We start from the raw sequence: 72,089 nt of genomic DNA, 5'->3' as shown, positions 1-72,089 counted from the left end.
TCCCACAGAATGATTATTGCAATGAGACAAATATGAATCTATTACTGAAATGGGTCTGTAATTAAGTCAGGCATTCTTCAATTTCAATTTCAATTTCAATTTCAGTCAACATGCACTTGCATTCTATTATAATTTACCTTTTACTTAAAAAGTTAGGCATAAATTTATCATCCTTTGGTGATTCTCCACGTTGGAAAAAATGAACAATCATATTTGAGAATGTTAACAAAATCAATTCCATACCAATAATGCAATTGCAATATCCTCTGGCATTGTTTATGTCGTTATTGTTGCCAAGCCCGCAAATGAACGTGCAATTAATTATTGTGTCATCCATATGATTGACCAGTAACTTCAAACCTCATAAAACTAAAATTTCTGTACGTAACATTATTACCAAAAAAAGTAAAAAATTTCAAAGAGTTACGTAATTGTAGGTAGAATGATGTTATTCTGTCTTGCAAAGACTAAATGCAACAAGAACTTTCAAAGAAAAGGGAGTTCAAAGCATTGAAATAGTTAACTTAACACAGTACATTATATAGGAAGGGAAATGCATTATTATCGGCATGGTATTGGATGAAGAAATGAAGAGAGAAAAATTAAAATTAGAAATGATGTGTATTATACCAAATGGGCAGATGCATGTGGTGGGTTTTCACAAACTCTCGTTAATAAGTTATATATAATAAAATCTAAAAGAAAAATTCCATTTCAAGACATAAACAATGCAAAATATTTACTTTTAGAGACATATTTTGGCCTTCTAATTTATAATATAAGAATAAACTGTATTACGAAGAGATTGAAGGATATTGGCAGTTGGTCCCAACGCCATTCTTATCCTCATGGTTGTTAGGAAGCATATATATGATGTTATGTTAAACGTCTTATTCTTTACTCAGTTTTTTAATCAAAACCTCACTGTCTCATTCAAACATTACAATAATTTCATCTCCCATCATCGCAAAAATTTTCTACTCTTGTTTATGACACTTATATTAATATAAACATGTTTTTTTTATTGAAAATTTCAACATTGGTTTTCTGTTTAAATGCTTGCGTGAGGTTTTAGATTTAAATTTTAGGCTTAATATCATTTTTGGTCTCTTATTTTTTTCGAATGTTTAATATAGTTTTTAATTTTTTTAATTTAAATGTTTGCATGAGGTTTTAGATTTAAATTTTAGGCTTAATATCATTTTTTGTCTCTATATTCGTCAACTTTGTTCAATATGTGATTCATTTTTTTTCGAATGTTCAATATAGTCTTCAATTTTGTAATTTTTGTTCAATTTGGTCATTTTTCCTAATGACGTCTAAATCATTAACGACACAATATCCAGGTCAGCCATCAGTGAATGAGTTGTTAGTTTTTATATATACGTGGCAACTTAAAAGGAAATATAGTATTTGAAAGTGGTTTTGTTGGAACCCTAACCCCCAAATCATGCGAGAAATAGAACCCAAAAACGCAAATGTCAAATTCGAAACCCTTACCCCAAATCGCACCAATAATATGCATATGAGCATCAAGAACACATGAAATTCCCAAACCCAAATATCAAGAATACAAGGACTTCTCAAAACAACACCTAATTTCAAATTCCAATTCGAAACCCTAATCTGAAACGCGAAAACATAAAGGAGCCCAAATTTCCCAAATCAGAAAACAAGATCAAAAACCCTAAATTACAATATTGGGACCACGATTCCCTCTACTGTCGTTGCTGGTACCCCTTGCAACGCATCATCGCTGCCTTTGCTAGTCACCGCGACATTGTTCGCACCCAAACTGCATCTACCTTCGCGGGTTGCTTCAAAGGGGAAAACTCTACCACTACGAGAATGCGTCTTTTTGCCGCAAAGATGTGGCCGTTGTGGCATCTATTAAAACAAGGAAAACACCGCGTCGGAGCCATCTAACTTGGCATTTCCTTCTTGCGAGAATCCCAGGCTAGAACAAGGAAAGAAGGAGGGAAGAAGGGTTCCTTGATGAGTCGAACCCACAACAGGAAGGAGAAGAATATCTCCCTGCGCGATGAAAGCAAGGAGGTGGACGGAGGAGGTGGGGAGTTCATGGCGACGGTGCAACGACAATAGAGTTATAGTGGTAGAGGGTTATGGAATCTGGCACGGTAGTGGCGTCGAGAGAAGTTTGTTCTAACAAAACCACTTTCAAATACCAGATTTTCTTTTAATTTGCCACGTATATAAAAAGAATTAACAACTCATTCCCTAATGACTGACTTGGATACTGTGTCGTTAGTGATTTAGACACCGTGAGGAAAAATGACCAAATTAAAAAAAAAATTACAAAATTAGGGACTACATTGAACATTCGAAAAGAATGAGTCCTACATTGAATAAAGTTGACGAATATAAAGACAAAAATGATATTAAACCTAAATTTTATTATCTTCCTTGTAAAAGAAGATGGATTTAGAGGTTGAAAAGTTCAACCACATCCCATAAGGAATTTAAAGGTAACTAAGACTATGGTTGCTTACTACAAATACAAGAAACCTAATTAAAATTTAATGTTTCAAAAAGTAAAAAAAAAAATAATAATAATTAAATTTTAAGTTTAATTCATTTTTATAAAATCAATGTGAAATGTACTTTCAATTTTATATTATAAACGACGTGAGATCTTTAGTACTTTCGTCTCATGTTATTCTAATTCATAATTTCAATATTATTTTAAAACATGAATTTTAAGCTCAATTTATTTTATAAATTTAATTTGTAAAATTAAACTTTATGTTGATTTATATAAAATAAAAAGATTATTAGCGTTTCTGTTTTGTAATCGTTGCTCCTTGGAGAAATCATTTATGTTTTAGGATTTTCTGTTTAAATGTTTTCTGTTTTCTTTTAAGGATAATTAATTATCCCTGTGTTTTCTTGTTCACACCGAAACCTATTTAACTAGGATTCCAGCTTTTTCCATTGTAAGAAAGTGGAGTAATTCTAAAATGACAATACGATCAAAAGTAATAAAAAGATTATTTCTCTTACCTTTTGTCGTTGTGCCTTCTCTCCTTGGGCTCTATCATTCCTCTCTGACCAGTCGGTGCTGCTGTCTGCCTCGCCGGAGTTACGCCTAGAGCACATGCGTTCCTTTTCTCTCTCGCGTGTCGCATAATGCTAAGTCTCATCAATGTTCTGATGGGAAGAAGTTTCTAGTGAAACTTTTGTTTCTCGTCTTTGGACTAGAGGCGCTTTGGGCCTCTATCATTGTTTTACTACGGGCCAACATTTTAATTTGGTACCTTATTTTTCTTGCTTTCTTGGTGCTAATCTTTTCTTTTAGCGTTTCTTATCATTATGGAAAACATGGATCAACTCAACAACCCTTCCAGCCCCTTTTATCTTCATCCAGGAGAAAACCTAGGCATCTCTCTTATTTGTCAAACTCTTAATGAGTCCAATTACACTTCTTGGAGAAGGAATATGAGAAGAACTCCTCTCTCTAAGAACAAGTTGAAGTTTATAGACGGAGGGATCAAGAAACCTCAAAGAGATGATCCCCTTTTTTATTACTGGGAGAGGAGCAATATGATGGTGTTGTCTTGGATCATAAAGACTCTTTCATCCCAGATAGCAAAAAGCGTCATATACGTTGAAGATGCTCAAAAACTATGGGAAGAATTGAAAGAAAGGTTTTCCAAGGGAGATTATTTTAAATTTTCTGACTTGCTTCAAGAAATTCACTTTATTAAACAGGGAGAAAGGAGTGTGAGTTAGTATTTTACTGATCTAAAGATTCTATGGGAGAAATTGGAATTTTTCAGACCCATTCCATGTTGTAGCTGCAAGATTCCTTGCACATGTGAATTGTCTTCTAAGGTTTCACATAAATACAGAGAAATGGAACACGTTATCTGCTTCCCAAAAAGGCTTAAATGAGTGCTATAATACTGTGAGAACACAAATATTATTAATGGAACCTTTACTTAGCATTAACTGTGTGTTTTCCCTCATTATACAACAAGAGAGACAAGAAAAACATGATTCTGGCGTCACAAATCAAAATGACATCAATGTTCTTGCCAATACAGTGAAATACAGGGTCAGTGGAGAAATGACCAGAATTGGAAAACCCATGGGCAGGGATCTGCCCCTCAGAGTCAAGGCAGAGGAAGAAGAAGAAATCTCAATAATGGGAAACAGTGTTACCACTGCCATAAAATGAATCACACTATTGATGAATGTTATTCTAAGCATGAATATCCACCATGGTACAAGAAGAGTGATAGTAATAACGCAAATAATATGGGACAAAATGAATGGGGTTCTACAAATGCTTGTTCTACCACCAATGTGTCACAAACCAGCCAATAAAATAGTGTTAATCCTGTTTAGAGCTCTTTCACTCCTAAAAAGATGTAGAAAATTTTGCATATGCTTGAAAAGGCTGACAGCTCTTCACATAGGATCAGTCAAATACACAGAAATACTACAGAAGACAGAAAAAGTATGTTCTCTTAGATTATAGACACAAGGGCCACTGACCATGTGACCCATGACAAAAATCAATTCATGACATTCAATAAGATCAAACCTATATTTGTTAAACTCCTAATAATTCCATTGTAACAACTCACTATGCAGGGACTGAGCAGTTTTCTAAAGAATTCATAATTTTTAATGTTCTGTACATACCTGATTTTTCCTTCAACCTTATATCTGTCCAAAGCCTAACTAAAGATATAAATTGCACATTAACCTTTTCTTCTAAGATGTGTCAGATTCATGACAGCTCTACATTAAGGATGATTGGATGTGCTAACGTGTACAAAGGGCTTTACTATCTGCAACTTTTGAAAGGAATCTGGAACCTAGTTTTGCTTTCTCCTATGAACATGTAAATATAAATTTGTGGCACTATAGACTAGACCATCTTAGACACAAAACTATTGAAAGAATATGCAAGATCTTTCCTTATGTACAAACTATTTCTAATTATGCTTGTGACATTAGCCATTATGCTAAGCAACACAAATTGTCTTTTCCTAAGAGTAATTCTTTGTCTGCTAATTGCTTTGATATCATACATTGTGATATATGGGGTCCTATTTCCATCTCATTTGTACATGGACATTGATATTTCCTCACTATTGTTGATGACTGTAGTAGGCATACTTAGGCTTTTCTTATGGATAATAAAGGCGAAACTAAAGAGCTTTTGCAAACTTTTATCATGAAAATTAAGACCCAGTTTAACAAAACTGTTAAAATCATTAGGACTGACAATGGTCTTGAATTTAATTGTCTAACATATATGATTCTTACGGCATTGAACATCAAAGAAGTTGTGTAGAAACTCCACAACAAAATTCTGTTGTGGAGCGTAAACATCAACATATATTGAATGTTACTTATAGCTTGATTTTTCAATCTAATATTCCCCATGCTTATTGGTCTTATGCACTGTCCCATGCCATGTACCTGATAAACAAACTTCCTTCTACTGTTATTAAGGATAGAACCCCTTTTAATGTGCTACATAATAATCCTCCTACGTATCTTGATCTTAAAGTTTTTGGTTGCTTATGTTTTGCTTCAACTTTGGAAAGTAATAGAAACAAACTAGATTCTAGAGCTAGAAACGGAATATTTCTTGGGTACAAGAATGATGTAAAGGGATGCATTGTTCTGGACATCAACACTAGAGAAATTTTCATTAGTAGAAATGTCATCTTTTATGAAGACATCTTCCCTTATAAAAATAAGCAGGGAGATGAAAATAACTGCAATGATAATGAGGACAACATATTTTTTCTTGATAGTTTACCCTACAACCATGATGAGAACTCGGCGGAGGATAGAAGGAATGTTCAAAGCCCTACTGGGAACACTAATGTCAGCACTAAAAACACTGATCTTGTTGAAGAAAAGCATGGAAATAATCAAAGAAGATCTAACAGAGTAAAAAGAACCCCTGAGTACTTAAATGATTACATACATGAGACTGATTAATCCTTATTTGCCTCCCTATATATCAAAAATGGTTTGAAAACTCCTTATCCTATCACTAATGCTTTATGTTATGAAACATTGTCAGATAAACATTTAAGGTACACCCTTGCCATAAATGCTGACAAGGAACCCAACTCCTATGATGAGGCTAAAAACAACCTTGAATGAGCTGAAGCCACTGTTGATGGATTGGCAAGTGTACCAAATCGCACAAGTAATATAAAATGGTAAGACCAAGTATCGTATCCCAGAAGACTCTCGTCACTAAACAGTAATGTGATGACTCGATTAATTAAGACTTAAATAAAATGAGATCATTGGTTTAAGATGCAAAGACAGAAAATTAAATATGAATTCAGTTTGATCAATAGCAGAGTAACACAAAGATGAACGAATGTTGTTTATACTGAGATGAGTATGTTGTTTGGGTTAGATTTCACCAAGTTCCCTCTCATGTATGTAAGAATTCTTCTTTATGCATTAATGTTAACGTCACTCACTAAATTACCTAAACCCGATCCCTCAGCGAATAAGCCTGTCCTTAATCACCAGTTCATGCAATTCCTAGCATCCCCAGTAATTAAATGTGAAGATCAAGAGCTTAAGACAACCAAGACTCATACCCTCATCCCTAAGAAATATTACTCTTAGAAGAATTCAATAAGAACCTGAATTGTAAGGAACATCCCGACACTCATGCAATTCATAGATCATGCGATGAATGAGTTAAACAAAGCATGTAATAAGCACAGATGAATTACTCTAACAATTAATGAAAAAACATATATGATTAAGAATTAATTCAAATACATGAGAGTTCACAAGGTTACATCATTCCCCAACAACAAATAGAGTTTTGTTCCCCACAGACATGGAGAAACTAGATGAATAATGGAAAATCATGAGATAGTAAACCCTAAAAGTAGAGGATGGAAGCTCTCGCCTGCAGATCTGCCTTCAAAGAGTAGAATAGTGTGTTGTTGTGTTGCTCCAGCTAGAGATGCAAAACCTAGGACGCTTGGGTCCTTTAAATAGAACAGAAGCAGAATAGAAATGAAGCCCAGGTCCGAGTCGCTAGCGCTTAAGCCTTCTACATCCGGCGCTCAAGCGCCCCCAAAAGGGGCGCCCAGGCGGTGAGTGACACTTCCTGCGCTTAAGCCTTCCAGAGGACGCCCAAGCTTCGTGTTGTTAGCGCTCAAGCGCCCCAAAAAGGGGCGCCCGGGCGGTGAGCGACACTTCCTGCGCTCAAGCCTCCAAAAAGGGCGCCCAAGCCTCGAGCTTCTTTTCTTCTGGTGCTTTTTCTGGACCTTTCTGGGCTCTATCTCCTTAACACTTTATCCCTACTTTCCATATTAACTCATTTTCTATCAAAACAAAGGAAATTAGTCATAAAATCATCAAATTCAAACTCAACTATCTTATTCACACAACTTAACAGAAAAACATGATTTCAAGCAAGTTTCTAAGCAGAAAAGGGTGCATTTAGTATTAAAATTACATCACAGATAACGATATTTTCAACCGTTATCAGCCATGCAGAAGGAAATCAAAGCTCTACAAGATAATGGTACTCGGTATTTGACCCAACTTCCTCTTGGAAAGAAATCCATTGGATGTAGATGGGTTTACAAGGTTAAACACAAAGCTAATGGAACTGTAGAAAGGTATACCCAACAAGAAGGGATAGACTTTTTAAATACTTTTTCTCTTGTAGCTAAACTCACTTCTGTTAGGCTTTTACTTGCCCTTGTTGCCTCAAGAGGTTGGTTTCTACATCAACTTGATGTGGACAATGCTTTCTTACATGGAGACCTAAATGAGGATGTTTACATGGATCTCCCCCCTAGTTTAAGCACTAACACAAAAGGGCAAGTCTGCAAGCTAACTAAATCTCTATATGGCTTGAAACAGGCCAGCAAACAATGGTTTGACAAATTGTCCACTTTTCTTATTTCTGTTAATTATGTTCAATCGAAGTCTGACCATTCCCTTTTTATCAAGAAAACTCCCACAGATTTCACAACTTTACTTGTATATGTAGATGATATTGTGTTGACAAGAAACTGTATGAGGGAGATCACTCACATAAAGACTCTTTTGCATCATCAATTCCAAATAAAGGATTTGGGAGAACTCAAATACTTTATAGGATTTAAGGTTGCTAAATCCAAAAAGGGGATATATCTTTGTCAAAGAAAGTATGCCCTTGACATCCTTGAGGAAACAGGAATGTTAGGAAGCAAACTGTGCTCTACCCCCTTTTTGAGCAACACTAACTCCTTATACAAAACGAAAAACTATCTAGATAACCCAGTGTCTATCGCAGATTGATAGGGAAGCTTTTCTACCTTACTAATACTAGACCTGACTTGTGTTTTACTGTTAATTTACTAAGTCAGTTCATGCAGGAACCCACTAGCCATCATTATCAGACCTTGCAGCATATCCTTAGATATGTCAAATCCAGCCCTTCAGAAGGGCTCTTCTTTGCTGCTAATTCTGATTTGGCCACATGTCCTTGCACTTGGTTTCTGGTTACCAACCTGTCTCTCAACTCTTTAGGGTGTAACTTCATGATAGTAGCGATGGTGGTAACAGAGGTATGATGCTCTAAGTGTTGGTATGGGGTTGTGTGATATGATCATAAATGGGGCAACAATGAAGAGCTTTCAAAGTGACAACAAGCATAAAAAAGAGTAGAATAGGTTTCCTTTGGGCGTGTATTTGCCTTTTGATTTCTTTCTCTTAGTTCTTGTGAATAATTGCTTATAAACTCTTCTTTCTCTTTAAGAGAAAGTAATGTGGGACTATCCATGGCTTGATCTTAAAAAGAAGAGAAGAGAAAGTGAGCATACTAGGCGTGTAGGAGTTAGTAGCATAGCTAGTTTTCATATTTTGAACTATAGGAGAACTAGTTGCCTTATAAACCCTTTGGAGTGGAGAGAATTGAGCAATGTGGGACTCAAAAGTCCCTAGAAGACCTGCAGCAGCTGCTGGACGGACTACACCCTCAAAAGTCCCACATCTCCTAGATCTTGCATCTTAGCTCACTCCAAAGGTTATATAAGAAGGCTTAGGGGTCTCCTTTTTGTACACCTTACCTTGATTCAATGAATTTGAGTTGATTTGTACTTTTGCAATCTTCTTTGAGATAGAATTCTGTCTCTAAAGTCCCAAATTTGGGCAGACCTTATCTTGTTCAAGCAAGTGGCGGTCCTCCTCTTGATGCTTATCTTGGAAGCTTGTTCAAGTGGCGCATCTTTAATTCCTAAGTTTCTTTTTCCTTAATCTCTTCCATTTTTAATTTCTTTCCCATTCTCTTAAATGTCATTTAGTATATTCTCTCTAGGTATGCACTTCCCCATCATGTGGTATCATGAGCCTTAGGTTTTTGATCTCTTAGGAATTGCATGCTAGAGTAGAATAGCTTAGATATGTTCATTTTCGCTGAGCCATTTTCTGTATCGCCCAGCCTTTGCGTGAAAATACAGTGAACTTGTATGATTTAGTTTAGCTTAGTTTCATGAACATATTTTACTTTTCTCAAATTCGTTCTGTGCTGTTCCCAGTAAATTTTTTTCTCCACTGTGTTCATCCAGTTTTCTGCTGTTGAATTAATACTCCACTGTTTTGCTTGTTGTTGGCTGTTTGGACATTTTGGTGGCTGGAATTGCTCCCTGGACGTTGCTACACCCTCTCAATACTCTTAAGCAAGGAATCAACACTTCAAATCAATGCTTTGAGGGACTAAACCGTGGCTGTCCAGAGCCTTGTGCAAGTAGACATTTCATCAAACAACAACAATGCTATTGGAGGTCTTCAACAAGTAGGTGTCCTATTTCCTTTTGTTTGTTTGTTCCAGCTATTAATTCTTTGTCTTGGCTGGATTGTATGTGTCTTTCTTAATTGCTTAGCTTTTAATTGAGTCATATGTGTTTCCTCTTTAGGAGTTTTCTAGAGTATTTTTCTGAAATTGCATACCTAAGAGTAAATTTTACATCTCCTTGATGGTATGCTGAATTGAGCTTGATCTTTATAGGATTTAAGTGTGTGAACCTTGCTTATATGTTCTGTATTCATAGAGGCATCCATCCATTCTATTTGGCATATTAATCAAACACACTTAATGTGTTAAACTTAGCTTGGCCGAGAACATTCTTGCAAACTGCACCAAAACAACAAAACAAATTTTTGGTAATTGGTGTGCATGCTTGCTGGCCGAGACATCTTCCTTGTGTTTAGTGTGTTTGAGCATTGTTTTCAAGCCTCTTTTCTCATTTAAATACAGAATATATTGGTTTGAGGTTTGCCAAAATTATTTCCAGCATTAATTTGGTCTTGCTCTTCATGTATACTTAGTATGTTGATGTATATTTGCTTCTTGGTTGTGTAAATTTCTTTGCTGTCTTGTTCATTTTGTGCCACTGTTTTGCCTCCATTTTTCTTGCTGTTTTGTCTTCATAAAATCATTAGATTGCTGCCTCCTTATTGTGTGCCAAGTTTCTTGATTTTTTAGGTTCCATTTTCATCATTTGTCTTGTAGTTTTCATTCATTCTTTGGCTTCTACCATGTGCTGTCTTGATTTGGCTTCTTTGCATTGAGGGTGGATTGTACATCTTTCCATTTGCTTTGGACTTGAGTTGGTGCTCTCAAAGTGGACTTGTGAGACATTACTATTTTGAAAGAAGAGTGCATGTGAGTAGAGTGATCTTGCTTTGTTTCACTAAAACCGTGAGTCTTGAGCCTAAATTTTTGGTGCTATTGGAGTTAACCTTGGCTACTGTTTGCGCGACTTTTGTTGTTGTTTTAATATTGTTTCTAACTTGTTTGGTTTTGAAAGTGTTGCTGCTGTTTGCATTAGAACACCATGTCTGCAGGTTCAAGCAATTCTTCTTCCACTGGAAGTAGCCATCAAGAAAGTGCCTCTAGAAAACTTGACTGGATAAAGGCCTTTCAACAAATGCAACATCAACTTGACTCCATTAGTAAACGGCTGGACAAGGACGCGAAAGCAAAAAGGGAGCAACCTCATGGTCATGATCATGGTTTCTACAAGAAGAAGCAAGAAGCTAGAACCGTAAATGTATACCTTCCTTCGCCGAAGAAGCATCCAGAAGATAAAGCTTTGGACCAAGGCCCTACACTACCAAAGTTGAACTTGCCTACTTTCAAAGGAGAAGCCGAGCCGTCCATTTTTCTAGATTGGATAGCTAAAGTAGACCAAATTTTTGATTTGTATAGTGTAAATGGACCTTTGCGTGTAAAGTTAGTTTGTTTAGCTTTAGAGGGATACGCCAAACAATGGCTAAATAGGAGATACTTAACCATGGCCTCACCCGCGAGTACATGGGAACATTGCAGAGACATTTTGTACCAACGTTTCGTACCTCCATACTACCATAGGGACCTCTTGATTAAGCTCCAACGGCTTACTCAAGGTAGACGAAGTGTGGAGGAGTATGCTCGCGAGCTCAAAGTGCTCCTATATCATACTAACACTAAAGAAAATGATCATGCAAAAATAGTTAGATTTATTAGTGGACTCAATAGAAACATCCAAGATGTTTTGAAACTCCATGATGATGAGACTTTAGATGTAGTGGTTCATAGGGCCATGAAAGTTGAGAAGAAACTCTTGCAAAAAGAGGCTTTTCACAACAAAATTTCAAAAGATGTTTTCTACAAATCTTCATCATCAAAGGATAAAGCCAAGAATGTTTCTAAGGAACCCACTAACAAATCTTGTCCTCATTCTTCTTTTAACCATTCTTCTTCTAACCATTCCTCCTCCCCATCTAAATCTCCTTCTAGACCTAGCCATATTAAGTGTTTTAAATGTTTAGGGCATGGTCATATAGCATCTTCTTGTCCTAATAAAAGGGTAGTGTGCATTAGGGAAGAAGTTGTCATTAATGAGTCTACCTCTTCCTCACCTACACACACTTATAGCTCTTCTTCCTCACCAAGTGAAGAAAAAGAGAAGGTTATGCTTCATTGTTTAAATAAGGACATTCAAGATAACCAAGAGGAGATAGTAAAAGAAGAACATGAGAGGAAAGAAAAAGAGGAGAAAGCAAGCAAAGAAAAAGAAGAAATTGTGAGAGAAAAGGAGAAGGCAAATGTCCTAATCACAAAGGAAGTGTTATTGCAGGCACATTCCCCTCCCATCATTCAACTGGATCCAAGCTATGACAGGGGAGTTTTTCCATCCTTCCACTTTTCTCCAAATATTAAGCTTTCTTCTTTTCCTAAAAACTTTTGTGAAAATATCCCATCTTTCTCATCTCTTATTACCACTTCTTCACACACCATTTCCAACCCACATCTTGATTTAATGTATTCTTTTTTACACTTAACTCAAGACAAAAATAAAAGTTTTTCTAAAGAAGGATTTTTAGTTTTCCTTAAACAAATTAATCAAATTTCAAAGACCCATTCTTTCAATATTCCTTTTCCATATACATTGTTTGGTAAACATCAATTTATTCACAAAATGTTTGATGTTTTTTGTAGGTTAACATTTGATCCAGGAGGAGTTGCTTTCGTTTATACACGAAATAAGTCACTAATCTCTCTTTGTTGCAGGTTTTTCAAGATTCGAGGTCGAATCCTCTCCAACCTGGGGGGGATGATATGATCATAAATGGGGCAACAATGAAGAGCTTTCAAAGTGACAACAAGCATAAAAAAGAGTAGAATAGGTTTCCTTTGGGCGTGTATTTGCCTTTTGATTTCTTTCTCTTAGTTCTTGTGAATAATTGCTTATAAACTCTTCTTTCTCTTTAAGAGAAAGCAATGTGGGACTATCCATGGTTTGATCTTAAAAAGAAGAGAAGAGAAAGTGAGCATACTAGGCGTGTAGGAGTTAGTAGCATAGCTAGTTTTCATATTTTGAACTATAGGAGAACTAGTTGCCTTATAAACCCTTTGGAGTGGAGAGAATTGAGCAATGTGGGACTCAAAAGTCCCTAGAAGACCTGCAGCAGTTGCTGGACGGACTACACCCTCAAAAGTCCCACATCTCCTAGATCTTGCATCTTAGCTCACTCCAAAGGTTATATAAGAAGGCTTAGGGGTCTCCTTTTTGTACACCTTACCTTGATTCAATGAATTTGAGTTGATTTGTACTTTTGCAATCTTCTTTGAGATAGAATTATGTCTCTAAAGTCCCAAATTTGGGCAGACCTTATCTTGTTCAAGCAAGTGGCGGTCCTCCTCTTGATGCTTATCTTGGAAGCTTGTTCAAGTGGCGCATCTTCAATTCCTAAGTTTCCTTTTCCTTAATCTCTTCCATTTTTAATTTCTTTCCCATTCTCTTAAATGTCATTTAGTATATTCTCTCTAGGTATGCACTTCCCCATCATTGTGCCTTCTAGCGGTAAGCCTAGGATATGCTCGAACTCTTCTATAGTTGGTGCCAATTGGAAGTCTGGAAATGTAAAACATCTAAGTGGAGAATCATAATATTGAGACAAGACTCTAATAGCAGGTAATTGTATATTCACTTTCATCAAACTGAGCAAATTTCCATATCTCTTCCTGAACGCTTCCCTCTTCATGGTCTTCATTTGCTTTCCTAATTTTATCAACCCCGTCAAACTCATACCAGAGACTCTAATGTGTGTTCTTCTTCTTAATAGGGTAGAATTAGTTTGTTGCATAGTTTCGAGTTCCATGTTAAGTCCTAACATTTACGATATCAAACAACCATGTGATTTCCGCCAATATTGGTAAAAAAAAGTTGTTAATGCATGTGATGAATGAAGATGCATGTGCCAAATAATAATTGAAAGACAACATGCCCTTTATGCCTTTAAGGTAGGTCTGATGTCTTAAGGTCTAAGCATTGTATATGCAATCTCACAGGAAAGGCTTCCTAAACCTAAAATCAAGGCCACCAGAGCTATGGTCTTTTTCACAGCATTTTCCACAACAGTTGAGATGCAATTAGGTGTGAAATTACATGTGAAGAGAACAGACACTGGTTGAGATTCTCACGATAGCCAAACTGGAAGTAGTCCAGACATGACACCGCTACGCAACCCCTCTAATTTTATGTTGCACTCAGACCCGGGTATAAGGTCCCACTCATGATATGCACAATAATAAAAATAATAAAACGAATATAAATAAATTACCAAAATAAATAAAGACAATGATATATAATAAATAAATGGGAAATAAAATGAAATAAAATACAATAAAGACAAACCACATCAATTTTGCGCATTTAATTAAGAAGGCCTGATTCTCTAGGGTCCCTAGTGGAGTCGCCATCTGTCGCACCCGAGATCGCGACGGGACGACGACCCGAAAAACAAACGGGTTTGAGAAATAGATTTGTGGAGTCGCCACCATAATTTATTATGAAAAAACTATGGAAAACCAAAAAATAAAGACATGGTCTGCGAAACTAGATTTTAGGTTCGGGAATCAGTTACGCATAAGGAAGGTGTTAGCACCCTATTGCGCTTGCCCAAAGACAGTACCTTTAATTAAATGTAAAAAGTTGACGTGGTTTTTTTTAAATGTTTAATTTTCCCTAAAAAAATAATATAAAGAAACTATTAAGAAACAAAAAACTATTTTTTGTTTTATGAACCCGACAAGGATTGACCTTGCTCCTACGTATATCCATTTATGATGGACAATCAGGATCACGTAGTTCTTTATCTAGATAAAGGTTTGTGAGTTTGTTTGAAAATTATTATGGATTGATTTAGATTTTTGAAAAGCGAACCCGACAAAGATTTGGTTTAACAAGATTGACATTTTTTTTTTGTTTTAAAGATCTTGTATTTTTTTTATTTAAGAATGATGGAAAAAGAAAGAAACCGGCCATAGGCGGACGCATACTTATAAAAAAAATATGATTTAAAAAAAACATTATTTGTGTGTAGGAAAAATAATACCTTTAGTAAAAACTTCAGAGTACAATAAAAAGCAAAAGAATGGTGTAGAGGTGACATACCCTCTTAGCTTTCAGTATTCGCCCAGTTCTCCCTTGGTAGTCTCTTTTGGCGGAGTTCCTCTAACGTGAGAACTTACTTTTCTTTATATTCTTCAATACTCTTGCTATCTCTATTATTTCAAAATATTTCTCTCTCTTTTTTTGTTCCCCTTTTTTATGATAGAATGCGTATTTATATACACACATTATATTATAATATTATGGAAATCTTGCCGTGAATTAATTGACAATAAAACAAAATAGGGAAATAAATGGTCTTGGTTGCCAGAAAACAAATTAAATAATATTCAAAACATTGATTATCATTATTGTGAGAAAATCATATTTTCTTCTTTAAAAGCAACTGACGCAACAAATTATATTAATATACTATTTTAATTATTGTTTATAATTATTAGCATAATATTAATTCAAATTATTAGCATATTAAACTAACATTTCAAAAAATATTGTGTTTGATATTAAAGTTATTATTTTATCCTTTTTTATCCATCATTAATTATTATTCTCTTATTTTTTATTATTTTTAAATATTTATTTATCCGGACGAAATTGGGTGTTGAGAGTTAGTTTTCTTATAATGAATAACCAAGTGAAATTGAAGGAGAAAGATTTAGGTAACAAAAAGGAAGAGATGTGAAGACAAAGAAGGGGATGGTAGATGCATTTTGAGAGTGTGCAGAGAAGTAACCTGTAGCGGGTTTTCTCATGGTTCATTATTTTGCGATGATTTTGTTAGAGTTGAGTGCAAAACAAAGAGAAAAAAAAAAGACAATGATAGAATGACGATAGAAAATATTAAAATTACTTTTCCTTAGTTTATGCCCTAGTACTATGATTGGGACGAAGGGATTGGAGGGTTTGGAAAAAGAGAAGAAGAGAGGAAAGAAAAAAAAACTAATACGGTAATATATTATTATCTTCTAATGTCATCAATAATAATTTCACGGAAAGAAATGTGTTGATTCTTTAAACAATATAATAAACATTAATCATAAGCGTAAGTATAATAATTAAATCATTAATTAAGCCAAATAAAAAAAATAGACATAATTTAGTTTTAATGTTTGATAGAGTAAGTAAATTATAAAACTTGTGTATGAAAACAAACTTGATTACAAATATATGATAACAAAGTTCAGTTAAATGTAAACTCAATTATTTAAAATAATATTAAAATTATTTAGAGTATTAGTTGAACTTTTTATATTGTCCCTTATGTATCAACATATCCAACAGTTTTTTTTTTTTAGAGAGTGGGACATAGCAATGGTGGAGGAAATACAAACTGAAGGAGACAAACTAAATGCTAATTATGTTGAATTGAGACACAAACCAATGAACTTTACCCTCTTAGCGTAATTGCCTTGATACGACAACCCAAGAAACAAATCAGATTCTGTACTCTATATTTTCTATATTTTCAAAACAAAATCATTCTCCTTCCGTTTCATTTTACATTAAGACAGCAGATACTAAGTCGTTTTCCACCTAATGGATTTGTAATTTGCAATTTATCAATGATGGTCGAATCATATTCTTGTTATTCTTCTTACCTATTTTGTTGCAATGATGGTCGAACGATGTATTTTGTTACAATTCCTCATTTCTAAATTGAAGTTATTCATGGACCCTAAAAAATTCTTCTTAATGAAGGCGAGATTCCTAAATTTATCAGATTGTTGTGCTGCCTCGGTCCATTGTTTTGCTTATTTTTCAGTAGAAAAAGATAGTTTAATATAGATTTTTTTTACAATATTTTAAAACAGTATATATATCATTTTTTATAAATTTATTATTATATTGATATACTCTAAATTTAATAAAAAAAACAATAAGTATATTATGTTAATGTGACATCCCAATTATATAAAAAAACATATATAATAAAGACGTCTCATGCATAATATAGAAAAGCAGTTAAGAGTAATTAGGATTACAGTCATCCTCAAAATGTAGCTCTAGAATTTAAACTTTAACAAAAGAGGTTTAAACTGTAAACTTAAAGAGGAAAAATATTTCAAAATATCATCAAATGACTAAGAAACCTCTAGAAAGCCTAAACTGCAACATCGTCATCTTCTTCTAGAGTCGTCTCCAAAGAAACCTCCTCACCATTTGCTCCCATCCAAGTGGATGATCATCGCAAAAGGAATCATACACAAACAACACAAACAAGCCAGGGTGAGCTAATTACATAAAAGCATACAATATGACAATAGGCATGCAAGAGTTAACTCCAATCAGGCAAGGTAAACACGCATCCTAACATGTTGAATTCTAGACTTGACTCGTCCGACTTAGAATGATTGTCGAGCTATGGCGGGTCTTACACTCGTGGTGGCTTATGAAACTTGGGTTCCCCCACCCTACCACACTCACGAGGTTAGTCTGTTATCACTCACCTTGGGCCATACTGGAAGCACCCAAGACTAGGACCTCCTGCTACTCCTCACCACATGGTTCAATCCTCTCTACATGAGAAGAAAGGCCATTGGAGTTTCAGGATGACCCCCAAGACTGAGCTCCTACTTTCATTCTAAACAACTAAGGGCACCACCATGGATCTTCTCCTTGAAGATCATGGAATTACGTCCATCAACCATACTTGTTACACTCCACCACAAACATGTGTCATACCATCACATACCATCAGTTCAATAACATTACTACCATCATACTATGCATTTCAATCATTCCACACACTTGGTTCACCCAAAGCAAGAGCAAAAGAGAAGACTGGACGCAAAGGGTTCACATAGCGCACCCTATTTGCAAGCCGAGACAGGATGGTCTCGCACAGCACAACCCCCTAATTCGCTATGCGAATTAACTCGCAACATGCATCAGACTTTCAACCTCTCGCATAGCACACCCAGGTCGCTATGCGAGAGCCTAGACAGAGACCACACCCCCAAACTCCCAAGCTTTGCGTCCATCTCGCTCTTCGAATTAAAAGAGCAGTGGTTCTAGACCACCACCAGTCGCATAGCGACAGGATTCGCCAGGCGAATCCACAAACAGAGAGCAACACCCTTTGGTAATTCGCACAGCGCACCAGCTCGCACAGCGAATTACCCAGACAGTGAGAACCCTTTATAGAGTCTCGCTATGCGAGATAGCTCGCATAGCGACTCTGCATCATCTGCAGAACGCAAATTCTGCAGAACCACACACTCACACCAATCCTTACCATTTCTAGGCCTCTTGGCCAACTTCTCAGACCTCCAATTCGAAGTATATGTTGAATTAAACATGTCTAACTGATTCTAACCCTTTCTAACATCTTTTTAAAGTGTTTATGCATTGATTTATACTTGAAAACTGAAAATCTCTCAACCTAGGGGCCCAAATCTAATTCCACCAGTATTAACATGATCTAGTCCAGTTTTATGTTCCTAGCAAGTCAAAATTGACTTATATGAGCTACCCAAACTGCCCAATTGCACTCAAGACCTACAATGCCCAAAATCACCACCTCTCTTCCTCTTAAAGTGACCTAAAACTCTACTAGAACACTAAGTTTTCTATTTTATCAGTATTACCACAGATTCTCACCCCAAGGCACTCCCAACATGATTAATTACAGAATTTAAAGAAACCAAAACAGTTCACAATCATCACATTCCAGTTTCACAACCATGCATTCCAGCACATACAACTAATTTTTCCCACATCAAAACGCAATGCCAACATTGCAGCAGTACAAAACTCAACATACATACATCTCATGCAAGTAATTTAAAACGCATCTTAGCTCCCCTTACCTGGGTTTCTCCAAGCACAACTAATTGAAACTTCCCTAACAGTACCCTTCACAACACGAGAACTCAACCTGACCCTACAAACCACCAAAGTGGTGACAGTAGTAGCTCTTAGAGCTTGATTTGGCAGAAAATATGAAGACGAAACCCCACTAGCAGCATGCAACCAGTAACGTTGCATGCCCTAGGCTCCAGAAACAGCAAAGGAAAAGGGAAAATCACTTACCGGTCCAAACGAAAATATGATCGGGTCACAAGGAAACCTTCGGTGTGGTGAACGCCTGAGCACCTTCAAATCCAAGATTGAATGGTTCAGTGAATGGAAATTTTTAGAGAGAATTTAGGACAAAAGAGTTTTAGAGAGAGAGAGAGAGCTCAAGCAACTGAATCAGACTTCTGAGAAGTCTTTCCTAAAGCTAAGTTGTCTCTGGTTTGATGGGTCTGACTGCCTCACATAAGACCCAATGACTCCTTTATTTTTCAGGCCCTTACCGTTAATATATTATTATTCATTATAAAAATAAAATAATCATAAAAAGGTGAAATTTTATATTTTATAAAAATTAAAATAATAGAGAATAATATTAAATGAATATAAAAATTTGTATATATATATATATATATATATGAAATAATTATTTCTCCGTATGTTAAGGAATCTGTATCAGACGATTCAGAATGACTTATCCATTATGTGAATCTCTTTTTTATTTATAGACATTGTTCTAACCAATTTCTTAGGTAGTAGAGCTCACACATTTGCTGTGTCTGACTTCCAAGACAATTGCCTAATTCCCTAGGTAACTCAATGCCATGATCTAATGCTTTGGTTTAATAGAAGACAATTCTTATAAGAAAATTGTCTCATTTATAAAATTACACATGCTATTACTAAATGATGATAAAAAATAGTACACATATTCTAAACTAAATAATAAAAACACTAATCTAATATTTTATTATAAGTTATTAAAAAAATTATATACGCTAACATTTTTATAATAAAATACTTTTAAACAACATAAAAAGAGTAATATCTCGTTATATATTTTATTGTATATTATCAAATACTTTTCTCTGTATTACAATCGGTAAAACCACCGTCCTTTACAATTCAGAAATCTGTTTTCTTTTGTCCCTTTTGTGTTGTAAGAAAAACAAATCAGAATGAGTAGAATGGTAATTCTTTTGCATGCATTTCTGGGTAAGTAATGTTATTTTACACATTTATTTTCCTTTTCCATCTCTCTCCAATATTATAAGTACAGTGAAAAGATTGGGTGAATATTGATTAGTCTTTCTCATTGAACAGGTATAAATGGGGAGTGGTTAAGTGTAGTGAAAAGAGTGTGTGAGAATGTGATAAGTCTCTCTCATTTAATAGCTATAAATGGGAAGTAGTTCGTTGAAGGTGGAATGAGAATGGATCAAATGGCAGTGTTGTAATTAGCCCTTTCCATGCATCAGAAGGCCAAAGTAAAGTGCAGGTATGGAAATTGGAAACGCACCTTTGATCCTTTCTCGTAGTCAAAAGGAATGTTTTTGGGATTGCAGTAAACACAGTAACACATAAAAGAATAAGAAAATAAAATAAAAATGGGCTGAAAAGGAAGAGACATGTATGGTCAGGTGGGCATAAAGAATTTGGAACTGCATGTCTTGCACACATGAATGATGAAGGGTATCTTTCTAGCTATCAATTTTTTCAATCTCATTTCATAATTCATATATGAAAGAAACAAACACAGAAACAGAAACCCAGAAGAAGATGAAGATGATGATGACGATGATGATGAATGATTCACACCTCACAACACAGCTCCTGAGTGCCCATTACGGCACAGCCTGTGAGATTTCCTTGACATGTTCTCTGAAGAAAGCGACAAGTTTGAGATAAGTCCAAGCACCCCATGTGGGTTCCTCCTCCCTTTTCATCAACTTTCTTTCTCTCCTCATTCACTTTGCTCTTTAGTTTACCCTCTCTTCATTTCTCCCCTTCTTCCTCTTCTTCTTCTTCTTCTCATTCTCACTTCAAAGCCACTTTTCTGCCAAAAACAATCTTCCCTTGTGAGTCTGGTTTTCAGCATGTGGGAATCAGAGAGTGAGTCTGCTGCTGGGAGGGAATATGGGACTGGACTTCTCACTTCAACCAAGCACAGTGTCAAGACTGAGGGATTTCAGCAAAGAGGCAACTCTTGGTATGTTCAATGCAGTCTTGTTATATTTGTTTTCATTTCATGGCTGAAAATAAAGATCAAAATTTCAGATAAAATTGCTTTCAAGAACTGTTGAGAGTGTTGTATATCTGTTTCATGTTCACATGCAGGTATGTGTCAGCTGATATTCCAAGTGATCTTCTGGTTCAAATTGGAGAAGCAAACTTCCATTTGCACAAGGTAGCTACTATCTTGTTATAGAATAAATAAACAAATAGATAATTTCCTACCTGAAAGTTTTCTATTTTTCCTATAAAAAGTATGGCCTTTTATTTTTTTTTATAAAGAGGTGAGATGTTTCTGACTTGTGCTGTTGTGAATTTCACAAACTGTTTTTGGTGATTTTGCTGCGAAAGTATCCTTTGCTGTCTCGAAGTGGAAAGCTGAACAGAATCATATACGATTCTCGCGACCCTGATTTGAATAAGATAGTTATGGACGATCTTCCTGGAGGGCCTGAATCTTTTGAACTTGCGGCCAAGTTTTGCTATGGAATTGCGATTGATTTAACAGCAGGCAATATCTCTGGTCTGAGATGCAGTGCAGAGTACCTTGAAATGACAGAGGACTTAGAAGAAGGCAATCTTATATTCAAGACAGAAGCTTTTCTTAGCTATGTGGTTTTGTCTTCATGGAGAGATTCTATAGTAGTGTTGAAAAGCTGTGAGAAGCTGTCGCCATGGGCAGAGAATCTACAAATTGTGAGAAGATGCAGTGAGTCCATAGCATGGAAAGCCTGTGCCAATCCAAAGGGGATAAGGTGGTCATATACTGGAAGAAGGGCATCACAAGTTTCCAGCCCAAAATGGAATGACATGAAGGATTCAAGTCCTAGTAGGAATCAGCAGGTTCCCCCTGACTGGTGGTTTGAGGATGTTTCAATCCTTAGGATTGATCACTTTGTAAGAGTCATTACTGCCATTAAGGTAAAGGGCATGAGGTATGAGTTGGTTGGTGCTGGAATAATGCACTATGCTACTAAGTGGCTACCTGGTTTGATGAATGACACAGCAATCCCACCAGATGAAGGAAGCATCAGTAGTAACAGTAACAGTAGTTCTAGTAGTGGTGGCGGTGGTGGCTGGAAAAGTGGACTTCAAATGGTTGTGTCTACTAGACCTAGAGATGACACTTCAACTCTTCAAGCTAAAGATCAAAGGATGATCATTGAAAGCCTCATCAGCATAATTCCCCCACAGAAGGACAGTGTCTCATGCAACTTCCTGCTTAGACTACTGAGAATGGCAAACATGTTAAAGGTTGCACTTGCATTGATCACTGAATTGGAGAAAAGGGTGGGAATGCAATTTGAGCAAGCTACACTGGCTGATCTTCTAATCCCATGTTATAACAAAAATGACACTGTTTATGATGTAGATCTTGTTCAGAGGCTGCTAGAGCATTTTCTTGTTCAAGAGCAGACTGAAAGTTCAAGCCCAAGCAGACCACCCTTTCCTGATAAGCATGCCACCAGTAACATCAATGCCAAGACAAGAGTGGCAAGACTTGTGGATAGTTATCTTACTGAGGTTTCCAGAGATAGAAACCTTTCCCTCACAAAGTTTCAGGTTCTTGCAGAAGCTTTGCCTGAGTCAGCTAGGACCTCTGACGATGGACTCTACAGAGCAATTGATTCATATCTTAAGGTAATGAATTCCTTCTCCAAGAGGAAAATAGTGCAAGTTTTCCAATTCTTTCGTAAATAACTAATGTGAGTTTGAACTACCTAGGAGACACCACATTTGTGTAAAACTTCAAGGTAAATTCGAGTTGTAACTCAAGAGTATCACACTAAATATGCTTAGCAGTTTACTATTTCCATCAGATGCAATTGTTGAGAAATATCTATATACATTGGTTTTGAAAAATGCATCTGGAAAATTAGCAGTACAAGTAAAAATGTTGAGTAGTTTAGATTCAAATGTTTCTGTAGATTTCTACTCATGCAATTCTTATACCCTTGAACAAAATTAACAGGCACATCCAACTCTAACTGAGCATGAAAGAAAGCGGCTCTGCCGTGTAATGGATTGTCAGAAACTCTCCATTGATGCTTGCATGCATGCTGCACAAAATGAAAGGCTTCCATTGAGGGTAGTGGTTCAAGTTCTGTTCTCTGAACAGGTGAAGATAAGTAATGCACTATCCAACAGTTCTCTGAAAGAAGGTGTTGAGTCTCACTACCAACCAATGGTTCCAAACCGGAAAACTCTTTTAGAAGGGACACCACAATCATTCCAAGAAGGGTGGGCAGCAGCTAAGAAAGACATCAACACACTCAAGTTTGAGCTTGAGACTGTGAAAACCAAGTACTTGGAGCTTCAAAATGACATGGAAAATCTGCAGAAACAGTTTGATAAGCTGCTAAAGCAGAAGCATACATCAGCATGGACCAGTGGGTGGAAGAAACTAAGCAAACTTACAAAAATGACCAACATGGAAAATCATGATATTTCACCTCAGCTTCCAACTTCAGAAGAACAGAACAGAAAGACAACAACTAGAAAGTGGAGAAACTCAATATCCTGAGAGATAAGAAACTCTCAATGCATTGGATTGGAACTTATACCTTCCATGTTTCAATTTGTGTTCCAGACTTTATTCCCTTTTTTTTTCTTACCATATTTCATTCCTTCTTTCTTTCTTTTAGACAGCAAGAATTTGTGGTTTCTCTTCGTTTAATTCTTTCTTCCTTCTTTTATAGAAATCGCTGTGAAATTCAAACTACATTGTAATTTGTCACCATATCCAATCATAGTTTTCCTTTGCTAGTTCTAGAGGCACAGCTTAACTTTTCCACCTCATGCGTTAAATTTCCTTTTAGAATTTAAGAAAAACCAGCATTGTATTAGACCAATACAGATATTTAGGACTTAAATAGACACTAATGTCACAAGTTTACAATATTTTTTCTCAATTTCGACCATGAAATCCTCACTTAATTAAACAGCAATAGACGTATCAGCAAAATATATGAAACTGACGCTGAAATATGAAACATGAAAGTGTTTCACACTGTTAAATATGATATACAAAAGCACTGATTCATATTTTCACAATTGTTTAAGCGTTTGAAATAGCTTGTTTATGGAGAACTTTTGGCGTATATTGGTTGGTGACGCGCCATAGAAAGTTAAACATGTTGGCTATGATGCAGAAACAGAAATGGGCCAGTTTCTTACTCAGTATGCACTGGTGTTACAGTTGGACAAAACCTTTTTCTTTTATGTACCTTTTATTTATTTATTAATTAATTATTTATGCAAGACTTCAAATATCATGCCTAAAGACCATTCTAACAAAAATTGTCTTTTATAGATTTAAACTTCAATCATGTTCCTAAAAGAAAGAATGAGGATGACCTCATACCACATGATTTTGCCCAATGTGTGCATCAGACCAATAATTCTTTGGTCTTGTTTCAGGTCAAGGATATAATTTTTCTTGGTGAGCAATATAGAAAAGTGGATGATGAAAGATTAAAGCAAAGTAAAAGTACATGGAAGGATGTTAATGTTGTTAAGAAATAAAGGAGCACACATGACACAATCAATGTTTGGCCACTGCGTTCATGATTTTAGATTGGTTTGTTCTCAATTTCATGTGACATCATACCTTGTTATAATCAAATTCGACAAACATTGTTTTTTAAGTGACATTTATGCTTAAATTTTGATTTCTTTTTATTCTAAAAAATGGGGTTTTAATAAAAAAATATATGGTGTAATTTTACACCAATTTTACTATAATTAATAGATTTTTTAAAAATTTACCACTTATGGATAAGTCGTGTTTGGGTAGTGACTACATTGAGGAAAGTTGTGTTCCTTGCACACACCGTTTAGAAAATAAGATGAATAGAAGTTGTGGGTTCGTGATTATGATTTTATTTATACTATTTTTGATTTATTGAAGTCATTGTGTACAAATAATATATTTCAATTTTTGTTTTTAAAATAAGAAGTGGCGCATTAGATACATGATTTTATTAAAAAAATAAGTCATATTGAAAACATGTAAGCAGAGTACGAGTTATAATCTTTTTTTTTTCTTTAAATAAGAAGTCATTCATGGTATCTATAACTTATGTGTAAGCCTCATTGAAGTCGTACATGACTCTAACACAAAAGTAGTAATTTTTTTTAAAATTTGTTCATTTTCATAAAATTAGTGTAAAATTACACAATTTTCATAAAAAACATAAAAAAATAGTATATTTATCTAAGTAATAAAAGTTATCTTAAATTAGTTCAAAACTAAATCTATAAAATTGTTTTCTTAGCATAAAACCAAACACATAACAAATTATGTTTATGCTTATTATATTTCCTTTTTATCAAATATTATTTGTTTTATAATTTAATGAAAATAGGGCCATATATTAATAAAATATTTGAACGGATGCTAAATTCAAAGAAATATGAGTAGGTTTCATATTAGTAATATTATTTACAACATTTACTTAATTAATATGTTTTGTATGTAAATTAGTTTTCAGGATATCTTTTAGGTTTAGAAATTAGTTATTATTTAGATTAAATGTAGTGGACTATTTCTTGATTCTATAAAAGAAGAATTTAAGAAAGAATTATTATAATTCAAAAGACCGGTAAAAGAAGAATTTAAGTAAAAATTTGAGTAAACACTTAGAAGAACATATCTTCTTCAGGTTCATGATGTTTTATAAAAATTAAAATTCAAAGGAGATGAAGAGTGTAACTTGAAACATAATTATAGAATAATTTTAGACAACTAAGAGTAATTGTAATTCTTTTTTAATTTCTATTTTTGAATTTTTAAGTTATTTTTTGGTCTTATAAGTTTTCTTTTAAGGTTTATTAAGTAACTTAAACATTTGTTTTTATATACAAGGATACCAAATACACATGTAGATACCTATAAATTTTGAATTCACTATGATTCTTATTATACAATTCTTATCAAAGGTGAATTTTTTTAATCTTCATTGACTCATCAATCTATTATATTATGGTGTCATCCTTACTCCTGTTCTTATCAAATATAGAAATATTTGTGATAAATTTTCATTGAGCTTTGTCTTAATTTCATTATTTTATTATATTTTTGTTATTAAAAATTCAAATTCATGATCAGACTTTTTCTTGAATCATATCATTTAATATTAAATATTATGTTACATTTTGCTCTTATCTATATATAGAATACATGAATAAATAAAAAATTAACAATTCTTTTATACAACATATATCTCTTACATCTCTCATGTCTCTCATTTGCAAAACCCCTAAAAATCCCCAAGAAATGTTAAATTTAAGTAAAAGTTGTATAACAAGAAATTAAGATTATATTCAAAGAAAGAAAGTCGCATAATAAATCAAGAAATAAATATATGTAAAACATGTTTTAGAACTTTTTCCTGTTAGACCATTTTAAAATTTATTAACCTACAAACAAGAAATTTATTTTCCAATCTAAACACTTTTACTATTTAAGTACAATTTCGTTTTGTGGAAAGCCAAATTCTCAACGTCCCTTTTTTTAATTTTGAAAATTGTTTGAGAAACGGAATTTTTAGCAGCATCTTCTTTTCTAGTTTTATAAATTTGTATATTTATTCATAATAAATTGTTTTTATTAGAAATTTAAATTTTTCTATAAACTAATGTGAATATGTTGTAATTATGGTAATAGAAAAATTATTATAATAAAATATTTTAATTATGGTAATAGAAAAATTATCATATATTGTAATTATATGGTTGTTTTTTTTAACTAATTCTAGCCAATGTATATATATTTGGTTAAAATAATTTATGTAATAAATTTTGTTTGTAATAAGTTCGAAAAATAAAATAAAATAATAATATAATTGTAGATAAGAACCGAATTTTCAACTGTTTTTTTATTATCTTCGTTAAACAATCAACCTGGAGAGTTAATGACGCACTTAATAATTAAAAATCATATAGAAAATAAATAAATTGAAAGAATATTTGTAAAGAAGAAAAAGTAAAACTGAATTTGAAAATTTTCTAACAGATTTACTCATTAACACGGCTGAAAAATAATACAAAATCATTCAGAAATATACATACATACACACAAATATCTACTTGATCCAATCATAGAAATAAGAAACTAAAAAATAAACTACCTTGTAAAAAGATAGATTTTTTTTAATCCTAATATCATCTCAAAAATGGTTATGGATGTTAACAAGAACCAATATATATATATATATATATATATATATATATATATATATATATATATATATATAATTTGGAAAATAATTGGGATAGAAAAATTTAGGGGAAAAATCTAGAAATTGACAACTTGAAGGAACATGGGAAGATATAAATCTTGACCTAAATTATATATGGTGAGAATCAATTTCAATATTTCAACATGAAAAGAAAGGTTTATAAAGAATTGAATGATAAATTCACTATATTATGAGAATGCATAAAAAGGAATTTGAATATTGAAGGTGCTTCTTTTACTTTGTTAGTTAGCCTACACTAAGAACTACATCATCAACACAAAATAACAAGTCAATATTGGTACACCAATCAGTATAAGAAAGGTAACATTTGATAGTTTGACTTTCATCTATATCCAATCATTCACTTATACCAAGCAAGAATATTTCTTCTAAGTCTATTTTTCTTTACTTAAATATAATCAATTCCAATATTTCCAAATTTTCCAAATAACTACTATGTATATACCTTTCCAGATTTTATTTTCTTTTATATTTAATTATTAAATGCAGAAAGTTAATACTATCCTTTAAATGAAAAACTTAAAAAACAACAAATTTTCTTAGAGAATTATGAATTATATAATTCTAATATAAGTAGTATAAAAACTAGATAGTTTTAAGAGTAAATTCATCTTTGATGTGAAATGTCTGTTTTGTCCTTTATGTCCTTATGCTATCCTCCCAAAATTATTGAGGCAATGAAATTGGTTACATAATCAACACAATTGATCAAATAAGACTCATTTCATAAAAAAATGACAAGATTTCAAATGCATATTCTCTATAGTTATACTTCAATCTAAATTGGAAATGAAAACATAACTAAGCGATAAAAGGGTAGGTTTAAAAAAAAATCCATTTATTTTCTTTTTCTTTCAAACCAAAACACTTTAATTAGCAGCTAAATTTTACTTTATTCTTATTTTATTTTCCTCCTTCAACCAAACAAATATTTAATTGTATTTCTATCACCAACATCCATCCACTTCTATTCTCATCCATCATTTTCCTTTCTCTCCTACTATATTTATTATTTTAAACAAACTATTAAATTTTGTTTAATATCATGGGCCATGAAAGAGAGTATAAAAGAGACGAGATAAGAAGGAATACATAAAATGAGAAGTATGTTTGAAATGGTTAAAAGGAAAATAAATAAATGTAAGTCATAAATTTTTATTTCTTTATTAAACGTGCCAAAGAAAAAGTGGATACAAAAGATGTGTGATTGACATTTTTGTGATTAGTTTTTAACTTTCAGAGAAATATTGGTACTTTTTCTTTAGAAATGGTTTTTAGACGTCATAAAATTTAAATATTGATTTTTCAAAAGAAAATATGTTCAATTATACCATGAACATAGTAAATTATTTGAGTTTTTTTTTCTTGGTCTTGTTTAACTATATTTTTTCATTTTTCCTAAATACAACTTACATTTATATTACTTTTATGATCAGGTCTATTTCTCTTATTTCTTTTCTCACATTTTTAATTGAAATATATAACGTAGCATCGTTTATACAAACTTTCTTATTTGTATAAGTATTAATATTCCTTGAGAAATATATATTCTAGCAAAATATATTAATGAAAAAGATATTTTAAATATTAATATATGAAGTTAAAGGTTGAAGTGAGGATGAAGGATTGTAGACATAGAATTAATTAGATATTAGTGATTCGTTAGTGATTGTGCAGTGTATTATTGTGGCAGTGATGCCAAATTTTTCTTCATAATTGCTTGTTTTGTCTGCTAATAAGAGACAAGGATTTGGATTTGTAAGTTCGTCTAATCCTAAACAGTTTCATCTTCAATCATTTCTAAAGCCTGAACAAGTACTTATACTCAAATCATAGATTAATTTAACTAATTTTTAATTTCATAAACTGCATCAATTATATTTATTTACCATAGTATAAAAAAAGTAAGCATTGTAAAAAAATATTAAATAAGACCGTAATATACTAAATATTATTTGAGTGTAGATGAGTATTAATTACTTGTTTATGTTGGTTGAATATTCTTGGGTATGATTTATGTATGCTTTACTAGACTCAGACCCTTCACATGAGATTATACCAGAAAAGTTATTCACTTATAATTTGAAAAATATAAGGTTTAATGTTTGTTGGATTTAATTTCTCAGTGGATTTTCATATTGTGTCCATTTCTTATTCCTAATTGCTATTAATTAATCCACAAATTTCAAAGTAAATAATTGTTAATGAAAACAGGATTGTCTTTTTTTATGATTCAGAGTTTAAATTCATGGTTTTAGATACTGCTGCAATAAAAAATTCCTTCTACTGAACAAGTATCCATTTATAATCTTGTGTTATGTATAAATACGTCAGTGATATAGAAAAATACCTAAATATCTTCTTACTAATAATAATATTTTCATTTGAATTCTTTCTAGTAATTAATACTTATCATATTTTTCTATAAAATAAATAATGTAAAGACTTGAAAAAAATAATTAAAAGAAGAAATGGTTTTTATAAATTGAGTTTGAATATTTTATTATAAAAAAGTTTTTATAATCAAAATTTTCTTTTGAGTAAGATCACTTTTATCCTTTTTCTTGAATTGGTTTTTAAAATTCGTACATCCAAGAGCTTTGAGTTGTTGTATTGACAAAAAGGGGTTTTATAAATATTTGTTTGTCTAGATGTATTTAGACCATTGATATGAAGTTTTTAGGTGCAAATAGAATATCCTGTGAAAAATAGAATCTTTGGAACTAAGTGGAATTATAACATGATCCAGATAAAGGAAACTAGTGACTTTTATTTCAATTTAGATAAATTGTTGCAAAGGTTGACATGTTTACCACATTTGATAAAATTGGAAAATTTCCTTGCGTATATATTTTGTTAGTTTTGATGAGATGTAAAAAATGAGTTGATTTATGAATAGTGACTCTCAATTTTGAACTTTTGTACTTATTTAGAACTAAATGTGATTATCTGTTACAAGTATGTTGTTGATTTCATTAGTACCAGTATTTGATGAGATTGTTTTGAATGAGAATTGTTGAATGTTAAAAGAAAAGGATTATCACGTTTTTGTGTTAAGTGAGTTATAATATATCATTAAATAAATGTGTTCTATTTGAATATGTTTTTTAATTAAATTGCGGGATTTTGAATTGAGAAATTAGTAGAATTATTCAAATAAACTAATTTGATAATCTAAAATATCTTTGAAGTTTTTAAAATGTAGACTTTATAGACAAACTAATTTGACTTATTTATTAGTGTTAACTTTTTATTTATTAAGATCTACAATTTACAGATATTAAAGATGCCACCTCATTAATATCCAATCCAGACCAAAAATATTCTATTTACGATAAGAACCATGTATTCATTTCTTCATATTGTATACGAATTTATGTTTCTCTTATTTGTTTTTCTCATTTTCTACTAATTTTTAGTTAAGTTTTTTATGTTTGTGTATGTTAGTTTGGTATGATAATAATAACATTATTATTATGAAATTAGTTGTTTATTAAAATTGAAAATCCAAAACAAGAATAGACAGAAGAAAAAAAATAAAGAAAGAGAACGTAAAGCCTGGGATAAGCTCATGCTGGACATAGTTGAGACGGTCTCATGTTTGATTGAGTTCAGTACGGTCTACCAAAATTTTAGTGAGTTAGTTTCATGCATGGTTAAGTTGAGTTAAATACACCTTAGGGTGAAATGAGTTGGACACACTTCACACTAAGTTTTAAGTTGAGTAGGATTCACTTAAGTCCAATCAAGTAAAGTCACTACAAGAAAAGTCCCAGTTACATACAGTCAAAATCTGTATATAACCTCCAAAATCCGTATATAAAATGATATTACATACGGATTACATACGGACAAAAATCCGTATATAAAAAGAGCGTAGATAAGTTACATACAAAAAAATCTATATATAATTTACATACGGAAAATCCGTATATTAAATCCGTATATAATTATATACGGAAAAATCTGTATGTAATTTATGATTTTATAAAAAAAAAAATTGGTGATTTTGAATCTGCGTTTAATAGTTACAAGTTTCAATAGCTGATAAAAGTCAACATAACTAACAAATTGCCAAAAATCATCTAATATAGATAAACATTTACAACTATTTAATAGAAGATATAATTAATATAGATAAACATTTACAACTATTTAATAGAAGATATAATTCACTGAAAACTTTCAACATTTATCAAAAATAAGACATAGGTTTCGAGCTAAATGGTTTGTATATCCAAGAAAAGACAATGCAAAACTAAAAAAATTGTACAAGAAAATATATAAGGATCCTATACTTGAATGAATAAGTAAAATATCTGTCCAAAATGGTAAAATATCAAAGTCTAAAGGCAGAGAAAGATGTTTACAACAACTACAATATCTTCTCTAAATAGAAAAAGATGTCGCCTTGCGCTATTCTTTTCAAAACAAGATGTCTAGCCCATTGCTCAATTTCCCATAAAGTGAAATGTTATAGGGCAAAAAACTATCACCGTGTCAATAGTTGTCAAAGCAACAACCTTCAACTGCTCCAATACTAACACTTTGCCCCGACCTACAATAATAAGGAAAAAAAGAAATACAATTAATAGTTTTAAGAAATTAATTAAAAGATTCTACACTTAACTCATTAAATTAATAGAAATTTATTATGTCACTTTTTGTATGAGTCTATACATCAGTTTATAAGTTTACATAACTTTTCTCTTTACTGATATATTAACTCACTAAATAAGTCAATATATAAGTTGATTTTTATTTGCGAGGAAGACCTTTTTTTCTTATTTTCTTTTCTTAAGAGTTTTTATCTAAAATTTTATGAAAAAGAAGTCAACTAATTAATAACAATTGAATCCAAATTTGCAACAAGATTATACTAAAATCACAAGGTATGGTGCATAATATTAGTTCAAACCTCTTAGTACATTCACATGTTCATACATCCAAATATAATTAATTTTGCAGCAATCAAGTTAATACTTTTAATATAATATACTAATAATCCCAAAGAAAAAAGTTTATTACAAACTATCTATAATATATATATATATATATATATATATATATATATATATATATATTATAATATTTTACACCCAAAAATCTCAAATGAAAACTTATCTTAGCTTGCTATATAATATATAACGTAATAAATGTAATATATATAACAATATATCAATCATGACTAACATCCCATACAATAAATATATATGCCCTGCATCCACACTATACAAATATATATTAAACAAGAATTTAACCAACTAATACAATAAAATATTTCTGTAGCATTTGAATCAACACAACAAACAATTTTCTGCAGCATTTTTATATCCAAACATCAAATAATTTTCTGCAACATTTTTATCAAAACAGCAAAGAATTTTCTGCAGCATTTTTATACCCAAACAGAAAATAATTTTCTGCAGCATTTGAATCAAAATAGTTTTCAGCAGATTTTTATTCTGAAACAACAACAGTTTATGCAGAATTCTGAGACAATATACATAGAAATATCAAGGCATAATACTTACATAAATCAGTCATCAATTACTCCAACCCAGATCAACGTAGCTCATCGGTTTGGTGGGAATCCCCAGTCTAACTAATTCAGTTCAAATATATACACGTTCATACACTCCTTTATTCTTGACATATAACCATCCCATAAAGAAAACCCATTCTAATATTTCATTCCCAAAACAGAGCATACATCATATACTTACTTTTTTAGACTCATACATGTCACTAACTGCAGCCCAAGCAAAGATAACAACACCCATACACATCTATTTCTCAGAATAAATATATTCATACACTTATTTCAGTTATTATCAACAATATTATAAAATTTCCAGAATCCAAAGACACCATTACAATTCACAGAACAACAAGATACAAGATCAAAAGCAATTTAACTCTCCCATACCTTGGCCTTTGTTTTCTTTTCCTATTTTCGTTAGCTCTTGAGACTCTTTTTCTCTCTTTCCTTTATGTGATTCCCACTTCTTCTCCCACTCATTCACTTCTTAACTCTGCTAATTCCGTTTCTCTCCGGACATAATTGCTTCCTCTCACGTCCCATTGCACAATGGATTCCAGGATTTGATGGCTTCTAGCCAAGGAAGAAGAAATGAGAAGAGAGAATAAGAAAAAGGAAAAGAGGAACACTCAACTTTAAAACCTAAACACAGAACATGAGATTCAAGAATGAACAATCTCATATTAGCTCTCTTAGACATTTAAAGAAACAGTTTATGAACAAAATCACAAAATAGAACTCAAGACAGTAATGAACGAAAACAAAATGCAGCTTACAACATATCAAAACATAAAAGGAAAAGTAACATTAACAACGCAGAAAAATTGAAGAAAACTCAACAAGCAGATACGCAAAAATCAAAACAGAGAACAATCAACTTGAATCAATTGAAGACAAACGAATAGAAACAAGGAAAACAATACTTATCTCTTGTTGAGCCTCCAAGGAGATGATCAAAAGAGCGACACGGGCTCGACTCGAACTCCTTCAAAGCTTCCTTGTTGAGCAAACACAACAAAATAATGAGACGAACTCGAGATCAAGAGCGAACCGGAGAATGAACAGAAGAAAATATTAGAAAACCCTAAACAAACGAATAGAAGCCGGAACGATTGGGGAAAAACTCTAAAAGGGATAACGAACCCTAATCTAGACCGAAAGAACCCTAAAAATTGGGAGAAATTCAATTTGAACTGATTAATCAGTTCAAACGCAAGATTGATCGGTACAAAAGTGTTTAAACGGCGCAAATGCAGGTTTAATCGATGGAAATCGAAGAACAAACGGTAGAAAGGGTTTTAATCAGTAGAAAAGTGTTTTTAATCGGTTAAAAATGAAGGAAAAGTAAAGAGGAGAACAAAACCCTAGGATTCAGAGGTGGGTATGTATATGAAAGTGAAAATAAAAGGAAGAAATGAAGATTTATGAGGATGAAGTGATTCTGTGATGAAAAAACTTGTGGATGGTTGAGAGGCGCTCTCGAGAGAAAACAAAGATAGTGCGAGGCAGTGAATGAAAATGAAATGTGGTTGAACGGAGAGGAGAAAATACGCATGGTTGAAGATGCACGAATGAAAACGTGGCTTGCGAGCAAGAAGCTGTAAAGTGGCTGTCTCTTATCTTAGGTTAATTAATTTTTTAATTTTTTATTATTATTTATTTTATAATCCGTATATAATATCCGTATATAATATTCGTATATAACATAATTTTTATCTATGAATTAAGATCCGTATATAATAATCCGTATGTAAATGACATTTTTCTTGTAGTGAGTCAAGTCAAGTTGGATCCATGTCAAGCTCAATCAAGTTAGGTGAAGTGAATTGGGTCCACATTAAGTCAAGTAGAGTTAGACTCACATCAAATTGAGTCAAGTTTAGACCACATTGGGTTCACATTAGGTCATTCCTACCTTAGGCTTTGTCGAGTCCACATCGGACCAAGGTGAGTTAGATCAATTACATACATGCTAAGCTGAAAAGTCGAACTGAGTCAGCCTAGGTTGAAGAATTGAGTCGAATCAGCTTGTGCCAAAGAATCGAGAAAAATCAACTCAGGTCAAAGGTCAAGTCTAGTTGGTCTAGTTTGAATGGTTGAGTCTATTGGGTTTATTGAGGGAGGAGGTCCATTGGAGAGACACAACACCAATGAGACTTGAGACCAACTACATAAGGGATTGACACCACTCTCAACCCAAAACCTTAAAGTAATGAGTATATGAGTATTCATCCTTATATGGTGTTCCACTTTTTTATTTCTACCCAATGTTGAAATTAGACTCATACTTGGATTTTCAATAATCTCCCCCTCAAGGGTGAGTCCCTTCTACATTGGTACACTCTCCTTTCAGCAAAAACATTTTCAACCATGAGTACCCTTTTTCGTATCAATATTCATCTTAATGGAACACACTTACCTGGAACCCTTGCCAAGAAGACTTTCAATACATGAACCATATTGTGTTTGTCTAAGCCGATCACCAAGACTAACCATCGACTCTGATTGTTGGGTTTATTGAGGGAGGAGGTTCACTAAGGAGACATAACACCAATGAGATTTAAGTCCAACCATATAAGATATTTACACCATTCTCAACAAAAACCTTAAGACAATGGGTTTGTGGGTCTTCATGGTGGAGTCAAGTTGGCCTCAACTAAAAAATCAAACCAAGTCGAACTAGGTTGATGGTTGAACCAAGTAAGCTCATACTGAAAGTTGAGTTAAGTTAGCCTAGTTTAAAAGGTTGAGATGTGTCTTCCTAGTCCAAAGGTTGAGTTAAGTAGGCTCGGGCCAAAGGTCGAGCTAAGTTGGTCTAAACCGATAATCGAGTTGAGTCGGGTTGGGTAGAAGGTCAAGATGAGTTGGCTCGAACTGAAGAATCAAGACAAGTCGCGTCGGACGAAGGTTGAGTTGAGTTGACTCAAGCCAGAAGGTAGAGTTAAGTCATCTCGAGCTCAAGGTCTAGTCAAGTTTTCTAAGACTGAAGATCGAGCCAAGTCGACCATTGAATGACAAAACAAAATTGGTCTAGATTGAATGATCAAGTGTTGCTAGTTTAAGACAAATAATCATCTAAGTCAATGTGGGATGAAGGTCAAGATGAGTCGATCTAGAATGAAGAATCGAGACGAGTCAACCCCGAGCCGAAGAATCAAGACAGGTTGGCTCAAGCCAAAGAATTAAGTCAAGTTGAGTTGGGTTGAAGGTCGAGTCGAGTTGACTCGGGCCAAAGGTTGGGACGAGTTGGTTGGATCAAAAGTCAAGATGAGGTGGCTCAAGCCAAAGGGTATGGATCCATGTTGGCCTTAACAAAAAAAATTTCAGCCAAGTTGAGCTCGATTTAAAAATCAACCCAAGTCAGCCCATACCAAAGGTCGAGTTGATTCAACTTGGATTGAAAGTCGATTTGAGTCAACACATGTAGGAGGTCAAGATGTGTCTGCTCAAGCCAAAGGTTTAGTCTAATTGCTCTTACTTGAAGGTCAAGCCATAAGATCAAGCCATAAGATCAAGCTTATTCGAACTAGGTGAAAGATCGAGATAAATTGGTCTAAGATGAGTCGACTTAGATTGAAGGTCGAGCCAAGTCATCCTCAACTGAAGGTCAAGTCGAATAAGCTTAAATCGATAATTAATTTGAGTAGGCTCGAGTTGAAAGGTATAATTTGTTATAAAATAATATTAATTGCAAAAGAAAATTAGTTTTAAACGTTGGCAACAATTTTTATTTTCTCATTAACATACATAAGTGCACAATTTTTTTATCTCATTAAAGTTCATAAGTGTTAACGGTCATTTTTATTAGGGTTAAATATGTTTTTAGTCCCTCAACTATCAAGCGATTTTGTTTTTCGTCCCTATTTCAAACTTTGTACGTTTTGATCCCTCTCCTTAAGGAAATCATAATTTTTGGTCCTCAAAAACTAACGCCGTTAAATTTAATCTGACGTGGCTAACGGTATGCCACGTTCTGTCATGGTAAAAATTGAAAATCTGTAAAAATAGTCTGAGATGGCTAACGACCCTCCTCCCTCTCTCGACCTCCACCCCCGACACCACCACCTCTGCCTTGGTCTTTCACCTCAGCCTCGCCGCCCTCCACCGCCCTTCGGCGACCCAACGTGTTGAAGGAATATTTTTAAATCATCATCTTCCTCAAAAGTAAATTCATCACAAACCTTTGCCCCACACAAATTGTTTAAAATATTATTTTTTTACTAACAGAACAGTGACCATCACAGATTTATCTCCTTCTCACTCTCACACTCATTTATTCTCACCATATGCTTTCTTTTTGGTTCTCCGTTTTGTGAAGAAAAGGTCTTTGGTGTTTTGTGTTGTGTGTGTGTGTGTGATGTTGTTGAGCTTAAGTAAGCGAAATGTTGAGAGTAAAGGGAGGGAAAAGGCCACCTTGGATGGGACTTGGAGCTGCTGTGTGGGTTCAGATTTGTTCAGGAAATGGCTACACTTTCCCTCTCTACTCTCATTCCTTGAAATCCGTTTTGGGTTTCAACCAGAGCCAGATTACTCTGCTTGGTGTTGCCAATGATATTGGTGAGAACCTTGGCATTCTTCCTGGTCTCGCCTGCAACAAGTTCCCCCCTTGGCGCATTCTTCTCATTGGTGGTCTCTTATCATTCCTTGGTTTTGGTGTTCTCTGGCTCAGTATTTCCAAAACATTTGATTGCGTTCCTTTCATTGTGGTAACTTCATCATTTTCATATCTTTTTCGCTTTATATCAACAATTTTATGTTTTTTTTCCTGGGATCATAGAGCCACTTCTATTTTACTGCCTTATTGGTTGTTGGGTATTTGATATCTTTAGACAAGCGTTCGCCACAGCATCACTGTGCCGGCAGGACCAGCGTTCGCTGCCTCACCCACAGCATCACTCAACGTTTTCGATAACAACCAGAACCCATAGCTTCAATGGCGTTGTGATATGCGTGGATGGGTTTCTTCTCTGGAGCGCGATTTAGGGTTGAGTTTTGTCATGGTTGGCAATGGCGGCTTGCACGAGAGGTTGATGATGGCGGGCTTGCGTGAGGACGAAGTTGAAGGGGAAGGTGGTGGTGGAGGAGGAGAGAAGGAGAAGAAGGTGGTGAATAGTGGCACACCGTGAACGTGGCACAAGATTACTGTGAAAGCTGGTGGCACACCGTTAGCCATGTCAGATTACATTTAACAGCGTTAGTTTTTTAGGACCAAAAATTATGATTTCCTTAAGGAGAGGGATCAAAACATACAAAGTTTGAAATAGGGACGAAAAACAAAATAGCTTGATAGTTGAGGGACTGAAAACATATTTAACCCTTTTTATTATTCATTATTGTGGAAACAACATTTGACCAAGTTTCTGCTCTATAAATAGAGCATTTTCTGCATTCCAAAAAACACACAAAATCAAGTTTTCACTTCTCCTCTTTAAAGGAAACTTTATTCCTCAAACTATCTTCTTAATTTTTCTTCTTTCTTTTCTTATTCTCTTTATATGTTAGGTTTATTCTTTTACTCTCTTTAGAGTTCCTTTCTAGTTTTGAGATCCTCAGAATTTTTTGAGAAGTTCTTGTTGTATCCTAGGGGATTTACGCAATACACTGTAGATAAGTATTTAAGGACAATGAATCTACATACCTTAGGAAATACGGTTCGTGATTTTGTCAGTTTTCTTACAACAATTTTAAGGACTTAAGGTTGACATTAACAACCCAATTCTATAGTCAAAACATTTGTTGAGATTGTTGATAGGGGGAACACTGATTTAGCTGAACCCACAATCTCAGTAATATTTGAGTTTTTGATGATGAAAACACATAATTAATAACACATGTGTATTTTGTGTTACATGTTCTATGCTTACATGTTATATGAGTATATGAGAACATGATTGTGTTGATTGTTGTGTTGTTCATTGCATTTCACTGAGTTATATATGTGATTTTATACATGAATGCATGACACATGTTTTTGGATGAAAAACCACAAGCACTAATGTTGAACTATAAAATGTGTGGCAAAACAACAATTTGAAATCGATTACATTATGGGGTGAATCGATTAAACGATTAAAACTCGTGTATTTGCACAAACTTTTTCAAGTGTGTTGTGAGAGTTTTTCAAAGAGAAAAGTTTTCAAAACTTTGCATAACACTATTGCATAATCGATTACATGCAATATGTATTCGATTAAGTTTGTTACTGTTTTGAAATATGTTAATGCTTGATATAACTGTTATAACGACTATATTTTTAAATATGTTGACCAAGCATTAAATGTTATTCGACTGCATTAATTGTGAATTCAATTAAGTGCTTTGGTTGCTACTATATATTATAACTGAATTGGTGTATTCGACTACATTCAGAGATGTGTTATACTATAAATTGAAGCGAATTTGATTTCTGTAAGGACTTTTGTGATTCTAACATTTTCATATTCTTGTGCAGAAAAGTGCAAAGCTTACAGAAAGAGAAAGAGCTCCAAGAAACTAGTTTGACCGTGGTGATCAACTAGGTTTGATTTCTTGAAGAGAAAGATTGTTGAGTTTTCAAAGTCTGATCTATCTGCACATTTGGGTGTCTACTACAAGATCAGGTTCTACAATCTGTTGAAGATTGGGTTGAGTTCCCTGTTGTGATTAGAGGAAGAAGGACGTGCGACGTTCTTGACTTTGAGGGTGCCTCTAAGGGGTTGGACTGCAAGAAAGGGGATTCTTTTTGCTAGTCTGTTTGTATACTACTTATATTTTTATTAGAGGGTTAGAGAGGTGTTTTATATTTTTGACGTGAGGTCTCTATAAAAACCTTGTTGTAAAAACCTTGATCATTATAGTGCATTCGCTTCTTGTGGTTGGAAGGACACTAGATGTAGGCTTGGCCAAACCCGTATAAAAACTCAGTGTTTGATCTTTCTTATCCCTACTCTGTTACATTCAATCGATTGTACTTTTTACGCATTCGATTAAATTTTCACTGCATTGAAAATCTTTTAACTTGCGTTTCAAGAAAAGTATAAAGGCATCTCTTTTGGTGAAAAAGATTTTGAAAGTTTTAAATTTTATACTTCACCAATTCAACCCCCCTCTTGGTGTGAGAAATTGAATCATTCTATTTTAACAAGTTGTTTCTAGAACTCATATGGTATTTGAAAAACCACTTCCAAACATGTCAAAAGTCAAGGTCTTCTCTCAACAAAACTTTCGGAGGCTAGCAAGGTGCTCATAGCAATAGTGGCTTCTGATCGCATTTGTAGGGACCGCAAATGAGGGCGAAGGAGAGGGAGACAAGGCAATAGCTTGGAGTTCGTTGGAGTTAAGATGATGAATCCTAATTTTCATGTGTCGTGCCTTTGTAATGTTTGAGAAAAGGTGGATGATAACTCTCCAAATTTGCATATTTTTCTATGATTAGGAGTCTTTCTTAGCTTCTTTTGGTTTTTAATTTTGTAGAATTAGATTAGTTTTAGGTTTTTCTATTAATTCTTTAGTTTTATAGAATTTTAGTTAAAAATAGGTTTTTAGATGTAATTTTTAGTTTTTGTTAATAATTAGAAAATTTTATTTTAGAAAATCTTTGATAAAAATCTTCCTTTTTAATTGTTAAATTTCCTTCTCTTTTCTTTAATTTTGTATTATATAAAATAGATTGGACTAGTGCTGATGCTATTGGTTAGGCCACTATTGGTTTCTTATTGGGCTGCCGATACTGATTGAAGAAGAGTGGGATGCATGTTCTTCCCTGCTACACTGGTGCTGCTGCTGAATTGGGAGAAAATGGGTTGAAGCCCACTTAATCAAAATGCAACAACTAAAGTTAGTGAAACGGAGCGTTTCAGCTAAAGCTGCCTTGAGGGGTTCTGTTTGAGCGTTTCATTTAGGCAAAAGCATCCTCTCTAGAGCGAGGTCTTGCGCAAGCGAAAAAAAAAGAAAAGATTCCCTCGAGATAGGGCATGTGCGAGAGAAGGGTGCTTGAAGAGAATGCAAGAGGAAGAGAGTTCCAACAATCTGAATGTCACTTATCTAGTGAAGCTGAACTAGGGGAGTTCAAACCGGCGAGGAAGATCAAGATGATATGAGGGCTGGAGATAAAGGAACAAGGAGAAGCATTGGATCATGTTGAGAGAAGCATCGAAGGTTCTCGACCCATCTTCGTTTTCTTTGTTCTTCCCTTTTCATTTTCTTTCTTCTTAAGCGGTTTTCTGCCATGTAAATACACACACTTTACACAGACACTTCTAGATACACAGTTTTACGCTTTGTAGATTAGGGTTTTTTACGCTTTCTATACAGTAGGTTTTCGTTCTCCTTGCTTTTGGAGTGCACACTCACGGTGGTGACAGCCCGTGGTGTCTTCGATTGCGAGTTTTGTTCGGTACTTTCCATTGTAAATTTCATTTCTCGTTAATAAAAGTTGTTTTTCATTGATGTGTTTCTGTTTAGATAGTTTTATGATTTTGTGCTTGATTTTTCATGCAATGTTTCTGGGTTTTTGTTTGATTATGTGTGTTTTGATTTGAAAACGAGTTGAACTCGTAAATCTGCACATCTGCAATTCCTTTTTGGAATTAAACGACCCCGAGGTGGGCGTGCATGACCGAGATGTCTTCTCAAGTCAGAGTTGAGTTCAACGAGAAAAGAATATTGTTTTAGAGTAGCTTTTGTCAATTGTTGTACCTTGAAAAATCTGATTTGGACTCTGTGACTCCACACAGTTAAAATTCCTTAGGGAATTACATGACTCCACAGTGAGCATGACTTATCGAGATGTCTTCTCGAGTTTGGAGATGAGTCCAATGAATAAAAAATATTGTGAATTTTAGATTGATGATTAGGCAAATGAACAGTGATTGGACAAATGAGTGGAAAGAGTCAAATTAGGTTCTGAAATATGAACCAAAATACCCTAGATTGGGATTCACATAACAGGATGTCTTCCTGAGAACTCTAAGCACTCTTTTATTCACATCAATGTACATTTACGTGTGAATTTAATTCTTTTTTGATATTACTATCTTGCTTTTGATTAGTTAGAATTTAGGTACTGACTTTGCTTTGTTTCAATTCTAATTTCTATTCTCATTTGCTTTTTGATGATAGTTAGACTAGGTTAGATTTAATTTTTGGTACTCCTTTATTCTGATTGATTTCATTTATGATATTCTTGAGAGTTTAGCATAAATCAATGTATTTCAGATTCATATTGTAGTGTAGCATATGCATATTGTTCATTTGTAGGTTTAGTTGCATCATTTAGATTTTGCATTTATAGTTTTTAGGTTATGTTATTAGGCAGTAGCAATGTTTATTAGTTTAGGTCCTTTATTTTGCATTAGTTTCTTAGTCTAGTTTAGGTTTCATATTAAAGTTTTATTTTCTTTAATTCTTTACTGATAATTTCATTGTTTTCATTCCTTCCCCCCACCTGTTAGTTAGTAGTTAGTAAATAAATACAAGACTAAACTCTACATTCTGAACTTAATCATAGTTGAGTCCTTGGATTGATACTTAGGTTGTCCCTTTACTACATTAATGGGGAAACTTATTTTGTTCTGATTTTGCACTACTAATATCAGTTTAACAATGGAGGAGAATTTATCTCTAGAGAAAGAAAATGAAATAATAATATAAGGTTGGGTTTCTGATTTTTAATTATTACACCCCCAAATTAATTTCAGCATCTCTTGTGATAAGTGATGTAGTGAACCATTATCAAGTATTTAAGTAATTTTTCGTATACTCTACCTACAAATGAGAAAAGCACAACCAAGTATTTTCTCATTTACCAGTCTGAAACATTTTAAAATTGTGGGAGTGTAGGTAAGTTTACTTAATTACTTGAAGAAATAAGGGTTTTTCACCTAATGATATTACTCTAAATCTGGCAGTAGAGAATATGTCGTTATATGTTTATATATGAACGACATGCTATTGATTGACATATGTAGTCAGATAGTCTCTAAAAACTAAGGTTTTGAGAATCTCATTTTGCAATATATGTTGCCTTAAGGTGAAGTCAATAAGATTAGATTTTAGAAGGTAGAATCATAAGGGAGATAGATAGTATATTACTATTCCAAAACAATACAATGAGAAACCTCTTAAGAAGTTTAAGTATTGTGACTTCAAAAACAGTAAGAACCCATTATGATGCTAACTCTAAATTAATGCAAGGTAGAGGAGAATTTATTCTCAACCTCAGTATGCCCAGATAGACGGGAGCTTACTACACTTGATGAGTTTTTTTATACCTGATATTGCTTATGTAGTAAGTAAACTGAGTAGATACACTCAATGTCCATATCAAGAACATTGATATTCTCTTTCCAAGCTTATGAGATACTTAAGAGGTTTAATGGATTATGCCATTTAATATAGTGGATTTTCCGTTGTACTAGAAGGGTACAATGATGCTAACTAGATCTCTGATTCAGATGAGACAAAATCTACTAGTGGTTATGTATTCACACTTGGGGGTAGTGTGATTACATGGAGATCAGCCAAACAAATAATTATTACAAGATCAACAATGGAATATGAGTTTGTTGTTCTTGAGATTACTAGTAGTGAGGCTGAGTGGTTGAAAAACTTCTTAGCAAACATTCCATTATGAATGAAACCAACTCTATTGGTGTCAATACACTATGATTGCCAATCGGCAATAGTTATAGCTAAAAACAAGAATTACAATGGAAAGAATAGACATATACAATTGGGACACAATTTGGTGAAGCAGATGCTAAAGAGTAGAATTATTTCCATTGATTATGTGAAGTCATAACGAAATCTAGTAGATCCTCTAACAAAATCTCTAGGAAGCAAATGATATTAGAAACATCGAGGGGAATGAGACTTAAGCCACTTGCAAACAAACAAGTGATGGTAACTCAACCTTTGTGATTAGAGATCCCATGAATAAGGTTCATATGAGTAAAAACAAGCCACTCGTTAGTTCTAATAGCACTAAATTAATTTTAATCAATTATGTCCATTTCTATGGTGTGTGTGAAAGTTTTAGAGACTTGCATTATGAGAGGTTAAACTTTATCATTAAAATTCTATGTGGTGAAAGAATTTTAGCTTAAACAAAGTTTTTAATGATTTTCATATCCCTTATGGGTAGTGTATGATTTGCAGCATACACTTAATGAAATCACCTATATGAGTGTCGAGTGGGACCGCTTGCATGTGATTTTGGCATGATCTCTAGAGCACTCATGAATATCGAACACGCGCATGGCCTAATAAGCGCAACACAACGATAACAAGGATTATGGGGTTATATTGTGGATAAACCTCTAACACACGACAAGTATCTTTGGTTCATATAGTTTGTTATACCAACTACACTGTGTGTTAAATTTCTTGATCTAGGACTGGTTTATATAGCTTGTTATACCAGCTCCGATGCATTACAACCTATGAAACCCAAGATAAAACTTTCTTATCTTTCTTTTTCAATATGTGGGGGATTGTTATAAAATAATAATAATTGCAAAGAAACGTTAGTTTTAAACGTTGGCCAACAGTTTTTATTTTATCATTAACGTTCATAAGCATACAGTTTTTTTCTCTCATTAAAGTTCATAAGTGTCAACAGTCATTTTTATTATTCATTATTGTGGCAACAGTTTTTGACCAAGTTTCTGTTCTATAAATAGGCATTTCTTGCATTCCAAAAAACACATAAAATCAAGCTTCTCTTATCCTCTCAATAGGAAACTTTATTCCTCAAGCTATCTTCTTAATTTTTCTTCCTTTCTTTTCTTATCCTCTTTATATCCTAGGTTTATTCTTTTACACTCTTTAGAATCCCTTGCTAGTTCTGAAATCCTTAGAAGTTTCTAAGAAGTACCTATTGTATCTTGAGGGACTTGCGCAATACACCGTGAATAAGTCCTTAAGAAAGTGAATCTACACGGCTCAGGAAATACGATTCGTGATTTTGTCAGGTTTTTTACAACATAACCAAGTTATCTCGAAGCCAGAATCTTACCAAGTCAGTTCAGGCTGAAATTCGAGTTGAGTCGACCCGAACCAAAGGTTGAGTAGAGTCAGCCAGAACCAAAGGGACGAGAAGAGCCAACTATAACTAAAGGTTGAGTAGGAAAGTCTAGCAGAGTCCGCCCAAGTCAAAAGGTTTCGGCAGAGTCTGCCCAAGCCAAAGCCAAGTGTTTGAGCTAAGTTAGCTTGAACCGAGTGGTTGAATTAAGTTAGTTCGAGCCAAATAGTCAAACTGAGTTGACTCATGATAAATGTCAAAACGAGTAATGTCAGAGTAAAGATCAAGACAAGTCATTTAAATGAAAGTCCAAACGAATCAATATAAATCAAAAGTTGAAATGAGTCTTTTATAAAACATATTTAAGAAATGAATTTAAATCTAATAATGTAATAACCCTAACCCTAAACCCATTCTAAGATAAGACTTCGAGGATTGAGAGCTCATTTGGTAGGCCAATAAAAATGGACTTATTTAGAAATGGATTATAATTTACACATTGAACAAATTAACACGGGAGTCTTTTACTAAAACAATACATAAAAGGGAAAAACTAGTTTTCCTGGAATCTATAACCATTGTCTGAATCGAATGAAATGGTTCGAAAATCAGTACAACAAAATTCAACACTTATGCATAACATCTCTAGGTTTGGATGTGATCCAATTACAAAAGACATTGACAACTAGTTATAAACTAAGAGAAAATTACTTGAAGGTAAACCTTGTTCATAATCTTTTAAATAAATTATTAGTTTAGCATAAAAATTTATTTGCATTATATTAACAATAAATTATTTTTTGTTTTGCTAGTCCCACCCCGCTAACAAAAACTTTAAAAAATAAGCTTGGTCGATTGTGATACGAGGATTTGAATATTGTTGATACGGATGAAATTGCTAATCGGAACGACTACACTGCATCAGACATCGATGACTCTTTTGCAACAATTTTGTGGAAGAACTACAAATTTAGGAATGGAAAACTTTTTATATGATGCTAACAGTTATACATTCATACTACCATATAACTATGAACTACTCTTCTAGCCTAGTTAACCCTTGCCTGATCCTTTGTTTCCTTAAAACAATCATATTTAGACAGGAAATGGAGAAGCACATATTGACAGAAAATGATATTTACAAACATAAAAACAACATCAGATAACTATGTCCATGATACACTCTGATGCATATAACACTTCCATAACCATTCACACTCCAATTATTCATACAATCACATCTGACAGCTTCATAATAGCATCCTCAAAAGGAGACCTAGACCACCAATATGAATCACAAAGCAGAAACTAGAATTGCTTGTCATCATTCCGCACTCCATCAACATGTAAAACAAAGTAACCTTTACCACAAAATGCTATATATCCAAACAAAGGGCCCCAGCAATTCATGATGAAACACTAGCCTCGCTCTGCCAAACATCAGGAAACTTTCTTGTTACTTTAGAGTATATGCCAGCATGATATGCGTGCAACCTTGAAAGAGAGGACAAAAGCACGAACCCAAGAATGAAAAGGGAGGGTGGAGAGTGGGACCCCAGTTGCCTAATGCGCATGCATTCAATCACCAAGAGAGTGCAACACTTGAGAGAAAAAAAAGTGTCCTCATTTACAGCAAAGCCCCCCACTACCATCTCCATCACTTCAACCTGTGATCTTTAATCCTCAAAAAAAAGCTACAGGATAATCATGTTGGTCAACAAATTGAAACCCCATATCCTGCACTCTTTTCCAACCCAAGTGCCAAAGTGCAATACTATCTATTTCAACATCAGTACCTTTATTTCCCAACCATATATGTGCACCTCCTCAAGAAAGAGGGTTAAACAAGACAAAATGCAAACATGCTAAGATAAACATATCAACCAACAAAGCTAATAAATCAAAGAACTACATCTTTTCACCATGGATGTGTCCTTCAACCAACATACTATAACCTTCGTGGCTGTGATTGACTCACTGATTGACTGTGAGTACTACTTAGTGATATTCTACCCCAAGAGAACCAGTTTGGGACATCAAAACTTTCAAGTACTCAATAGTTCCATCAATGACTAACATTGGCTCCTTTCCTTTTGCACCAGGAATTAAATTCTCCAGAACTCTCAAAGATTCCCGGATCTTATCCTTTTTTAATTTGATATCACACACCACTGAATCATCTACTTTAGTTTTATCAACAGAATATGTCCAACCACTAGAGTTCTTTGATTCAGCATCACTAACATAATCACAGGTTTCATTTGGTTGTACCACAGTAGTTTTGTCCACACGTGAGGATGACCTATTGTCACCACCAGTAATTAACTTCATCTTTTTCTTAGGCCAATAAGAGCTGGCAACTTCCTCCTTTAAGTCCTCACATTGTTCTTGTATCACATAAGTCCTTTTAGTTGCCAAAGGAGAACGATCTGTACTTGTTACCTCATCACAATTATCCTCATCATATTCACTGCTGTCATCATCGGAATAAAGTAATGCATTTATTTCTTCCGTATCTTCATGCTTTTCACTTTCTTCAATAACTGCATTATCCTTAACAGACTCTTCCAGTAAACCATAGCTGGCAAGATGCTTTTGACCCATAATTCTAGCCTGTTCCTCCCCATTTACGTCATAACTTTGAGCAATCTTCTTAGCAGTGACAATTGGACTCTGGACAAGAGGAGGAACATGCCCATAAAACAACCTTGTCTTATTATCAGAGCGGTCAAAGATAAGTAACCTCTTTTGCAAAGAAGGATTTGCATTTTGTAAAGCTCCTCCAAGATGCGTTTCTTTCAGGCTTGTGTCTACGTTGTGATACTTAAGGTATCCTTGCACTTCATTTGTTAGCTGAGTCCTCAGACTTTGAATAGAAGGAGCTGCAAGCCCATGAGGTAAGATGGAAGTGCTTGAGTTCAGATATGTTGGGAGACCGAGTGAGCCGGGCTTAGGCAGCATGCTTAAGTAATTCAAAGAAGGTGATTGCCAAGCCACATGGTGTGAGCAAGGCAGGGAGCTGTCAGCCTTAACCATCTAACAAAACAAATGACCTACAGGACAATAAAACCAATCAGCCAATGTTAAATATGAAACCCTTTTGGTTGAAAAGATGAAAAAACCACATTGGAAAAAAGTACCAGTAGATGTTATGGTGCTCTTGTAAGAGATCTTTTCTAACTTCCTGATTTTCTAAGGAAAAAGAGGGAAAAAGGGGAAACTACAAGCTCCAGCTTAAAGAGAAACAAATATGACTTAATCTACGTGACAGGCTTAAGCAAATGACGGAAGTACTCAGCCTGCAAAGAATCAAAAGATAGCATATGTCACTCATTGAGCTCATATTCATAAATCAAATAACGGATAATAGAGGCTTTTTAATATTCAATGGTCATAATGTTCATGTCTTATGCTGACACATAAGGAAACTTCCATCCAACAAGCTTCGAAACCAAGGATATCATTAAAAAATATTGCAAATGGCAAACGCCAATCAGAAATATGTACTAACCTGACAAAAATGCAAAGGTTGAAAGCATGCTATCACTCTAACAATAATTGTTGCTTCACCGTTAATGCCATACTCATGTTTTAATGCTCGGAATCTTGTTTGGCTCGCTGCTTGGCACACCATAACTTCTTTTGTTTCTCACCACAATACTCAATCAATCTAATGTTATTGTACAAAGAGAAGAAAAGCCCAATAGAATATCAAAATGAAGATACCCAACCTAAACACAATCAGAATCAGCTAGAACTTTAGAATAATAAGAGATGAGAACATACTGAAAATACAAAATACAGAATGTTCCTTCACTTCCTATCTTTTAGCCTATTCTATACTTATCAGAAGAAACGATCAAACAATTAGCTTCCATGGCAGTAGCTAAGCACAGATTTTTGGGAATGATGATCTACAGAATAACTTTACAATATAAGTTCAACTGTATAACTTGGCGGAACACATCAACAGAAAGACCCAACCAACGCATGCTGACTTTTCCTGTGTGGCTTTAGATATAATGAATTACTTAGACCTTCAGGCTGATATTATGCACTCAAAGAAACCAATATCCCTGAAACAAAATCATACCATAGAATAAACATCATGATTTCATTTTACCAAAAACATCACAAAAAATTGTTTTTTAATAAACCAAATAGCCTAATATTACAGTCAAGCCTTAAAAGAGAAAACATCAACAAATAAAATCTAATTTAACCGTTCATTCATTCAAAATAAACCTGTATGAACCTCATCGTTCTGTTAATTTTATTGTTCAAATGGAAACATCCATAATAAGCAAACAGAAACAGAAAATGAACATATTCACCACAGACTGACTTGTTCTCAAGTAACATACGAGGACACGAAGCACAAGTAGCCTAGTTCCAAAATCTGTCAACCATATGGGTTTCTTCAACATAAAGGAGAATAAAAAATAGCAAAAAAAATACTACAATCCTCAAATTTCCCAAAAGCAGAAGCCTGTCAGTTAAACAGAGTATGATCCAATAAAGAAAAAGACGCACATAGACAATCTTATAAGACTTGACTCCAAAACCAAATTTCATCAAGGAGATCCTAATTCAACCAAAGGCTTAAGCTTTTCACTCCCCACCCCTTACCCACTAACCTTAGCAAATAATTCAGAAAACCCACAAAGGAAAAATACGAAGGAATCAAAGTTTGAAATACTTACAGATGGATTAGAAGGAAAGGATGTTTTGAATTGAGCAGAGTGAGAGAGACAAAAGAGAAGAGAAAAAGGGGTGATTGAGAATGAATAGGGAAGAGCAGGGAAGGAACCATTCACTACAAGAAGAAAATGTCCAAAGAGATACTGCTGAATGTGGATGCCACTGCTATATAGACAACTAAACGTGACTTTAGACTTAATTTCTTAGCAGTTGCTCATCATAGTTGTTAAACTAACAGTGAATTTTATATTAATAAATATTATTAATATATATTTTTATCATATTTTATATATTATTTTGATTTAAAAATGAAGGCATTGATTAATAAAACTTATTTCTTATTATATAATTTTTTAATTTTTTTGAAAAGGATACCTTTAAAAATACGTATGTATTATAGGGCAATACCAAAAATGAAGACATTCTTACAATGGGTTTTTAAACATAAAATAGGTTCATTTTTAGCTATAAGTTACCTATATACTATTGTTTGTACCTGTTAAGATTTGAAATGGAGAACAACTTTGGATCTCTCGTGAATTTCTTGAAGAACTTTGGATCTCTCAAAGGCAATATTAGAATATATTGGTGTACCTACAGAGTAACTTTACTGAAATTTGGTAAGAATAATAAATTACCTATCAGTGTATTTTACTATTTTATAATTTAATTTAATCAAAATAAAAGTTTGTGATAAATATTTCAAAGTAGTTTGTTTTATTAACTTTTAATTTATAAACTATAAACTACTTTAATGTATAACTTATGATTTGTAACTTTTTATTATTATTATTATTTTTTTAATTTTATATTTTAGTAATTTATTTATTAATTTTAATTTAATTCCTTTTAATCTTATATTTAAAGTTAATTATTACAGTATTTCTAGTACTTATTGAGTTATTTTTTAATTTATTATACAATTTAAATTAAAAAAAAATTAACATTACCAAATAAAATAACAAAGTGATAATAAATAAAAGCATATACAGTAACAATTATAAGAAAAAAAATCAATATAGCAATAATTTAAATTTAATTAATATTTTTTAAATTAATTAATTGAAAGAAAAATGTATATAAAGATTACGAAACATAAATAAAAGTATAAAAAATTAATTATGTAAAAATTATAATTATAGTTACATTTGTTTTTGTTTAGAAACATTTATAAAATAAAAGTTGTATAGTTATAGATAATTTAACAATAATTTGGTTCTTGACTTGTGAGTTGGACGAAATTAAGTTATGAAAAGAATAGTTAGGTTGAAAAGATTAGCGATAATAAGAAGCATGAGCATGCTTAGAACACGGTTGAATAGTTATGATTAGAAGGGCAATGACGACAATGGTGAATAGTTGATAAGAGACATAAACACTAAACATGCATCATTCACTAATGAAATTATTAATCCATTGCTTAACACATTCCAACCTAATTTAATGGGCCCATGAGCCCCCACCAAAGTCACCACACTATATATATTCGATTAATCATTTTCCCCCATCAAAATAAAAAAATAAATAATAATACAAAAAAATAGACAAATGTAAAAAGCATCAAGTGCAATCCAAAATTTTCCCACTAAAAACAATAATCCAATCTAATATATTACACCCGTGCGTTTGATGAAAGCAAGAGAGACTAAAAATTTTAAAACCTCGTTGTTTAAAGTAAAATTAGATTAATCTCTTAAATGAAATTATAAGTTTTAAACTTGTGATAATAGAATGTTAATAGTGATTATTAAAAGAAAAAAAAAATTGTATGATAGTATAAAGAAAGTAGATGGTGGAGGGAATGAGGAGGAAATAGAGAAAATGATATAATGAGGTCTAGTCTTTGGGTTACATGTACCCCAGAATTAAGGGAATTCATTGCTTTCTACTTTTTCTTCTTTTTAAACCCACAAAACCATTTAACAACTTTTTTTCTCTGCAAATCGTGTTCCATCATTCTTCTTCTCTAATCTCATTATCATATCTCAAATAACACTCTAATCTAAATCATACGTGTCACAAATCAAATTACTACTCAAACTATTTCAATTTCCAAAATGCATTCATTTATTTTTTATAATTTTTTTTTGTAATTTTTTTTTTCAAATCCTTTACCTCTCTCTTCTTTATCTACAATTCTACACTTTAAGTTTCTTTTTTATTCCTCCATGTCCTTCACAACAAAAAATATAATCTCTAGAAAGAAATGCAAAATTTGCTAATTGTAGCCCATGTAACATAATAATTAAGTGAATTAAAAAAATTTGTGTCTTTAATTTATAAATTAAGTGAATTGTCTATAAAATTTGTTATAACCGTGAGTACATAAAGAGCTCAAACACTTTAAATCAAATTAAAATATGTTAAATTTGTTAGTCTAGTGTAAACGAAGGCGTGTTGGTAAATTCAATTCATAAAAAAATAGTTGACGAATATCGAATTCTAATTTTCAAGAAACAATTATTAATATATTATAGATATAAAAATATATATTTTATTATTCTATGTATATAAACCTTTTACCGAAAATCTAAAAGCAATGTTTCTGCTTGTAGAAAATTATATTAATCTTAAATTACATAGGTAGATTTTGAAAAGATGTCATTCAAATAAGTTAAAGAAATAACTTTTAAACATATCATATCTCGAATGGTACAATATAGATACATATTTAAAAAAAATGATTGAAATAAGTTAAAAAAATAACTTTAAAATATATTATATCTCCAATTCTATTATATATAGATAGATTTTGAAAATTTTTAATCTTAATTTTAGTTTAATCTTTACCATGAGTAAACTTATGTTATTAAATCATACTTTGTAGAATTTTATTTCATATTTTGGTAAATAAGTTAATTTTTTTTATATGGATTGAGTTAAATCGGATTAAATCAAGTTAAATGGTCTAACTTCTAGTCCATTACTGTGATTACTAATTAGGTCGATTTTCACAACATCTAGAACAATATAAAAAACATGCATATATTACCTTTACATATTAATATAGATAAAAAAATAAGTTATACATTTTAAAAATTTAATTAATTGTGTATGTTTGTTTATTTTCATTTATCTCTTTATAATTAAATTTGTAGGTGTTAATGATTTCTGGAACATCGATTTGATGAGAAATAAAAAATGTCAAAAAAATTGAGTGACTCACAAAAGGTAACGAAAAGAGAAACACGAGTGTTTTGAATCTTTTTCTTATTATTGGAGTTATATCACAATGATTATTTTTCGTTTAATTCTCCTTCATCAAATATAATTTTTCATATACAGTATTACACAAATGTTAGCTATATTCATTCTCCAATATTTTAACCAAAGTATAAATGCACATTCGTTTTCTAAGAAATGAATTGACATATTAATTTTTTAAAATACATTTCAAAGTTTTTGTTTTTCAATTTATATTTTAAATTGATCTAAATTTTAAATCGAACATTTTATTGCACTGGTACTTTGTAGCTAGTGAAGAAAAATAAGCATAACAATCTGATAAATTGGTCAAGTCAGTTGAATTTGTCCAACTCTCTTTTTTAAAAGAGAAGAAAAGACCTAATGTCCCCCTGATTTGAATCAAGAAAAATAATTAAGATAAACTGTGGAAAGCATTGAAAAGAAATTGTGATCATTTAATAATTAATGATTGTTATCCTTAATCATCATTGCATTTGCATTGCCATATGTCTATTACCTTCTTTCACCATAAATTTTGGAGTTTGACAATTTCAAATCTTCTAAATATGAATGATTAAGTTGAAAATTTGGCCATGGGTAGTCTCTCTAACTCATTTTCCCTTCATGCAATAGTTTACTCCTCTAAAACTTCTAATTAAGAATTATATTTATTTATAAGATAATATAAATAAATAAAAAGTAAAATTGTTTTACTCATGTTTTACTTATATTTACTTATTATAAATCCTTACATAGTGTGACTGTTTGGGTGGTAAGAACTCGTACCGTTATGTTATAATAAAGGAGTGGACAGGTGCACTTATAAATATATTTGATGATTAATAAAATTAATATATAAAGAGAGACATCCAGACATACGTATGAATAGAAATTTGAGATTAAAATTTTGTCACCCACTTCTCTCATATATATACTTTTGTGTACTTCACTTTCGATTTCTCAATTTGGGCTTCCTTCCATTTGAGTGGTGTTGTTATGTCTATTTATAGACAAATTTCTCATTATTATTTGTGGATGGTTTTCAACTTCGCTTTTAATTGGGTTAGCTTCACTTATGACTTCCTTATAATGCTAAACATGTTTAGCAGACTAATCCTTCTATTAAACTATTATTCTTATTATTACTGAATCCTTCATATTATATATATATATATGTTAAACTACACAGTTTATAAACATAGTACTGAAAAAGAGACACTTTATATATAATATTAATATAATATAATTGCATATAAAGCAATAGTCACTTTTAGTATTTGAATGGTTTACTTTTATTTTTTAATTTTAAAATATAATTAGGAATACAATTAAAAATCTTAAATATGTATCGTTTTATCTTTTGTTATATAATTTTTAATTTTAAAATATAATTAAAGTAAAATATATAGGAATATAAAATATGTATACTAAAAAAAGAATTATATATATATATATATATATATATATATATATAGATATATATATATATAATATACACATAGATATATGCAAATGAAAAAGTAAAAAAATAAAATTTAATTAAACACTAAAGAATTTTGTCATCCTACAAAAGAGTGTTATTATTTAGATTCATCCACACATTATACCTACAGATAGATATCGCAATTATGTAATACTAAAATATTATATTTGACTTTTTTACATAAATAAATCCTATTAAGTTAAAAGAGGATGAGTATATTAGAAATTGGAAGCTTAAAAAGTTTGGAATAGATTTTGAAGTTTAAATTTATACGTGATCCTGGAAAAACAAAAAGAAATTAAATGTTATAATAAAGGTTCCTGGTGAGAAATCTCAAGTGGGTATTTCTTTTTTTCAATTATTTCAATTGGTTTTATATATTTACAAAATGTCTTAATTGAGTCGAAAAATTAAACTAATTAAACTCTTTCTTTTAAGTTTTCACTTACTGACATTAAATTACGATGACAATAAATATATTGATGTATATATGTTATTAAGTAAAAATAATTAAATTATGACATGAAATTTAGTAAATTAAAAAAAATGAAAAGATTATGGAAGCAACATTCAGAAAACACCGTACAAGCTTCGTTCCTCCTCATCCACAGAGGATCTCATCCTCCATTAAAACTTCATCAACCATCATCAGCCATGATCAATATCTCTTTGCCAACCAGCACCGTAAAAATCCCAAAATGGCAAACCATAAATTGTTCTTGTTCTATTCGCCACAAATCCTACAAGTGCTAGAAGCTCTCAAACAAGCTAGTGCCACATCTAGCGATACCACACCTCTAATTCTCTGGCGATGAAGGCGTCAATGCCGCAAGCCGCCGTCATTGCCTTCATATACCGCACCATCGAGATCGCCACCGTGAGCAACCTTGTCGCCGCTGCCGCGAAGCGAAACACACCACCACTAGGAGCCTCTTCTTCGCGTCGCAAGCAACATCGTTCAAACCTCCACCGCGAGTTCCCCTCATCCAGAAACACAATCAGCAGCGAACAAATGCACCTCCGCTATGACGCAGAAGCAGTCTAATGTCCCCATCTTTCTCCTTGGCGGTTCTTAATCTACAAACCCAGAAAATCAACATAGTTCATCCCAAAATCAGAAACAGAAACCCTAGAATTGCGCAGCCCCAATTCGCGCCTTCACCTTCCCTAAATAGTGAACTCCAATGCTTTTCACCTGCATCAGAAAATAGAAACCACGAAGAACCCTAAACACAAAACCCCATTTGTAAAAGTCTCAAATTGCAGAAATCCATAAGAGTACGCCTTCTCCTTACACCTCTTCGAACCATCTTCATTTGTCGTCATCACAAAGGTCGCCTAGGATAGAATGGTTTAGGATAGAAGCCGAACGAACCTTATTCTCATAATAAATTTTGTCCCATAATAAATTTTGCCACGTAAAAAACTCTTAATTTTAAAAAAGAATTTCACATAATGAAACACTTTTACATCAACGTGCACTATGTTATCACATTTTAATGTCGTCTATGAAAACTTAATAAATATGACTTATTTGGCTTAATTTTTCAAATATTTGAACCTTATTGAGACATTTTATAAATATATAAACTTAATTGAGACTGTTAAAAAAATAAAGATCCAATTAAAATTCTCGAACAAATATAAGGACTCAATTGAAATTGTCAAAGGGGACGATCTTACCGAAGGTTTAAACTTATAATGAAATAATATTTTTTTAAAGTGTAAGTTGCGAGTACGAAAAAAAATTTCAGTGTCCAATAACCACTGCCCTTTAGGAAAATAAAAGGTTAAAAGAAACATAAAACTTTGGATCCAAAAAGTTAGATGAGTGACAGGAAATGAGGAATTTTAATTTATCGTCGTCTGAAACTGAACTTATTCTTTAAGCAATATTTTAAGTTAAAGCGTTGTGAATATCTGATTTTCAAGAGAGCAGATTTCAACAAAAAGTGAGTTAACTTAGGGAAAGGTAAAACTGTTACAAACTATACACATGTCATGGCTAAAAAAGATACTGCAAACATTGCTTCGTTTCTTGAACTAGCTTGTTGCTAATGCCTAAACCATTTTGTTCATATTTCTGTAGCAAAGTCAACCCAGAAATTTTTTCTTCTTCTTGTGTTCGACGTATTCAACCCTTTTTCTTTTCATGTTTTTTGTTGCATGTTTGGGAAGAAACGCGTCTAGATGATCCAAATTACTTGCCAAAGAAAATGGGAAGCCAAAAGTAGAACAAATTATCACACTTTATACCTTCAAAACCTAAAGGTTGAACTAACTTCCAAGGAACACACACATGACGCATGCAACAACACTTATACGTTTCCCTTTCTTAGGCCACAACTTTGCTTCAAGTAACCAAATTCACGTTCAAATTATTAGTTTCTTATCACCTCTAGTGTTTTTAGCCTGCAAGACTAACCAATCTCACAATTCAATTGCTTATTTTAAACCTCTTCCAAGAATCCATCATCTTTTCTCATTCCAACTTCTGTCAAGAGATTAAGAATACTTTCAATATGTCACTTAGAGGCTCATCGTGGATAACTCTGAAATTCAGAGGTGTTCTTGATGTAGTTCGTGCCACCAAGTTCCAATCAAGCTACGTTGGATTACAGAAAAACAGACCAATTGTGTCAGCTGCTAGGCCTGAAACAGCTCATTGGTTTCATCCTAATCTGCAATTCTACAGCACCAATAGCAACAACACAAGTACTAATGCAAAAGGGTATACCCCAAAACCTTTTATCTTCCATAAATCCTAATCTCACTGTTGAATATTACATTCTGAAATTTGCTTATGACCTTTTCACATGCAGAATAAATGATGAGCAGGTTCAACCTGAACCTGCTGCACCTGCACATGCTTCTAAAAGTTTTGCCTTCTCTTATTGGTATGACACTAAATTTCCTTGCTGCTCCTACTGATTAGAGATTCCAAAATTTTTGTTTATAAATTAAATTTTACGTTTAATTATCTATTACTGTTTTGGTTATAAATGTATGTGATATATTATCACTTTAGTAGCATTTTTTACTGATGTAATTGTTAATTTAAACTGTCTGATTTTTCTTTTGTCAATTTAAAGACTAGTGCAATTAACTTTCAGCAAACTCAGAATTAAATCCAAAATATGGATATTCAAATATCAAGATAACCAACTCATTGATCTAAGTTTCATTGAAAAATCCACCTAAAACTAAGATAGAGTTGCAAGTATTAACTAATGTACCAGATTCCATCATAATTATACAGTTAAACGTGTTTAGATAAGATAGTACTAAGATGGTTAATCTTCTGTGATGTTCTCGTATAGTACCTCAAACATTTAATGTGCATTTTTCCTTATGAACATGGAGGTTAAGGTGGATTTTGGGCATGACACTTTCTGTCTTACTACCCTTCTGGAAACCTTACTGGGAAAAACTGCAGAGAATAGAAGGTAGATGAAAATCTCTTCCAGATGGAATATCCAACAAACAATCTAATTTCTTAAATTTTGGAAATATACTAAGAAAATAGTTTGGGAACAAAATGTGAATTCAGGAGAGGCAGAGTTTGTGATTGAAGAGGCTGAAGCGGTGGCAAAAGTGGTAGAAAAAGTGGCAAGCGTAGCAGAAAAAGTATCTGAAGATGTGGCAGAGATGCTTCCAGAGGATGGTAAACTAAGGAAAGCAACTTTGGTGGTAGAACATGCATCAAAAGAAGCAGCACATGATGCTCAGCTTACTCAACAATTCATACACAAGGTACTTATATACTGTTAATCAATGTTTTTTGTTTAATACCTGACATCTTTCATCACATGGTTTCACCAATTATTCAAATGATTGCTCATTACTTTTTCCTAACCTCCTTATTGAAACATAGGTTGAAGAACTCAAGAATGACCTTGATGATATACAAGCCTTTGTTGAACCAGTAATTGACAAGATTGTGAAGATTTAATTAACCTCACAAAATTGATGTCAAATTAATACCACTTTTCTTGTAGATATTGTTTTGTATATTGGTGTACTGCAATAAGTGCATATTATATTTTGTTGTTGGCTATGTTTATGCTATTTGTAATGTCATTGTATGTTCATTTTATCATGATAAAAGTTAGAGTAAACTGCACCCTTTCTCTGATAAATGGTCCAAATAAATACATTTATTTAAAAATTACCCTTCTCTTTCTTGAAGGATTAATTTATACTGTTGTTCAGCTTGTAACAAGCTTGTTGATAGCAGCACGTCTTTAAGCAAAAAGAGAATATTCTTCGACTTTTTATATCACCAAGAACTTATTTTAAATATCAATTACCAACTTTTATTGGATGAAAGACTTTCAAATTTCATTCAAATTCTTAATTTAATTTGATTTTATTTTTAGAATTATCAAAATGTAGGCTAATTTTATTTCAAGTAGAACATTTGACAAAAACACTATCCGTATATAAACGAAGACTCAATTAAATATATGGATATCCGTATACAGATAAAGACTCAGCTAAATATATGGATATTGACTTCAAACACATATAAATAAAATAGATTATTAGAAAATGAGTTTTTGAGCCTAACTCAACCTCTAACCATGAATCTCTCTAACCATGAATCTGATACCATATTAAGAAATGAGTTTTTAAACCTAACTCAATCTCACAAAACTGGCTTATAAGGTGAAGTTTGCACCTCACTTATTTATTTATTTATATATATATATATATATATATATATATATATATATATATTATAAATTGGTCTTATCTCTAGTCTATGTGAGACTTTCAATATAAATATATATTTAATTTAGAAATATATTCAATTTTATTTTGGGTTTTACAATTGTTTGGATTCCAACTTTATTGAGAGACATTGTCAACGTTAATTATCTCTCATTTTAATTATTACTTGCTTTGAAGATTGAAACTCTCTACCAGTTTGTCTTTAAAAAACATTTTAGAAATTGAAAAGAAAAAATCATATTTAAATTGTCTTAAATTTTATTTTTAAGTGATATGAAATAGTTAGAGATGCCACAAATAATAATATTTTGTTTAATTGTCGAAACGAGGGTAAATTATTATATCTAAAATATTATGTATTTTGACTATTGAAATTGTAGATAATAAGATTTAGAATTTAATAACTTTGGTGAGAAGGAGGTCTTATTTTAATGGAAAGGATGAATGAAAGTGAGGGATGGTTGGGTAAGAAAATGATTGTGATAAACACGACACATACATTAGAGTGTTTATAATATAATTGCTTTTTTCACGTTTGAGCGGCGTAGGAAAAGCTACAATGTCAGTGCCACCCTCATCACCCAACTTTCTGTCTCTCCTCCGTCTATCTTCCTATTTATTCTTACCACTTTCCTAATTATCAACATTAATTTACGCTAATCTAAAATTATTTTTTTATGATTTCACATTAAATGTAAAATACACTATATCAATAGATAAATGTAGGAAAACGTTTTATATTTAACATATAACAATATTAGTGGTGAAATTTTTCTCTCCTATATCACTCAATATTATTGAAAACTTCATATATAATAAAAATAAAAACCAATTATATTACATAAATAAATATAAATCTTACTGAATCAATTTTATATTAAACTAACTTACGAAACTCGTCATTATAAATGGTTAACATTTTCAAATTCAAGTATTTTTGGGTGCTCTATATTTTATTATGCATGTTAAATTATGTATCAATAACTGTTATCATTGAGTGACATGTTAGAACGAACAAGGTTATTTATTCCCGGTCGGTCATCGGTGTAATATTCATGAAGAATCTCTTGTAGTTGTTTGTTTAAGATAATCTTTGAATGTCACGTATAATTAATGACGTAACGGTTATTATGAAACGGTTAAAGTCTCTATTAATTCTTATTAAGAAGTAAATTAATTGATTAAGATTCTTTTAGACCTTATAAATAACGATTTATTAAGAAGGTAAAGAACTCTGACTAATTATTTAATAGACTTGCGGAACGATTTATTAAGAAGATAAAGAACTGTGACTAATTATTTAATAGATTTGCGGAACGATTTAATAAGAAGGTAAAGAACTGTGACTAATTATTTAATAAGCATTCTCGAACAGCAGGCGTTATGTCAACAGAAACAATAACAAAATTATTCAGTGTATAATACTTGTACTCGTGCATGTCAAGCAATTATAATTATTCGACATCCCAAATCGTCTGCGACTAAGATAATAAAAAGAATAATCTGAAATAGTTTTCACATTATATCCAGCAGGAAGAACATATACTGATTGCTCCTCTGCTGAGAATCAATGTTTGAAATTATACTTGCGACAGTGCAATCAAAGTGTTACTTTCAGTACAAACTTATTGTACAAATAATAAAACTGAGGTGAAGTAAAAAATGTTATAATAAAGAAAGCATGTTTTAAAGATTAAATTTTTGGACCACTTGATAGCTATGTACATCAATAATGATAAATGGGCACCCTGGTATATTACAATGTACATTATTCAAAATGAATGGAGACACTTTCTCCTGTCTTTTGTTAGTAGTACATGTCCTGCTTTAGGCATGTGACCTTATCTTGTGTTTTCTACTGTAACCAACCAAACCTCAATAATGCGTTCTTTCATCGTACAATCAGACTGAAACAGAGGAAAAATTAACGTAACAAAGTATCATTGGTCTCGTTCAAATTTCTCAATTTAACTTTTTGAAAAGAGAAAAATAAAAGTAAAGGAAAACGAACAACGAAGTTCATTGCATATGATTCCTCGCAACGACCCCATTTCAACTTTTGATTCGACTTTACCAACAATCACTTTCTCACTCTAAGTTTTGGACTCATGCTGCAATCTTAACCCCAAATCTTATATTTGTATTTTGCGACAGATATAAGCGATGGATTGTTGTGTTTTAAGAACTCTCACTATCTCATTACCGTTGTGAACGAGTTCAAACACATTTAATTTTCTTTCTTGTTCAACCAACTAAACACTGACACAAACAAATTATTAATAGAATAGCAGAGTGAGAATGAGAAAAGTTAAGAGCAATAAAAGTGTATCAATAGTAACCATCTTCGTCATAAATACAATACACCAAATAATCCAAAGAATCAACTCTCACACATCAAAGAAGATAAAAAAAAACAAAAATGAAACAAGAGGAATTCGCGTGTGAACTCGCAACGACATTAAAAAGAAAAAAAAAAGTCCACTAAACTAAACTATCTTCTACATAAACAAAGCCGCAGCGAGAACCACGGCAGCGGCAGATCCGGCGAGGGTGAATCTGTTCAAAGCGGCGCCGTTTTGCGAGGGAGTCGGTGCTTCGGTCGGCGGAGCGGAGATTGCCGAAGGAGTGACGGAAGGAGCACCGGCCGGAGATACGGGAGGCGACGGCGGAGAGTCGATGTCGGTCGGCGAAGGAGACGGAGCGTTCGGCGCCGGAGCAGGGGGAGACGATGACGGCGACTCGGCGGCAGGAGAAATCGCCGGTGATGGAGAACTACGTGGCGTGGCCGCCACGGGTGTTCTCTTCGGAGAGAGAGCTGGCGACGACGCCGGAGACTGAGCCAGCGCGGAGGTGACTAACAATGCAGCGATTAGCGTGAACACAACGGTGGAGTTAGCCATTGTAGAGAGAGAGAGAGAGAGAAAGAGAGAGAGAGAGTAAAAACCAAAAGGATTATGAGTGTTAGTTGAACTATATCAGAGAAAATAAGTTGATGAGTGAGAACGTGTGTGTAGTGAAGAGAAACATAGGATTGTAGGTCATTTATAGAAGGGTGTTCGCTTTGAGGTGGCTCGTTACTCGCCGTTGATGCGTTGAAATCATTTCCGGGTTGACACGCGGCACTAACTCTTTCTGCCAGTGCACAAGGGAAATAATAATAAAAAATAGTTTTCTGGAAAAAGTTTTTCAATTGTTTTAATCGATAACCAAAGGAATAAAATAAAAACTGCATTTGATTTACGAAATATGTGAAATAAAATTTGGAAAAAAGAAAGAAAGGGAGGAAGGTAAAGCAGAAACGGCAGGGCACGCGAGAGATTGAATGAGGGCGGGGATGCTGCAGATACAGCTGTCTTTGAATCAGCAGCGTACACGTGGTGAGAAGTTTGAAGGATGAGATGAACAGGTAAGGATGGAAGCTAGTTAAGGAAAGTGATAACGGTCGAAAGAAGTAAATTTTCATGTGAATTTTGTGGTACATAGTTTCATTAAAGTCGAAGTCGGTTGTAAAAGTGTTAGGGACCACCTCGTTTGTCTTGGCCAAAGGAATAATTAACAAGTAACGGTGTCTCTCTAGTTTCTTCTTACCATCTTTAACATTATATATTATGGTGATTTAAGTGAAGTGAAGCATATATTTAATGTAAGCATTTGAAAGTAATTAAAGTTGCAGAAATCATATATCTATACTCAGAACAGAGCGTGATGCAAGTCTTCATAAACTATTATGAAATTTCAAAATCCTACCTTTTCCTTTTTGTTCAAATAATGCTGTCCAGCCATATTATATCCACCCAGTATCCATTATAATAACACATTTTAAATCATATTTTGTCAAACACTATTGTAACTCAATTAATTATATTAAAATAAATCTATATCATTCAATTTATATCTGTTATAATATTAACACCACTAATTTTTTTTAATGAGATTACATTATATTATATATTTCTAATATTTAGAATATAATTATTTTCTTATCTTATCTTTAATTTTTTTTCGAATGATAACTAATCTTTAAATTATAAATTTCTGTTTATCTTCTAACAATTTAACTATCATTAATATATTAATATAAAGAGCTTAATTTTTTAATAATAGGGTTGAATATATTAGGGCGGTGTTATCAACATTAATTGCATATTCCGTTATCACTATTATACAAATTCTTCAATTATCATTAAAAACTAAAAGTATATAAATAAGTATATATGAAATTAGTTTCTTAAGAAATTTGATGATTAAAGAATCTATATACGTATGGTAAAATATTAATTTTCTATATTATAATTTAAATATTTCTCATCACATACTATTTAAGTGTATTTTCTTTTTCTGTGATTATATTATATTTTATATCTCTAATATTTTAGATATGATCATTTGTTGGGAACAAGGGCAACAAAGGAGAGAAGAGAGATTTAAACAACACTAAGAAGTATTTGTTTTGGTGCACTTGTAAACCTTACATAAGCTTTCTTATATAACAAAATGAAGAACACCATCTCACAATACTAAGCAATGTGGGACTAAAACATACTACAAAGAACTTAATCAAACTACACAAAAAACTAACAATTCTCTCACTTAGAGTTTGATTAATACATAGTGTAATTGCCTTCATCATCAGTTATTCTTGAAGGCCAATTGAGGTACTGCAAAGCCTCAATTTTTCTGTTGTGACAACCTTTGTCAACATATCCGTTGGGTTCTTACTTCCCAGTATCTTTCTCAACGTTAGTACTTCATCCTCAAGCAGAGATCTGATGAAGTGATAACGGAGATCAATATGCTTCGTTCTGGAGTGAAAAGTTGAATTCTTAGCCAGATGTATTGCACTTTGACTATCACTGTGCAAAACAGTCCTTTCCTGGATGAATCCCAACTCTGTCAACAATCCTTGAAGCCATATCAATTCTTTGCTAGCTTCTGTTACTGCTACATATTCAGCCTCTGTAGTGGATAGAGCAACGATCTTTTGTATTTGTGACATCCAACTAACAGCTGTAGTTCCAACAGTAAATATGTAGCCAGTGGTACTTCTTCGATAATCAATTTCTCCAGCAAAGTCTGCATCTACGTAACCTTGTACTTTTAGTTCACCTTTACTAAAGCACAAACACTTCTCCTTAGTTTTTCGTAGATATCGCAAAATTCATTTCACAGCTTCCCAGTGAGCTTTACCTGGATTTGACATAAACCTGCTTACAACTCCCACTGCATAGCCAATGTCTGGTCTTGTGCATACCATCGCGTACATCAGACTTCCAATGGCTGAAGCATACGGAATCTTAGCCATAATCTCTTCTTCTTCTTTTGTCTGAGGAGACTGATCCTTGGATAGACGAAAATGACTGGCCAAAGGAGTACTGACTGGTTTGGCCTTGTCCATGTTAAATCTCTGCAAAACACGGTTGATGTACTCTGCCTGAGATAACTGCAAGACTCCTTTTTGCTTATCTCTCGTGATTTGCATTCCAAGAATCTTCTTTGTTGGGCCTAAGTCCTTCATGTCAAATTCTTTTGACAATTGCATCTTCAAATTTCTGATGTCTGTTATATTTGATCCTGCTTCTAACATGTCATCAACATAAAGTAGCAAAATGACATAGCTGGACTTGTACCTTTTGAAGAAACAACAATGATCAGCATTGCACTTCTGGAAACCTTCCTTGTGCATGAAGCTTTCAAACTTTCTATACCACTGTCTTGGAGCTTGTTTCAGGCCATACAGGCTCTTCTTCAATTTGCACACCATGTTTTTCTTCTTTCCTTCTGAAAAGCCTTTAGGCTGGTGCATGTAAATCTCCTCATCTAGATCTCCATGAAGAAATACAGTCTTCACATCTAATTGCTCTAGGTAGAGCTCCTCACTAGCCACAATACTTAGCACAGTCCTAATAGTATTGAGCTTGACAACTGGAGCAAAGATTTCAGTGTAGTCAACTCCTTCTTTCTGCTGAAATCCTTTGACAACCAGTCGGGCCTTGTATCGCTTGGAACCATCATGGTCTTCTTTCACTCGATACACCCATTTGTTGTGAAGTGCTTTCTTTCCCATAGGTAACTCAACTAGTTCCCATGTCTGATTTGAGATCAAAGACTTGATCTCGTCTTTCATAGCAAGCTCCCACTTGTCGGCATCCGTGGTTTGACAAGCTTCCATATAATCTTCAGGCTCCCCTCCATCAGTGAGTAACATGTAGTCTATGTATCTCCTGTTAGGCACATGGGGCCGAGAGGATCTTCTCAATACAAGAGTTGGAGTAGGAGGTTCTAATTGCTCATTGTTTTCTTCATTTGATTCCTCTGGCTGAGGACTCCTCAATATAGGACTTTCTGGGATATCTTCCACATCTGCATAAACTGGTTCACTCGTTTCTGAATTTCTGGTGTCAGTATTATGTGTAACACCCTAATATTTTAAAGGGTATTACTGATAGTAGAGACTAAATTAATTTGATATCTCATATAAACAATCAAACTTTATTTCAATTACTCCAAAGTACAATACCAAACTTACACACTTTAACAATATAGTCTTCACCATTGAAATTTCAACTTATAAGTTTTACACAACATAATCTTCCCAATACAAATTTATCCTTTTTACAAAAATCCCTGAAAGTTTTTCCCCGCATCTCTCTCATCTCTAAGCTTTTTCAACCGCATCTGCAACATTATCTAATCACATATAACATGAGTTATATGATCATAGTACAAACAAATAAGGGTAAGCCAACCATATCATAAAATCATTAAACTTGTAATAAAAATATTATAATCATGTATTTCTGCAATTGATAAAATATCCTTATTCCGATGTCATTAATTCATCATTATCAAAATCATCTTTTCCATTTCCATAAATCTTACAAGTGTACCATGCTTACTCATGAAGCCTTATGGTCAGACCGCTCTCTGCCTGCTTCCTTAAGCCTCACTTATATACTATGTCTTACTTTCTGAAGCCTTATGGTCAGACCCCTCTCTGCCTGCTTCTATATAACTTACGAATCATACGTTTATGTCAAAGCCTTATAGTCAGACCACTTTCTGCCTGCTTTCATAAACCTCAGGTGTTACGTTGCTCATACCAAACTCTCATGGTATAACTCGAACATACTACTCCCGGTAGTAAACATCATTTCATAAGTAATGATTTCTCATATCCACTCCAACATTTCATAAAACCAACAATTCATACCCTCTTATCCACCTAACTCAATCATGTTCATTCTTTAATCATGAATTCATAATAACCCGTTTTGGTATCAATAAATTAAACATATTGCCATATATCATGCTTCATATTATAAACTCATTTTGCTCATAACGAGTATAACTCAACATATTTTCACCAAACAAAGATCATGGATCAACCAAAATATATCAACATATCGTAGGAACTACATATTAAAGTCTGGGCTCAATGTAATGATAAATAAAATATATATGAAATTTTTACCATGATAATATTATGCATCTACAATCAACTTGTTTTATTTTATTTTCATCCTAGTAGAGATTTTTCTTTACCCCAATTGGTCACCGGAGAGGACCCAGATGTCTGAACGCATCAAACTCACCTTCGACGCCAGCACATATGACTAGTCACAACTGACTGGACCAGGCCAGGGCTGCTCTATGATCAGGGATGTGCCAACTCAGGTTTTTAAGGTTCCTCTATCCTACCAACAAAGGGAGGCCCTCAATAATTAATCAATTTATTTATTTAATTTATCTACCTTGTTGTCTTATGCTCTAAATCTAAAATGCCTAATTTTAATATTTTTACTTCCTCTCACAACAACCTCAAACAGTATCTGTATATCTATTTAATACTCATATATAAGCTATTACAGAACCCTTACTCCAGACCTTCCAACAAGATCAATTTCAGCCAACAAACTCATTCAATAAATTCATCACATCACAACATGTACAATTTAACAGTTTCAGTTATAACACCCAATATAATAAAAGTCATAAAACAGTTTTGCAAGAGAACACCAGTTAAACATTCGTATATTTATAAATTCATACAAAAATAATTAGTTTCCCTTACCATCAAAATAATATTAATATAAAAATTCAGGGGAAACAAGAAGTTGAATCTGGCAGAGCCGGTTAGACAACTTCTCATCCTTCCACAAAGATGCAATAAAAAGAATAGATAAAACAATAAAATTTCTGGGGAAACAAGAAGTTGAATCTGGCAGAGCCGGTTAGACAACTTCACATCCTTCCAAAAATACAATATAAAGATATAAAAAAACAACAACAAAAGCTTTGGGGAAACAAGAAGTTGAATCTGGCAGAGCCGGTTAGACAACTTCTCGTCCTTCCAAAAATACAATATAAAGATATAAGAAACAACCAAAGTTTTGGGGAAACAAGAAGTTGAATCTGGCAGAGCCGGTTAGACAACTTCTCGTCCTTCCAAAAATACCATATAAAGATATAAGAAACAACCAAAGCTTTGGGGAAACAAGAAGTTGAATCTGGCAGAGCCGGTTAGACAACTTCTCGTCCTTCCAAAAATACAAAAGAAACAAATAAATGTTCTCATTCAAAATTCAAGACCATACAGCAACAAAATACTACATATTCGAGATTTAGGATTAGAGAAAAGCAAAGTATAAGAGTGGCTTCCCTTACCTCTATTACAGACTTAATCTCCTCGCTCTCTGAAAACTTCCAGAATATCCCCTTTGCAATTAGAAATTCTTCCAACTCTCTTCTCTCAACATTTTTCTAAGTTCTTTGGTGTAAATTTTCAGCCTTCCCCCTTGGCTATTTATAGTAAAAAATTTTACTATTCATTTTTACTATTCATTTGTACTATTCATTTTTTTATTCATTTTACTATTACAAAAATAATTTTTTTTATTTGCAAATTGGTGAATTCTGATCTCAAAGCTACGTGTAACACTTATCCTTTCCAAAAATAATTTTTTTTTTTTTTTTACTATTCACTTTTTACTATTCACTTTTTACTATTCACTATTTACTATTCACTATTTTTTTTTATTAATAATTTTTTTTTTTTAATTTTTTTTTATCTAGTATCTAACTTACAAATATTTTCAAGGATCTTACATTATGCATGTCCTTGTACATCACTTTTTCATTGAAGATTACATCTCTGCTGCGGGTCATCTTTTTGTTTTCATCATCCCATATTCGGTAGCCAAATTCATCTTCACCATAACCAAGAAAAGTACACTTCTTTGATTTTGGATCAAGTTTGTTTCTAACTTGATCGCTAATATGCACATATGCTACACAGCCGAAAACTCTAAGATGTGAGAGTTTTACCTCTTTTCCGCTCCATACCTCTTCCAGTATCTTGTGCTCCGATGGTACCGATGGACTTCGATTGATCAAGTAAGCTGCTGTGTTGACTACTTCTACCCAAAACTGTTTTGGTAAGCCTGACTGTACACGCATGCTTCTGGCTCTTTCAATCAACGTTCGATTCATACGCTCAGCTACACCATTGTGTTGAGGCGTACCTGGCACGATTCTCTCCATTCTGATTCCGTGCTCATAGCAAAACTTCTTGAATCTGGTGTCTACATACTCACCACCATTGTCGGATTTGAGCTTCTTAATCTTCAATCCTGTCTCATTTTCCACCATAGCTTTACAAATCTTGAAAGCTTCAAATACTTCAGACTTGTGTTTCAGAAAGTAAACCCATACCTTTCTGGAGTGATCATCGATAAAAGTCACAAAGTATTGCTTCCCACCAACGGATGGGACAGTCGTTGGTCCCCAAACATCGGAGTGGATGAGCTCAAGCCTTTCTTTCTTTGGGGTTCTTCTACTTGTCTGAAAGCTCACTCTCTTTTGCTTTCCAAGTATACAGTCTTCACACATGTCAATTTTTACTGACTGAAGACCTGGTAGTTTTCCTTTTGAGTGCATGACCTTCATCCCCTTCTCACTCATATGTCCAAGTCTTTGGTGCCATAGATTGGGACTTTCATTTGTTGCAACTGCAATCAAATGACATGCTCCTACTGTCTTGTAAAGAGTACCATTCTTTTTGCCTCGAGCAATTGTCATCGCACCTTTTGAAATCTTCCAATCATCATCGTGGAAGATTGTCGTGTAGCCTTCACTGGCTAGCTGGCCCACTGAGATTAAGTTCTTCGTCAGGTCGGGAATATGTCTGACATTTTTCAATTCCCATACAGACCCATTTAACTTAATCTTTACTACACCTTTACCTACAATCTCACATGACTGCTCATTACCAAGATAAACCTTACCAAGGTTTCTAGGAATATAATTCTCGAATAGTTCTTTTTGTGAGGTTGCATGAGAGGATGCTCCAGAGTCTAACACCCAAGACTCTTCCTTGTTTTCCAACGAACATATCAGCGCATCACCTCCTCCTGAGGTCGTAGCAATGTTTGCTTCATCTTTCACCTCCTGTTTCTTCGAGGCACTCCGGCATTGATTTTTGTAGTGACCAGTCTTCCCACAATTCCAACATTCGATAGTTTTCGATTTGTTAGAGCTTTGATGATTTCTGGATTTGGACTGCCTCTCCTTTGATTTGTCGCGTCCAGTTCCTCTGGTTGAACTTCTACCTCTTGACTCTGTATGCAATACTGAAGAGGTTGAGGGTTCACCCGACTCTCTCCGTCGGATCTCTTCACTGAGAACTAAGTCACGAACATCATCAAACTTTAACTTGTTGCTTCCTGAGGAGCTACTCACAGCTGTGATAGTAGCATTCCAACTTTCTGGTAGAGAAGAAAGAAGTATTAGAGCTCGTACTTCTTCATCGAAATTGATTCTAACTGAACTCAACTGGATTGTAATTGTGTTGAGTTCGTTTATATGTTGCGCTGTTGATGTGCCTTCTGTCATCCGTAGGTTGAACAACCGCCTCATCAAATGAACTTTGTTTGCAGCCGACGGCTTTTCATACATGCTGGAAAGGGCCGCCATAAGACTAACTGTAGTATTTTCTTTTGCAATGTTGAAAGCAACATTACGAGATAACGTCAAACGGATGGCTCCGAGAGCTTTTCTGTCTAGAAAGCTCCACTCATCTTCCTTCATAGCTTCTGGTTTCCTACATGTGAGAGGTTCTTGCATGCCTTTCTGATACAGGTAGTCCTCTATTTGCATCTTCCAAAAGCCAAAGTCCGCACCATCGAACTTTTCAATCTTCATCTTGCCTTCGTCCATTGCCATTGCTCCTACTGCTTTTGAAGAAAAGCCCCCACTAGTTCTCTAAATTGAGATCCCAAGAACAAGAGAAAAAATCTTTTCTGATGTGGAAGATCAAACGCAACTGCAACCATAGAGCATACTAAGAAAATTTACTCTGACCAAATCTTTTCTGATGTGGAAGATCAAACGCTGTTGCAACCACAGAGCATACTAAGAAATGGGCTCTTGATACCAATTGTTGGGAACAAGGGCAATAAAGGAGAGAAGAGAGATTTAAACAACACTAAGAAGTATTTGTTTTGGTGCATTTGTAAACCTTACATAAGCTTTCTTATATAACAAAATGAAGAACACCATCTCACAATACTAAGCAATGTGGGACTAAAACATACTACAAAGAACTTAATCAAACTACACAAAAAAACTAACATCATTAATATTAATTTTCTTATTATCTTTAATCTATTTTTAGATAATAATTAATTTATATATATATATATATATATATATATATATATATATATATATATATATATATATATATATATATATATGAAGAGCTCTCATATTCAATACCTCTTATATTTGAAGATATGGTCGAGTGGAGAAGTTGAGAGTTTTGGAGGAAGGTTCATATGGCACAGTGTATCTTATTCTTTTGTGTCCTATAGAAGAACAAAATTCGAAGGTTTTACTCTTAACAATGAAGAGAAGTTCTTATTCAATGCTAAGGGAGAAAAAAGTTTTTGAGTTAATGTTGGGTTACGAAAGAATTTGTGAATGTTATTATTACAAATACATTGTTGAGAGAGGTTGTTTAACTTATAACCTTTTCATGGATCTTTAGGTGATTTAATTAAAACAGAGATATTATCTGACATTGTTATGAAGATGAGCACTGGACTTTGAGAATGGTGCAACATTGAAACCACAGACCAATTATTGTGCAAGCTTGCATTTTTCGAAGAAGCACCAAAGATACCATATGAACTTAGTTACGATTGCAAGGATTTTTTGATGAAGTGTTTGATGAATAACCCTCAACAAAGATGGACGGCTAAAATGCTTCTGGATCATCCTTTTATTAAAAAAGAATACCCAACATCATCCACTTATAATCCTTAGAATTAAATGTATCCATTTAATTAAATACTTTGATAATTATATCTCTGTTGATCAAATATAAGTAGATTAGAGACACATGATATATTTTGTTTTTATGTAAACTCACTAAATTGTTTACTTTTGTTTATTAGTGTGTTGATAGTTTTAAAAAATTAGAAAATAATGTTCTTACAATCTCTTCACTTCTATTTTGCTTTTGAAACATTCTTATGATTTCTTTTTATCTATAACAAAATATATATTGGGATTCTTCTAACGAGTCTATAAAATTAATTTTTAAATTTATTCTTAAACATGACTGCTTTATTTATATAAATTATATAATACATCTCGGTCAATGAAATTTTATTTTTTAAATGTCTTCAATTGAAAAAAAAAAGATAATTTTTTTATATTTTTAATAAAATTAATTAGCAATAACTAATGTATTGATGAATTATTTTTAGTTTAATGTTAGAGGTACTTTTATATGTTTTTAACATATCAATTTTGTTGGCTATGAAAAACGTATTGAAATATGAAAATCAATTATATTTTAAAAATAATTTTATTAATTTCGAATAATATCTATAAAAAAATAAAATAAACTTAATAAATAGAATTATTTTTAAAGAATAAATATTAAGTATAGAAATGAATTAATAATTTATCAAAAAAATATATACAAATACATTAGTTTTACTTAATATAAATTACATTTTATTTTAAATTATACTTGAGATTAAAAACCGAAAAGATATAATTTTGAGAACTTGATACACCTTATGTTACATTTATATGAACTATAATGCAACCAGCTAAACCTAGACAACTAAACTTGGTTGAAAAACACTCACACTCACTTAATACACAACTAGTTATTCTAATATTTTCCCTGAAATTAGAGCATACAAATTGTATGTATCAAGCATGG

General features: G+C 33.1%; 4 protein-coding genes across 6 annotated transcripts; 2 read left to right on the top strand and 2 right to left on the bottom strand.

Moving 5' to 3' along the window:
- The first annotated feature begins 20,072 nt into the window (after nt 1-20,072).
- On the top strand, nt 20,073-23,708 carry LOC108322199 (root phototropism protein 3). Of its 2 annotated transcripts, XM_052871642.1 has the most exons (5): nt 20,073-20,633; nt 20,806-20,919; nt 21,048-21,117; nt 21,294-22,583; nt 22,915-23,708. In XM_052871642.1, exons 2-5 carry the CDS (start codon nt 20,807-20,809, stop codon nt 23,464-23,466), a joined length of 2,025 nt encoding a protein of 674 aa, XP_052727602.1. In that variant the 5' UTR covers nt 20,073-20,633; nt 20,806; the 3' UTR covers nt 23,467-23,708. The 2 variants fall into 2 exon arrangements, with proteins under 2 accessions (XP_052727602.1, XP_052727601.1); XM_052871641.1 differs by having other exon boundaries at nt 20,073-20,919.
- Nucleotides 23,709-45,855: 22,147 nt separating this feature from the next.
- LOC108322213 (transcription factor bHLH143) lies at nt 45,856-49,612 on the bottom strand. The gene is made up of 4 exons (XM_052868064.1): nt 49,452-49,612; nt 48,260-48,824; nt 47,889-48,047; nt 45,856-47,801 (listed from the first exon to the last, which is right to left on the bottom strand). Exon 4 carries the CDS (start codon nt 47,782-47,784, stop codon nt 46,747-46,749), a length of 1,038 nt encoding a protein of 345 aa, XP_052724024.1. The 5' UTR covers nt 47,785-47,801; nt 47,889-48,047; nt 48,260-48,824; nt 49,452-49,612; the 3' UTR covers nt 45,856-46,746.
- Nucleotides 49,613-56,528: 6,916 nt separating this feature from the next.
- Nucleotides 56,529-58,252, top strand: LOC108322205 (uncharacterized). Of its 2 annotated transcripts, none has more exons than XM_017554227.2 (5): nt 56,529-56,849; nt 56,941-57,015; nt 57,488-57,564; nt 57,669-57,871; nt 57,993-58,252. In XM_017554227.2, exons 1-5 carry the CDS (start codon nt 56,641-56,643, stop codon nt 58,068-58,070), a joined length of 642 nt encoding a protein of 213 aa, XP_017409716.1. In that variant the 5' UTR covers nt 56,529-56,640; the 3' UTR covers nt 58,071-58,252. The 2 variants fall into 2 exon arrangements, with proteins under 2 accessions (XP_017409716.1, XP_017409715.1); XM_017554226.2 differs by having other exon boundaries at nt 56,530-56,849; nt 57,482-57,564.
- Nucleotides 58,253-61,160: 2,908 nt separating this feature from the next.
- On the bottom strand, nt 61,161-61,882 carry LOC108322206 (classical arabinogalactan protein 1). The gene has a single exon (XM_017554229.2). The coding sequence runs from the start codon at nt 61,750-61,752 to the stop codon at nt 61,351-61,353; it is 402 nt and encodes a 133-aa protein (XP_017409718.1). The 5' UTR covers nt 61,753-61,882; the 3' UTR covers nt 61,161-61,350.
- Between the last annotated feature and the right edge of the window lie 10,207 nt (nt 61,883-72,089).

The sequence above is a fragment of the Vigna angularis genome, chromosome 1 (genome assembly GCF_016808095.1).
Source record: "Vigna angularis cultivar LongXiaoDou No.4 chromosome 1, ASM1680809v1, whole genome shotgun sequence".
Classification (NCBI taxonomy): domain Eukaryota; kingdom Viridiplantae; phylum Streptophyta; class Magnoliopsida; order Fabales; family Fabaceae; genus Vigna; species Vigna angularis.
This window is presented reverse-complemented; position numbering and strand designations above follow the sequence as displayed.

What these genes read in the sequence shown, in the direction of transcription:
- LOC108322199 (XM_052871641.1), top strand. Translation starts at nt 20,585, where the DNA reads ATGTTCTCTGAAGAAAGCGACAAGTTTGAGATAAGTCCAAGCACCCCA. An exon ending in CAAACTTCCATTTGCACAAG is followed by an intron (nt 21,118 to 21,293) that starts GTAGCTACTATC and finishes TTGCTGCGAAAG; the next exon opens with TATCCTTTGCTGTCTCGAAG. An exon ending in CAATTGATTCATATCTTAAG is followed by an intron (nt 22,584 to 22,914) that starts GTAATGAATTCC and finishes CAAAATTAACAG; the next exon opens with GCACATCCAACTCTAACTGA.
- LOC108322213 (XM_052868064.1), bottom strand. Translation starts at nt 47,784, where the DNA reads ATGGTTAAGGCTGACAGCTCCCTGCCTTGCTCACACCATGTGGCTTGG.
- LOC108322205 (XM_017554226.2), top strand. Translation starts at nt 56,641, where the DNA reads ATGTCACTTAGAGGCTCATCGTGGATAACTCTGAAATTCAGAGGTGTT. An exon ending in ACAAGTACTAATGCAAAAGG is followed by an intron (nt 56,850 to 56,940) that starts GTATACCCCAAA and finishes TTTCACATGCAG; the next exon opens with AATAAATGATGAGCAGGTTC. An exon ending in CTCAACAATTCATACACAAG is followed by an intron (nt 57,872 to 57,992) that starts GTACTTATATAC and finishes ATTGAAACATAG; the next exon opens with GTTGAAGAACTCAAGAATGA.
- LOC108322206 (XM_017554229.2), bottom strand. Translation starts at nt 61,752, where the DNA reads ATGGCTAACTCCACCGTTGTGTTCACGCTAATCGCTGCATTGTTAGTC.